General features: G+C 32.9%; 2 protein-coding genes, 1 long non-coding RNA gene and 1 pseudogene across 3 annotated transcripts; 2 read left to right on the forward strand and 2 right to left on the reverse strand.

The window, feature by feature from the left end:
• Positions 1 to 7,311: 7,311 nt before the first annotated feature.
• Positions 7,312 to 8,979, reverse strand: LOC133199322 (uncharacterized; annotated as a pseudogene).
• Positions 8,980 to 17,590: 8,611 nt separating this feature from the next.
• Positions 17,591 to 18,896, forward strand: LOC133199323 (uncharacterized). The gene is made up of 4 exons (XM_061335134.1): positions 17,591 to 17,720; positions 17,847 to 17,975; positions 18,174 to 18,540; positions 18,737 to 18,896. The coding sequence occupies exons 1-4, from the start codon at positions 17,591 to 17,593 to the stop codon at positions 18,894 to 18,896; spliced, it is 786 nt and encodes a 261-aa protein (XP_061191118.1).
• A 14,150-nt stretch (positions 18,897 to 33,046) lies between these two features.
• LOC133199459 (uncharacterized) lies at positions 33,047 to 34,354 on the forward strand. The gene is made up of 2 exons (XR_009722798.1): positions 33,047 to 33,163; positions 34,022 to 34,354. It is a non-coding gene; the product is annotated as an uncharacterized LOC133199459 (long non-coding RNA).
• A 5,301-nt stretch (positions 34,355 to 39,655) lies between these two features.
• Positions 39,656 to 48,210, reverse strand: LOC133199324 (nucleolin-like). The gene is made up of 7 exons (XM_061335135.1): positions 48,114 to 48,210; positions 47,670 to 47,789; positions 47,280 to 47,462; positions 44,962 to 45,036; positions 43,907 to 43,921; positions 40,311 to 40,354; positions 39,656 to 40,205 (listed from the first exon to the last, which is right to left on the reverse strand). The coding sequence occupies exons 1-7, from the start codon at positions 48,208 to 48,210 to the stop codon at positions 39,675 to 39,677; spliced, it is 1,065 nt and encodes a 354-aa protein (XP_061191119.1). The 3' UTR covers positions 39,656 to 39,674.
• Between the last annotated feature and the right edge of the window lie 12,992 nt (positions 48,211 to 61,202).

A 61,202-nucleotide genomic window follows, 5' to 3' on the forward strand; every position in this document is an offset into this window, starting at 1 on the left:
CCGTTGAAAAATGTAAGTTTTTGTAGAAAAAGAACCCTAGGGGTTCAATTTTCTACATATGCAACCTATAAAAAAAATTGACCCCGTTGAAAATGACCCCCATCCCAACAGAGTGATACAAAGTTTAAAAGAGGTGATTGATGACTAGGTTTGGTTCTCTTGCATTTTCTGACGAACACTGGAAGAACACACGATTAAAATGTAATAAAAGAGCATTACATGTGTTAAGATTTATTATTTTTTACTGGAGAAAAATGCTAATGGCACCCCCCCCCCCCAAAAAAAAAAAAGATAATCGTGACTTTAACTTTTCTATCGTCAACATCCCTTATCTATGTAGCAATATACCATTATATACCATATGGAGTTTATGTCTCTCATACGATTCGATACGCGAGAGCTTGTTCTACTTACGAACAATTTCTAAAGCGAGGCGAATTACTGACAAATAAGTTGATAATACAAGGATATCATCAGGTTTATTTTGTCAACATTTCGCAAATTTTATGATCGATACAATGACTTGTAAGCATAATTATACTCGTACAATCTATCGTTAAGTCGATTGTGGACTGCCTTTTTTTTTAAATTCAAATTGTTAGACCACAATTTTCTCACTGAATTGTCTACGGAGTTTTCCGTTGCTCGATCATGACAAGGAGCAACAGCGGGTGTGACCGGTCGACAGGGGGTGCTTACCCCTCCATGGCACCTGATCCCACCTTTGATGTTTTATAAAGGTCTTTGTTTGCTCTTCTCCAATGTTCCAATGGATATTTGAGCTTGATTTCTGGTCATTTTCTTCATATTTCACCTAGTTTTCAGCACACGATAAAAATCGGACAGTAGGTACGTCAAATTCGCTATTGTTTACAAACTGTTATCTTAATCTTTCTTTTTCATCTATTTCATATTTGGATACTTTATTAATTAAAGACATTTAACTTTCAGATGAACAAGATATTTTGGTGGACAAATAAGTTCTCTATTCGGACAAATTAAATACACTTTGAAGAAAGTAGATTAAATTGTTTTTAAATTGTTCAGATGAACTGGGTGTTTGCTTGGACAACTAAGCGACTTATATATTTGTTCGAACAGATTTGGTGGGGTTTTTTCTTCTTCTAAATTCACTCATCTTTTCATTGGTCATTTGCAAAATTATTTTGTTAAAAACATTCTGATTGTACACACAAGTACCCTGAAGTTGATATAGTTTCTGATTGACAATATCTTTGTAGTTTTTGGAGATTAGGCCTTCCAACAATCTGACGAATATCCATGGGTGTCAATTGCGCCCCTTCATTAGCAGATCTATTTTTGTATTCATATGAAGCAGAATTTATTCAAAACTTATAAATTAGACGAAGAAAACACTTGCTGTGGTCTTCAATTCGACATCTAGTGATATGGACGACGTATTATAAATTGATAATAGTTACTTCCATTCATATGTCGACTCGATATATATATTATCGAAGTGAACTTGAAATAAAAGATATCACAGAGTCTGACACATCTGTTTCATTTTGGATATTCTACTGGAAAAAGACGTTAAAGGTAATCTAACAACAACACTTTGTGATAAACGTGATGACTTCGATTTTTCTATTGTCAACTTACCTTACTTGTGTAGCAATATAACTGTATCAGCTGCATATGGGGTTAGTAAGTTGGCCGGGACAAGTAAGGGAGAAGACCGAGGATGAATATAATCGTCTGTGGACGAAACCGAGAGCGATCATAAATTTCATCCTTTTCTAAATCTTCCAAAGGATTTGATCTGTCTTTGAATATAGTCGCGGACGCCTGTGTTGCTGAAACATAAGTCGTTGACGAAATTGTCGTCTGTGAGCATCCATGTTTGCTTGTTTGAGTACGACTCTGAGAATGCTTCAAAGCATACTTGAAAAATCTTGAGTATGTACTCCGTTGGAGTTTGAGTATGAGTATAATAATTCATTATAACCTCAACTTTGGAGTACGAGTATGAATTTGGAGTACGGAGTTTGAGTTTGAGTACAAATTTGAACTCCAAAAAGTTTTATAACCTCGGGGCCAGGAGTCATTTTTCGACATCGAAATTATTCGACGTCGAAGAATGACAGTTTTGCCTGTAGAAAAAGTGGCATTACCCTTAAATCTGCATATCCTACGCGAAGAAAAATGACCCCTGTAGAAAAATGATCCCCTTTAGATTTTGCTAGGGATATACGTATTTTTCTTTTTGATTAGAAAGATAAAGAATTATAAATAAAAAGGTCCGTGGACCAAAATACAGTTTATAATGTATAGCTATCTGTTGATCAAGTTGCATTTGAGTGCATGTATTTTTAGTCAGTCATCTTAAATAATAGTATATATAGATAAATGTGTTTTGGACGTATAGCAAAAAGCCCACTCTCTTAAGTAAATATTATACACATGCCGATGTACATGGCACATCCACACAAGACGTTTCGGAGTCTTGTTATTTAGGATTTAATTATAAAACTTTAGCTGAAAATAACTTATAAAAAATTAATCAGGGTTCTTTGCGCTATGAATAGATTGAACTGAGCCATAAATCACAAATACCAACCTATTGTCATTGAAAAGAGCAGTAACGCTACTTACGGTACACATATAAGCAATAAAATAATAATTAACTGGTCAGTGATGTTTCTAATGAAGACACCCACGGGCAAACTATATACTACTTAGATGGACTTGACATGAGCTAGGACACCGTCTATCAACCTTCATTCACATTTCTTTTCTGTGTGTTCTGAACTGATGTTTTTCGATTGCATTCACTGTAACCCTCCCCCCTCTTATAATGTCAAATTCATTATCACATACACAAACCAGACGGATAATTCTGTATTTGATCAGCATTGTTTTATTTTAGGACACACTGGCGGATTGTGTCCAAAAATATACACAAGATTAGAATATCAATTTTTGGTGTTGGGTATTGCATTAATTTTACCTAAAAATAAAGCTAAAATAAGTCAAAAAATTTTTCCAAAAACTTCTAAAACCTGAGAGCTGGGGGGGGGGGGGTTCGCCTCCTTGGCCCCATTCCGACCCCCAATCGGTCCCCCCTTTTTCAAGAATCCTGGATCCGCCACTGTGACATAATGTAAACGAAAGTTTGAGGTGTATAACTATAATCAACAAGATTAATTCATAGTTTATTCTTCTTAACAATACAATAAATTTACGCGATTCACGAGCATAAACTATAATTAACAGTGATAGTTTCATGATAAGAAAACAGGAACACCAAACTGTAGTTACTTATGTTAATTATAGTTTACGACTCTAAACTGTTGTCCAACTTAAAAAAAAGTCACAAAAAATTGATATTATGCTTACGTATGTCACGCCAAATTCACAAATATGAGCTAAAAATATTTAAAACGAAGTGTATATATCGAATTTGTTATGTATACACGTGGTTCCATCTATGCAACTAAAAACGGTTGTAAACTACAGTTTACTGATGTTAAGTAAAGTTAAATAATTAACGAGGAAAGCTTTTGTTGATAAAATTTATATAAATTCTCATTTCTACTTATACATTTTGTAAGAGCAACTATTTTTAAATACCCTTTTTAATTCGTAGTCTTTGCATCGTCCTTTAATAAGAAAACCGCTTTTTAAAAAAAAAACTAAATCTAGATTAACTAATGTGTATGCACATAAACTTTATTAAATTAAATAATAAGTGACTTTAGAGATCAAGTTTCGGGGGGGGGGGAAGCTTGGAAACCTTCATATCTTGATATTAGTTGTCTAAAAAAAACTTTGTTAAACATTCTGATTCTACATACCTGTACTCTAGTTTTAATATAAAAATGATGCTGGAGTTCCTCATTGATAATATCTATGTATTATTTTGAGATCAAGTATTCAAAACAATCTATTGGAATTTCCACGGGAACTAATTGTGTTCCTTTATAAACCAGCTGTTTTAGCATTCTTTGAAGCAGATTTTTTTTTTCTTCAAAAATTTATACAAGAGAAAAAGAAAACTGTTGCTGTGGCTTTCAATTCAACATTAAGAGATATCGAATTATCAATAGTATTCATTTATATATAGACTCGACATCACCTAGTAAACTCGAAATAAAAGATACCACAGAGTGTGCCACATCTGTTTCGTATTTGGTTGTTTACCAAATATAGATATCAATGGCAAACTAACAAGTAAACTATATGACAAACGGGATGACCAGTTATCCTCATATTTATATAGCAATATACATTAATTGACTGGGTTCTAGGGCAACATGCGTTTTGTCGGCCCCAAGAACCAAACTGTTTGCCTAAGGCCGTTAAGCCAAAGGCAAACAGTTTGGTTCGAGGGGTCGACAAAACGCATTTTGCCCGAGAACACTGTCAATAAATGTTTGTTATACCTTTTACTTTATATTTTGACATAACATGATGTAAATTTTGTTTACCCGCACTGCGGTTTAAACGTGGTCAATTCCGTAAAGTTCTGTCGAACTCCAACGAATGCAAATAAGATACAGCTTACCCCGCCCACACCGTGACGTAGGCGGTCCAACATCTCATCGACAGGTCCAATATCTCGCTCTGCGGTCAAACATCAATTTTTTATGACCGCTCAGTAAAACATTGGAAATGTTAGACTTTTTTTAGCATAGGATTATATAGGAAACAATTTTCAAAAGTATAACAATATCCGTTATCACCTGTATATGGGCGAATCAAAAAATTGACCAAACACATTTTTATCAACCTGCACTAAAATACAGGCAATAAGAATAGATTTCTATGTCTTAGCATATGTCTTTTGATATTGTCTTAATACCTGCCAAATATCTCATTGATATCTCGAGTCACAAAGAAGTTATGCCTGAAAGTGATGCTAAAAATATCAGGAGTGCAACATTTTGAAAATTCAATAGTTTTTGAAGATCTACGAAATAGATAATAATGATTTATGTTGGAAATGAAAACATTCCTGATAATATTCAAAGTATTGCACTTTAAACGTAGACTGTAGCAACTTTTGTTTGATCAAGTTGTGGTCATGGCTGATGTTAAAAAAAATACCATGTCTGGAATGCAACAGAAAAATATAGTGTTGTCAAAAAACGCCGATTTTAAAAATCTGAAAGACAATTAAGTCAAAAAAGAATTTTCTAAGTGTAAAACAATAACTGATATACAATTTAAAACTTAAAATTGTCATATAAATCACAAGCAGCATAAATGAGAGTCAAGTATCTGTGCATACCTAATAATGTCAGGAGTGCAGCATTTGATGTTTTGCTCTCCAGTGTGAATTTTTTTTATCAGTACATGAATCTCTGGATTCTATTTTGGAAAATAAAGACACAAAGAACATTTTAAGCAAATAGATTTATTTATTACAGGGTCTGTCTGTGTTTTAGATCTATATTTCTATGGTCAGGTGTGCAACACATTTTTTTTTGAAGATCTAAGTTATATGAGGATATCATTTCGCAAGTTTTACGGTCGTTACAATGACCTTGTCAGCATATACACCCTATCATTCAACCAAATGCTGACTGATGTTTTTCATACTAATTGTTAGGCCATTACTTATACACTGTTCTGTCTACGGATTTTTCCAGTTTTTTTTTACCGATCATGACAAGGAGCACACGGCGGGTGTGACCGGTCGGCAGGGGATGCTCACTCCTCCATTTAACCTGATCCCACCTCTAAATTTTGAGGTCCGTGTTTGCTCTGCTCCAAATTTGTATCGTTTCATTGGACTTTGGAGATTGAATACTGTTCGTTATCTTCATATTTCTTGATGAAAAGTCTTCTAGTCATGCTAAGAAATATTCTTTAATTAATAATGGTCTACATGTATTTGAATTATTTAGTACTAAATTATTGACAGTTTCTTTGATTTTTTAAATGCATGTGAAAAATAAACACACTGAAAAATTGTTATAAAATTCAAGTAATTCAACCTCAACTTCACTGGAACAACAGAACAAGTTCTGATATCATTATCGCTTCACAATTCTACTTTAAAGACTCCCATGTTGAACAAATATGTTAGAATTATTGCTGATCAAATATGAATAAATATAACGAAAAAATTGATGAGTAAAATGTTTCTGGTTGACATCAGTTGCTTACAGTGTTTATCCTGTGAAGAAAAATATACATAGTTACTATAATATGTGTTTTATCTTCTAAATAAATATATTTTCGCTATTTTTTTTTTTTTTTAAATAAGTAGGGAATAATTCAAGATATAAAGCCAAATGTAAATACTTTCATGTGGTTTAATTATTAAGTATTGGACTATAAATATTGCACAATTTTGTTACCACTTGAATTTGCCAACACTTTATGAATTTTTGTGTTCTATGGTTTTAATTTTACTGCAGCCAGGAGTGCACCAAAACTGTTTTATAATTATCAATGATCTTCATCTATCTTGACTAAAAAATAAATTAAAAAAATGTTTGATACTTTTTGATGTTCAAAACATTATGTCTATCAACTAATTACAGATATTTTACAATCAATTCAGAGAATAGTTTTCATCACTTAACACATATTTTTAAATACAATATATATACATTATACATTGCAAGTAATTATGTTTTGAAGTCTTGAAAGTATGAAAAACTTGTCGTAAATGAGAAAAAACGTCAAAACGACTTACTAATTTACAAACTAAGAATGAGTTATTGTGTGTTATAATTTTTAAGACAATGTTAAATAAAATACATATCAGATGTCAGGAGTGCAACACAATAATGTCAAGTAGGGTCACTTCAAAATCTAGTATTTTTTGCAAGAAAACTTGTTTATCAAAATTCTTTTTTGGCTTAGATTTGACGAATTGATTTAAATTGATAAAAAAAAGTGATTTCGGGAGAATTTTATTGCTTCATATTTCTTTCTTATCCCATGACCGACAGATTTTCCTTTGATCTTCACAATGGTGTATATCTCATATCAACATAAGTGTGGTGATATATTAAATATCACATGTGTGATATAAAGCTAATGATATCCAACGGTTAGATACAGGGTGTAGGAGGAGCTATGCAAATGAGACAAAAATTCGTTTCTAAATTTTAATGAACTAACTAAAACAAGAAAAAAGCACAAAACATAGCAAATTTCACACAACTGATGACATTTCTAAAATATTGACAATTTCCCGCTCTTCTGGAGCAGAAAACATAGTTTAAATCAAAGCACAAATTACAAACTGACAAAAAATAAATTGACACGGAGCAATTCTCGAAGCGGATAACGTTATCTCCTATATAAATTCGCACATCCTGTGCAAGCTGTTTAGGTAGAATATTGGAATTTTCCCCCCTGGCATCCTCCAGTTTTGGAATAATGGCATTCTCCTTCTCCACACAAATGTTTGAAATCACTGTTTACAAAAAAAGACATTGACACGGAGCAATTCTCGAAGCGGATAACTTTATCTCCCATAGGAATTCGCACATCCTGTTCAAGGTGTTTAGGTAGAATAGTAGAATTTTCCTTCCCGTCATCCTCCGGTTTTGGAATAATGGCATTTTCCTTCTCCACGTCGTCACACTGTTTAAGGGATTTTTGGGGTGGCTCCAGTGCTCGACTTACTTCAAGGAGTTGCCTTTTGTAGGTTCTAACTGCTGAACTACGGTGCCCCGTTCTCTCCATGATCTGTTGCTCTTCAAAACCGATAGTGTAAGTAAATATTGAAATTATTAATTCGAGTCACGTACACGATATAACTAGCATACTTTTACGTCATCAAACATAAAATATTTCCCTTTTTTTAAAGACAATTTAACTAAATCTTGGCTTACCGGACTGAAACAATGTCGTTGCACAGGTCCGTTTCCCCGAGTGATTTGAAAAGTTCCCCACAAACCCTGCCTCGGCACACATGGTCTTGATAATGGTACCCAACTTGTTGATTCCTATAGGCTGGATTCCGAAACGTGGTTCGGGTCCCGGGAGTGATCGTCTATAGAATGATCCTTCCCCCACCAGAGAAATGTAGGACGAATAAACATCAATCAAACTGCGGAGTGTACCGGATTCTGAGTAGTGGCGTATCGTCTTGGCAAGAATGTTTCTCTGGTGTAATCCTCCGGAGAAATTCTTTGACGTGCGCCCACAAAATTCAATGTATGCCACCAGAATCGCCACATTTGATTTGACATACCTCTAATTTTCGGTGTTCATCTAGTCCACGGAGTCCAAAAAGTTTGCAGTTGTAATAAAATACAGTGTTAATGTAACTCTTTGAAGTATGCGATCCCAGTAATTTTTTCTCCCACAGGACGTCTTCTTGTTCCGGCGTTAACGATCCGCTTGCTTTATAGACACTCCTATTCCTTGGGATGCTAGCTCCTTCATTCGCGCGTCTAGAGTTTTCCTGAAGTCGTGGAAACGGGCATCTTTGACATCTAAAAAGTTCATATCATGAACACCTTCCTCTCGCATGTACCGTAGAATACCGGAACAGATTTGATATAAAGTTCTCGGGGGGTAGGGGGAACCATCTGCACGCCTGGCTTCAATCACAAAACATGATAAAGTATACGTAAGTTCTTGGTATGTCCTTGTGAGGATTTCGGGAATGATTTTAAAATCAAGTTGCTGTTGGTTACGCTGAGATTTCCAGTCGTTGAACACTTTAACTGCCCATGAAGTGTTACGGCGCGTGTTTTTACTTTCTTGATTTTTTTGAAGTGCACTTATCTCAGTAGCCGAGACAGGTTTTCCGAATCTAGTAGTAGTATTTTCAGTCCATTCCGTAAAATTTTCCCGTTTTAATTCCGGAAACGCTTCCAAACACCAATTCTGTATATCGAAATTCCCAAAGTCCTGGCCATTTAAATCAGATTGACTTAGTTCGTACATCTGAACTGCCTGACTCAACTGAAAATCATCCTCGTCGTAGGCTTGCTGAAAAACGGCGTTTAATTCCAATTCGTTATTCTGAACTCCTTCTGTCATCTTCGTCTAATCATAGAACAAATGAATCGATTATCTCAAAAATTGGTCACGTGGTACAGTACTAAGAAAATTACCAAATTTGGAAAATCGTTACTTAGATACCAAAACCCTTCACGTTAAGACTATCACGTGGTTCTGTTTCAGAGTCTTTATTAGTTGATGCAAAGACAATACCAAATATGGGAAAAGGTCAAATGAAGGGTCATGGAACAAATAAATTGATGATCTCAAAAAAATTGGTCACGTGGTACGTACAGTACTAAGAAAATTACCAAATATGGAAATCTGTTACTTGGCTACCAGTTAAGACTATCACGTGGTTCTGTTTCAGGGTCTTTATTAGTTGATGCAAAGAAAATACCAAATATGGGGAAAGGTCAAATGAAGGGTCAAGGGATAAATCAGTTACATGATTGACAGCTCGATGATGCATACAAAATATCGTTTCGTTATTGCAAACTCGGAGGCTAACGCCTCCTCGCGTGCAATAACTCAACGATATTTTGTATGCATCATCTCGTGTCATCATGTAACTATTACATATTAAAACTTTTCAAACCAGAATTGTAATAACCAAAAAGCCATTTTTCCCTCACATATACAAGAGAAGAAACACAATCAAGGTTTTGATCTAATCATTTATATCCGTAATACCATTTTGAAGCACAAAAAATATAATTTCTTTCGATTATATATTTTAGAAAGTCTTTTAGGATGTACATGTAGTGATATTTTCTTTTTTCAAATAAAGATTTACTAATAAAAATTCTGAAACTTTTATTTGATTGTCTATTCTATTGCAACTTCAGGAATTTTAACTAGAATGCAAGTACAATATGATGAAATAAGTGAAAAGTATATTATGGTTAGTTGAATTTAAAAAAAAATTCAGTTTGGTCGTCATTATTTTTTAATTCACCCATATGGTGTCTATGTCTCCCAACTGATTCGGTACGAACATCATGTTTTGTTTATGGTTAATTTTAAACTGAGGCAGGCTACTGGCGAATATGTTGAGTTGCAGGAATTCATCAGTCTCGTTTAAAGTTACTCCTGTTTTTCGGATTGTATTGTTTACACAATCACGTCTCTAGTTTCCAGTGGACCATGATCTTGTCCTGTTTTCGGATTGTATTGTTTGCACAATCCCTTCTCTAGTTTTCCAGTGGACCATGCTTTTGTCCTGTTTTTCGGGTTGTATTGTTTACACAATCACATCTCTAGTTTCCAGTTGACCATGCTTTTGTCCTGTTTTTTTTTTTTTTTTTTTTTTTTGGATTGAATTCTTTACACAATCCCATCTCTAGTTTCCAGTAGACCATGCTTTAGTGCTGTTTTTCGGATTGTATTGTTTACACAATTTCATCTCTAGTTTCCAGTTGACCATGCTTTTGTCCTGTTTTTTTTTTTTTTTTGGATTGAATTGTTTACACAATCCCATCTCTAGTTTCCAGTAGACCATGCTTTTGTGCTGTTTTTTTTTTGGATTGTATTGTTTACACAATCCCATCTCTAGTTTTCCAGTGGACCATGCTTTTGTCCTTTTTTTTGGATTGAATTGTTTACACAATCTCGTCTCTAGTTTGCACTAGACCATGCTTTTGTCCTTTTTTCGGATTGTATTGTTTACAAGATTAAGGAGATTGATCGCTGTCCGTTTTCTTCACTTTTTCAATTGAATTCTGGGCAAAAAAGTTTTAGAATTTCATAAGCACCTAAAAAGAACCTAAAATACTTATTACTTTAGTGTTCAATCCAAATTAATTTGCTTTATTTAGCAATACATGAATATTTCATCATTACCCACTGTACAAATTCATTCAAATGTTAATATTTTTGCCATTATGCACAAGATAATTACAATTTTTTAAAAAAGATGGACAACCGTGGTATTCATCTAATAATCTTACGTCTATAAAGGTATGTCTCTCCTTTATTTTAACGCATACAAGTATGTTTTAAACAGCTCTGAATTATAGATTAATTAATGATAGATGACTTACATCAAGGTATGAAACTTTCTCATTTTTTCTTTTTCATTGAAGAAGCAGTTTCGACGATGTCAAAAAGCATGCTATTTAATGTAATTTTTCAAGTATTTAAAAATCCTACGTTTTGATGGTGTTATTTTGAGAACGATGAAACTGTGTTTCCAATTTTCTGAATCGTCTTTGAAGTTTTTGAGAATCCACATTTTGTTTTCACCTTTTTGATTACAGAAGCATATAACATTTGAGATTTCTCCTTCACAGCAGTTAATATCTTTTAAAGAGTAAAGAAAGGGGCTTGATAGAACATTTACGGGACCCAGGCAATACTAGTATAGCTTTGTTTGAAAAGATTGAAATGAAATTGGGGATCTTGTGAAGGAAAGGTACCTCAAATACACCCCCGCTGTCTTTGTTGTTAATTTAAAAGTTTGTAAAAACGTGAACATGATTATGGAGATTTTTATATCTTGAGAGGGAAAAGTAAGTGTAAGTTGGATTACCACATGTATAGAAAGAAAGCCAAGTTTTAACAAATATTAAATAATTATGTTGTTGCAACATCACCATTTCAATCATAGAAGTCTTTAAAATGATAATTGACCCAATTAACTAAATAAACTTTGTTGTCGAAAAAGTCTACAGTAACTGAATCTCTAGGAGGAATACATTGTAGACTGTTTCATTTGTGGGTTACCTTTCTTTCAATGAGCTAGCTAGTGTAATATTTATTTGTCATATCTACAGGTGCTGTCTGTCATTTTACAACAAGTTTCAATTAAAGTCCGGGGTAGGAAAAGTTAGCGGGGATGTTTATGACAAATGGCCAGCATATTAGGTAATCTTTGCCTCTTTGATTAATATTAAATCAGGCTATAAATCCTGCACAGTTTTGGTCCAAATAATCACAGACACGCTGGAAATATTTATTCAAGATAAAACAAAACAAAACAAAACAAAATCATTAAAAATCATTAGAATAAAATTTTCCTTATCAATAATAACTTTGACATAAAAACTTAGCCCATATTAAAATTATATTGTTTTTATATATAAAGTAAACAATAATTCAAGATCAAAATTAATTTTGAAAATATGATCGAAATTTGCAACAAATAGTAGACACTATCTATGTAGAGTAGTTTTTGTATGCTACTCACCTACATAATAATATTCTAAACAATATCTATAAATCACTTATATCAATAAATTTTCACCGGGATAGAAGAATGTCTGGAAACCAGCTCTTCACGTTAGAGGACAATCCACATCAAGACAAAGCTCCTCTACAAAAGTTGAGTTGTGACTGGTCTCCAACCAGATTTCACCTTATTTAGTTTAACCATTTGTAATGGTGTCAGTTTGAATTCCTGTAACTCTTTCACAGACAATTCATTAATGAATGCACCGTCCAGTTTCTCTGCCTGACAAACGTCTGCCATTTCCCAGAGTCCACATTTTCGAAGACAAGCAACTAATTCTGTTACACCAAGATCACTGAACGTTGTTTTAGATGAAATTTGTTGGACTTCTGTTTTGATTTCTTCGAAACTTGGCGCCACTTTCCCCACCGGTCTTAACTTCACAGTTCCAACAGGTTTTCCTATTTCTGAGTTCAAAGAAATATCTCTGAAATTGCCCATGTCTACATAGTCCGGGGGATTGTTCATGTTTGTGGGCTGGTGTTCTTGTGGTTTCCAGGGCCGTGGAGATGGCTTATTTGCAATCTCCAGTTTTCGCTGCAAGTTCGTGGAAAGAAAGTTGCGGGCTTTGTCTACATGATTAATGTTGTTCATGGCAGTGGCTTGAGCTGGTGATTTTTTCAGAAAGGATGGCTTATTTGCTAATGGAGGTTTTGAATTTGGTGGAAAGAAATGCTTCTGCGGTTGTTTTGGTGATGGCGTAGGGTACAAATATTCTTCCGAATCGCTATCTTCATCGGGGTTCTCAAATAACTTGGCTTTCAACGACACATTTTTGCGTGGTTTTGCTTGCTTCCTGCTATTGGTACAGAGATCGCTCAACGACCTTCCGAGCTGACTACCACCACATCGTTCCCCATTCTGTTTTCTTTTTGCATGGCTTCTTGGAAGTGTGGTGATATCCGGAGGTGGTGGCTGATTGACCTCCTTTCTCAGCAGTGATAAGTCTGGGTAGTTATATTCATGTGACAGTTCTGCCTCGCGTATTTCTTGTTCTGACGGAAGTCTTTTAGTATTAGACCTTTTTGGACTTCCGGCTGGGGTGGCGTACGGGGGACGGGCATCTATATCTGAAGTCACAGGACGACTTAGTTTCATCAAGATAAGGACTCGTCTCACTGCATGACGAAAGGCTTGTAACTGTTGAAAAAATCAAAACAGTTTCATAAGGACACATACTACAAACAAAAAAATTGAATCCATGGATTGGTTTATTTTGGACTTGGTTTGGTTCCAAATAATGCATGTGCTAAAGCTCTAAAATATTGAAAATTGTACACAACTTTTTGTCATGTTCAAATTTCTTTAATTTTGCCATCACCTTTATAGATCTATGAATTTTTTTTAATTATTTTCATTGGACAATATTGAGAAACATTGATAAACACAGATTAAATTATTTTCATGATTTTTGAAAAAAAGGTTTGTATCTTTGTCCTTAATTCTCTGAATTTATTGTGACATATTGCGACAATGCAATACTAAGTTAAATGTATAACAAGATGTGTTTGTGAAACACTGATGCCCCCGTATGGCAACTTACAGCGAAGGTTAAGCTTTCTCAAATGCAATTATTATTAATATTAAAATAAAATTAATGGAGCCCAAAGAAAGACCTTCTCACAAGAAATACAAATGTGAAATATAAAGCCCTAGCACCAACCGTTCAAAAGTTATGGCCAGTGTTAAAGGTTTTCAAAAGTAGGTCGAACTACAAGGTCAAGGTAAAAGGGTCAAAGTTGTTGGTATCCAAAGTAAGGTCTTGTCACAAGAAACACATATGTGAAGTATGAAAGCCCTAGCACCAACCGTTCAAAAGTTATGGCCAAGGTTAAACATTTTCAAAAATATGTCACTCCTAGGTCAATGTCAAAAAGTCAAAGTTGTTGGTATCCAAAGGTAGGCCTTGTCACAAGAATTACACATGTGAAGCAGGCCCGTAGTAAGCAATTTCAGTTGGGGGGCACAGCCATATATTTTCAGTATGGGGGCACTATCAACTACCAAAAATAAAAATTCCCTGAAAGCAAAGTAAAATTAAAAAAAAAGGTCATCAGACGTTTTTATTGAGGGTTTTCTATAGTTTTCTATAGTATTCTATATATCGGCAAAATTATTGGGGGGAAGAGGGGCACGACCTTCGATTACGGGGGCATAAAAATTATGGTCTGAAACTTTGTGTATTCGCACTTTCTTATAAATCAGAAATTTTGTTTCTGATAATTTTCTGATAATTACGCTATATAAAAAATAGATTTTTAATGTGGAAAGGAAATTGTATTTTGAATATATGCAGTTTTATGACCACGGGTAGACCACCATTTATCCCCCCCCCCCCAATAAATAAATAAATAAATTTCGTGGTATTGACAAAAAATTTTGTTCTTTGTTTTCAAAGCTTCATTTAATTAAAAAAAAATGGTTACAATTTTGTTGATATGTAAATTTGTGGAGAGCTACTTCGTCGTTTTCTATAATAAGTAAAATTTCGAGTATCAATAAAATAAAACTACTGTGTGATTATGTGTTGTCCAACTCGTGGCAAAGCAGCCACATATAACCATGTAAGAGGTCTAATCAATGATGAATCGAATTTCCTTGAAATCTATATACCTTCTTCTCGTGTAATGCATGGAATCTGGATGTTTGTATTAAGATTAATGAGAATTTTCTTCGAAAAATTATTTTTTTTTTTAACATACATATCTTCATGTAGTCAGAATATGCAAACTTACGGACCAGTTCACTCAGTATTTACCTTAGCTTTATGAATTTGCTAATTTGCATTTTTTAAAAGTAATTAAAAAACCTATGGGTTTTCAAGCAAATGTAGCTTTGTTTTGTTCAAATTTACTGGAAATAATTAAAAGAAAAACATGTATTACATTGCATGGCATCATTCAATTTCATCCTAGGGACACGGATCACCGACAAATGTATAGTATACATGTATTAACAACTTATTATAACTGTTTGTTAACTGTCGTGTTGTTATTATTTTGTAGTGACCCCCCCCCCCCCAAGATAAATGAATAATAGAAGTTTATAATAAAGAAGTTTAATTTCACACTATTATTTAAGCCTTTTGCAAAAAGCTGGTTGTACCTTCGAAGTCAAAACATCACTCAGGCGATTTCTGTCCGATTCTCCCATACTCTTTGAATTGAATCTGGTCAGTGGCTCTGAATAAAAATTACAAATATATGTACATGCATATTGTATTTTAAATTTCAATTTTTAGGAAGGAAATATTCTATAAAATTTAAAAATTGAACATAATAAATTTAGGAAAAATTATAAAATAAAGCACAAAAGTTGTTTTTAACCCTAATTTTTGGTAATTTATTGGTTTAATTATACTCACCAGCTGAACCTCCCCCTGTTCTACTGTGGATAATCCGCCAAAGTACAAATGGACTTCATTTTCTTCATTATTCATCAATGTGATGAAATTGCATAAACCTGCATATGGCTTTGGCTTAAGAAGGATATAAATCCATGCACAATATATTAAACGGAAATGGCGAGCGGATGTTATTGTACATTTGGGCAACTGTAACGCCACCTTGTGCTATATTTATATTCGAGATGACCTTAATAATCACCTTAATAAGATACATAAATAAAGTAGTTTAGTAACTCTAAATCAGAAGAGACAAAAGAAACCACCATGAAGCATCTACAGATTTTCGTTCTCCTGTTAATAGTTGGGTTGGTTGTTGCACGAAGAGGTAAGATTGCAAGTATAAACGTAGACTTTTACTACATTGAAAATGTAATAATTTAATCTTCTTTGGTCTTTCTAATGTGTAATAAGGAGTTCCATTGATTGTGTTACTTACATCTTTGTGTTTTATTTATTTCTTTTCATTTTTTATTTCTTTTTGATATACATGTATCTGTTTTGTTTTTTGAAAGTCAACTCTTTTGGTTTTATTTTAAACATGTTAAAAATTATTTTAATTTCAAGACTTTCAAATTAATATAAGTAAAGCTATTAACCCAGTTAATGTTGAAAAGCAACATATTGACATATATTTTTATGTCATCTTCAATTTTCAGGTACTGATCATTACCGCTACATTTTTAAAATTTTCATCACCGCTTCATACTCATTACCGCTACAAAAACTATATATTACCGCTACAAAGAGTGTACATTACCGCAACTTGTACAAGTATACATTACCGTCAAAACGTCTTCTTCGTATGCATATACAGATTGATATAAAGGTTAAGCACATGTACAACATATACATGCATTTAATAAAACCTGTTTCCTCTGCTCACCATGGAGAGGTGAAAGTAGAACTTGAGCACGATGTTTTTTTCACTTAAAAAAAAACAATTTCATTAAATGTAGGATTTTAAAACCGAGAATTGTTCTTATACGGAATTTATGTCCATTAATGACTATATTGCATTGTCGCGATTTGTTACAAACTTATCAATAGTAGCCATGACGTTCAGCTGCCGCTAAATAATTGTATTTCAACTACAGACTGAATGAATCATATTGATATATTTACATTGTCAAATTTCTTTGTCCGAAATAAAACTGCAAATGATAAAAACCTAGGTTTCTTTAAAAAGCTATTGGTCCATCGAGAGGCGTGGCTAAAAAAAGGAGTAAGAGAAGTGGGCGGGGCTAGGATCGAGCACGTGAATTTACAGAGTCAAATTAATACAAGGAATAACTGTCATTTTTTTTTGTTTTATGATGATGATCAAGCGATTGACTTGAGTGATGATTTTATGCATAAACGCCTTCAGCGTTTATGCAAATTATCTCGCAAGCCAATCGATTTATCACATCGAAAAAAAAGGAAATAAAAAGACAATTATTCCTTAATAGAACTCAGATCCAAATTGTACGTCACTACATTGTGAGTGAATTATACTGAATAAAACTCATATTACGTGCCAATGCTAGCAAATTCGAATATGTAGCGTTAATGAGTTGTAATCGCCAATAATCTTATTGATAAAATGTAGCGGTAACGATTTGAAAATTTTCGCAATGTAGCGGTAATTCCGACTCCCGTCAATTCTCCGTTAACCCCAATGTACTACATCATCGTGAAGACTATTTTATTTTTGTAGGCCGCCAGAGGAGAGAGGGATCACGAGGGAAAAGGTTTCCAAAACTTCCAAAGTTAATTTGTTCCTCCGAATCAGATTGCCCCAGTTTTGCTACATGTGTTAATATGGAATTAATGGATAAAAGCATCTGTTTGCCTAGTATGATCACAACTCTGTTTTTTATAAAATGAAATAAAATAAAAGATTTATTTTACAAAAATGTTTGGTGATTTATTTTAAATTAATACTGCTAGCATTAAAATTACATTGTAAAATGAGAAGCAAGACATTATCTTTCACAAGCCTAGATAGATTATTCATATTTTGCTTTGAAGAAAAAATGGTGGATATGATGGAAAAAAAAATATCCCAGTTGCCATCTCTGGAAAGTTGTTCTGTCGACAGCGACTGTAACAATGTAGGGAAATGTGAAGAAGTTCAGAACTTAGGAGTACGCATGTGTATGCCAGGTGCGTGAAGATGATACCTAAGAGATACATTAATAACTTCACTCTTGATTTATTTATTACAATTATCCTTCTTGTATTATATAAAGAAGAATACTAATACTTAAAACATTGCTTTATATGTTGCAGCTTTTGTACGTAGGATGCTTCGCAAAAACTCTGCTCACTTGGCAAAGACATGCATCTCTGAGAACGAGTGTGCTGGTTCCTCTAAATGTATGGAGTTTCCAAAATTCGAAAAACATATCTGTTTATTTGGTATGTTTCCTTCTCTAACCGTCATTCACACAAATTAAAAATTAAATTATATTGAAAAAATTCTTAATTTGTTAGCTTTTCCAAAATAATTTACATTAATTTGAACACAATATGATTTATAAATTAAATCTAAATTGAATCTAAAGATATTATAAACATACAGACAAGATGTAAAAGATTGTGTGGTTTTCATTTCAGAAAACGGACTCTTACACAAAATGATGGTAAGCATTCATGATAAGTTTGTAAAGGAGGACAAAGATCAACCCGATAACGATACAATAGAAGGGAAAGAGGAGGGAAAAGAAGACGAAGGACCAGAGGGAGAGAATAATTTAGATAATGATGATGATGATAATAATGATGATATCGATGATGATATGGACGATGCTCCATTTATTAGTGATCCTCAGTTTCTTACCAAGATAGATGACAACGATGAAAAATTTAACAACTTCATCAGAACGTATAGGTCTTACCGCAAAAGGGGATCCTGGAACATGTTTTTCATGGGTGTATTTTCGATGGCAGGAGTTGTGGTCCTCATTTTATTTGCTTTATTATGGTTAGTTATTACTTACATGGTTCCTGCTGTTAACACATTAGTGTTGTCTCTGTAGAATCCGAATGAAATGAATTTAATATAAAAAAAAATCTATTATTCATTATAGGGCTTTGATATTTTCATGATTAGAATATGAATTGTATTTAGTTTTTCAAGATCAATGCTAATATATTTAATGTTTGAATCAATTATCCAGTTGCTTGACGGTCAAAAAGAGAATGGCGAAGAAGAATATCGCTAAAGAGGAATCTGGAGAAGGAGGAAATAACAAACTTCGGAACATGTTCTTGACCAAAATCGGCACAGTTCAAAATCCTTATAGCAAACTTGAGGAAGAGAAGGGCGTAAGGATATGATCACTTGTACAGTGGTCACTTTGATGGGAAGTAACCAATTAAATCAACAATCACTAGGATCAGCACTTGGTGAATGTGGCGATTAGCACCAGAAGCGCATTTTAAGCAGGTCTATAAAAATCACAAGTGAAATTCAATATATATGTTTTTTTTTTTTTTTTTGTTTTTTTTTACAAAAGCAAGTCTTTAGGACTTTAGTCGAATTTAACTCCATCATGGAAAGACATAAATTATTGTAGGACTTTATTAAAATTTAACTCCATCATGGAAAGATATAAATTATTGTAATGACAATGTTTTAATTTTTTGAAAAAAATCACTCCATGAAATAAAATTTTCAAAATACAGTATGTATTAAAGTATTTTTGAAATAAAATGGTTTTAAAAAAGACAAAATTTTTCTGTCTGATGTGAATTCCTTACAAACATCTCTGATGTCTACACTTTTGCTTATCAGATATTTACTTTACCAGGCTTGAGTGTCTGTCCTATGCATGTTTATTGATCAGACCATAACTTATAGGAACAGCTTTATTTTGTTCATAACCGTGTACTCCAAATCTTGAATTTGGATTTACATCATAGGTAAACGTAACTAAGCAATGGAAACAGTCGTGCCTTGACCACATCTTTGAAATGAATGAAAACCTTTGAACAGCTGTTAAATGCTGATTCCCGTATTCGTAGTTTATGTCAATATCTTGTGTAATATCAAATCCCCAAAATCTAGTCATTAAGCAATGACGGATTTTTATAGTCATAGCGAGGTTAGAGTTTAAAATCTTATATATTGCTTATCGTGACATAAAAATGTTTTGATTTTGATTCAATTACATTTCACCAAGAGGAAGGAAGCCATGAGAAACATTTGGTAAATGAGTTAGAAATCTTTTAATGTTAAATACCGGCATTCAAGAGTCATTTGTATTGTTCTGCTTTTTTTATTTCATAATTTTATCCAGTAAAGAAAAATATTAGAGGGAATAGACTGCATTTGTTACATCGATTCTAGAATAATTTTAGTACCTAGTATGTTGCAAAAAACTTTACGATGGTGCTTTTTATCATTATTAGATAAATTAAAAAAGGTATTGTTTTATCTGAAGAAAAGAGTTGACCTTCACAATATATATTCTGGCCATCCCTATACCTTTAGGTTCTTGACATCTTAGATTTGACCTAGAGTCAAGATCACGACACACCTTCAAGTCATTATGATTATGACACGGAAGTTTGCATTCATACTATAGTCTATGTCTTATAATGTTGTGGACTTGACACACCAATTTCAAATAGCTTTGACCTTTGTGAAATGATAATAAGTCAAGACTACAAATCACGTGTGGGACAGTGGCACCAACATAATTAATATTCAAAAATTTTCATTTCAATCTAGAGTTATGTCTCTGATATGATTTCAATGTCTTGTTCAGTGATCATGACCTATGGCCTCGGGTGAAGAGATACTTACAAAGTTTTTTAGGTCATAATGAAGAATACAATGAACTTTGAAAGCATGGTGATAAAAAGTTCAAAAGTATCTAATAGTAATACTGCCTCATTAACATGAGACCCTGACCTTTAAGATAATACCTTGAATGAAAATTGTTGCATACCTTTAGAGCATGGGCAGCATCATATGATTTACCCATTCTAATTAAGTGTTCGAGAAATATGGACCGACACAATTTTGTGACAGATAGGCAGACCGGCGAAAACCAATATGTCTCGCCCCATAAGGTTTTAAGAAACACAATAACACACAGATGTGCTTGGTTTTTCATATGTATAGGAATATTAATTTACTTTAAAATTACAATATGATTTTTCCCTTACTATCTGACAGCCACTTAAAGCTATCAAATTATATAACTATAAATTGCGCATAAGATACATGAGAAAGTAAATAAATTCATTATAAGTCTTTTTGACATCATGGACAACTGCTCCATTAATTAAAATGGAATTCGGAAAATTTCAGATCTTGTGAATCAGCATTTATCAAATTCTATGGTCATTGTACATAATGAACTTTTTTTTGCAGTTGGGTCGTATTTTGACTGGCATATTTCCTAATTGTTAGGCCATTGTTTTTATGCCAATTTTGACTACGGATTATTCCATTTACCTAATCAATGAGGGGCGTGACCAGTCAGCAGGGGATGTTTACTCGCCCGAAGCAGTTGATCCCACCTCTGGTGTTGCTTAAGGTCCGTGCATTTGCCTGTTCACAAATCGTATTGTCTAAAGGATTTATAAGATTGATTACTTTTCGTTTTATTCACCTTTTTATAAAATAAAATAAGAGTTAAACATCTAGAAACAAGATGTGTTTGTGAAACACTGATACGCCAGTATGGCAACTTATAGGAAAGGTTAAACTTTCTCAAATGCAAATCAAATATGTTGGTAGCCAAAGTAAGGTCTTGTCTCGAGGAATAAACCTGTGAAATATGAATGCCCTAGCAGCAACCATTGAATAGATATGGAAAACTCAGAAGGTTAATTTTTTTTTCAAAAGTATGTCAAACATCAAGGTCAAATGGTCAAAAATTAATGGTGCCCAAGAAAAGGCCATCTCCCCAGAAATACACAGGTGAAATATAAAAGCAGAAGTTCCCAATCGTTCAAAAGTTATGGCCAAGGTTAAAGTTTTCCAAAAGTAGGTCAAACTCCAAGGTCAAGGTCAGAGGGTCAAAGTTGTTGGTTTCCAAAAAAAGGTCTTGTCACAAGGATCACACATGTGAAGTATGAAAGTCCTAGCACCAACCGTTCAAAAGTTACGGTCAAGGTTAAAGTTTTCCAAAAGTAGGTAAAACTCTTAGGTCAAGGTCAAAGAGTCAAAGTTGTTGAAATCCATGGTAAGGTCTTGTCACCAGAATTACACATATGAAGTATGAAAGCCCTAGCACCAACCGTTCAAAAGTTATGGCCAAGGTTAAAGTATGGTAAAATTTTGCAAAACTGGGTCAAACTCCAAGGTCAAGGTCAAATACGGTGGTGCCCAAAGAAAGGTCTTGTCACAAGAAATATACATGTGAAATATGAAAGCCAAAGCTCCAACCAATCAAGAGTTATGGGCAAGGTTAAAGTTTTTGCGGACAAACAGACAGACAGACAGACAGACGAACGCACAGGGTAAAAACTATATACCCAAGAATCTTCGCTACGGGGGCATAAAAATCAAACAAAAAGTATATAGTGGAGCCTCGTTGATTCTGACGCCAATAATCCGGATGCTGTTTTTTTTTTGGGGGGGGGGGGATAATTAATATTTCTATCAACCAATTATGATAAGTCTATTTCAGTAACCCGAACGCTTCATTAATCCGGACGATTTGCTTGACAACACAAGTATCCGGGTTAACGAGGCTCTACTGTATGTTCTAAATATAAAAGGTGAAGATAATAAACAGGATCAATCTCACAAATTCAGCAAACAAAACAAGTAGCGAACAGGACAAAAACACAGATCCCAAGGAAAAAACCAGAGGCGAAAACAACTGTGAAACTTTGACATCTAACTACAATCCAAACATGTTTTTAGATTTGTTAATAGGGAAGTATAAAAAAGCTTGATCTAAATAATTCTAATGATTTACTATTAATAATTCTTTGCTCAGCAGTAAGTGTACATTCCTAGATTCATCATTAATGCATCACTAAATGCATCATTCATGGGAGTTTGGTCATCTTAAGTTCATAGTTACATGTATTTGGAAATAGACATGTTTCAAAACTTTAAACTTTAACTCATCTGGAAAGTGTAGGTCAGATTCAGTTTCTTAAACAAATCTGACACTGCGAATCCCTTGATGCATCACCAATGCAAATGTTTCATCATTGGAGTTTAAATTACTTTTCGGAAGTTCTATGGTCGATACAATGACTTTGACATCAAATACAATCTATCATTAAGTCGAATGCTGACTGACGTTTTTTTATACTAATTGTTAGCCCATTTTTGACACACTGAATTATTTACGGATTTTTCCGTTTTTCCCGATCATGACAAGGAGCACGAGGCGCGTGTGACGGGTCGACAGGGAATGCTTACTCCTCCATGGCGGCTGATGTCATCTCTGATGCTTTTAGAGGTTCATGTTTGCTCTGTTCACGATTTGTATTGTTCTGGACTTTGAGATTTATTACTGTTCGTTTTCTCTATATTTTATAGACAAATGAAAATCACTGGAGAATCAACATGTAAAATACTAGTATATGATTCCTTTCAAACTTCCTTGCATAACCTTATTATCGGTTCATCTATCATCTGATTGGACTGTAAAAGAACCTGTTGTTTTGTTAAAAGGTGTTCAGCAAAGTGTCTTCAGTTTCCTCATTACTTTGAGCCAATTAGATGAATACATATTTCATGAAAACAAAATACACAACAGTACGAAGTGTTATATGTAACCCATAAATGGGTAAGCTAAGTGCGACAAGTATATTTAAGGTTATATACAACTGCGATATGTTTGTGCCTATATATGCAATTTATTCCTAAAAAGAATGGGGAAATGCTTCAAGAATACGTTTATAACACTACAACACTAATAGCTAACATTCTGATTAGTTTGAATTCAGTGAACAAAATAAAAAAAAAGAATAGTCTGGGTTCGTTTAATGCATATTTTGTTTTCCCTTTCAAAATTTAATTTGTTCTCAAAAATAACGACTTACGAAGTTGAATATTATGACAAGGAAGGCATTTCCGATGAGAAATCTAGATATCAGGTTATAATTAATTGGATAACTCTTGCACAAAAATGAAAAAAAATTATGAGGTTTATTTTTCACTCCAAATTCTTGATGGGTCGATTGGATGTGTGGCAAATGATACCAGATAAAAGAATCGTTAAGTAACCAGCCAATACTGTGCACACATTCAAAACTTCCTGGTTTTGATAAAAGAACATAGTAAAAAAAGCCCTCTTTACTCAAGGTTTATTCTTTTGATAAATTGCTTTAAAATATGCAGCAGAAAAAAATAATGCATATTTAGGTGAAATTTAAAATTCAAATAAAACTATTAATTTGAAAACCTGATTTTTCTAAAATTTTGGGCAAGTTTAACATTCACCATTGATGAAACCGGTTGAGCATTCATCCATTGAAAGGACCTGTGGGTATTTTGACACGTATCTATATTTTGTCTCTGTATGACTATGAAGACAACGAACAGTAATCAATCTCAAAAGCCCATTGAAATAATACAAATTTGGAGCAGGGCAAATACGGACCTCTAAAAACATCAGAGCTCGGATCAGGTGCAGTGGAGGGGTAAGCATTCCCAGTCGACCGGTCACACCCGTCGTGTGCTCCTTGTCATGATTCAAACGGAAAATTCCGTAGAAAATTCAGTGTGTATATAATGGCCTATTTGTATCAAAAACGTCAGTCAACATTCGACTTAATGATAGATAGTATTTGCTTGCAAGGTCATTGTATTGACCATAGAATTTGCGAAATGTTGATTTCAAACGACAATGTAGAGCATGCTCTTGCGTATTGAATGAACTGAGGGACAAACACCCTATATGCAGGTGATAAGGGTATATTGCTACATGAGTAAGGGAAGTTGACAAAAGAAAAGTTGAAATCATCACGTTTATCATAAAAATTTGTTACTAAGTTACCATTTACGTCCTTTTCTATAAGAGCTACATGGCCCTTATGTTATTCATTTTTTTTCGAATGTACAGATATATATTTCATGTCATCTAAATTTCTCTCAATGAAAGCTTTCATTTTCAGATAAAAATCTTCCAGATTTAATTTTTGAAAACTTTGAAAGCTTAGATAAATTCATTGTTAACCCCTATCAACCGCCTTTTTATCTGCATTTACCATATTTAATGACTTTGAGCTTTTGTGACTCGTTTTTTTTAAATTTTTCTGTGTATATCAAGTACACGCCATTGTGTTAAATATTATTTAAATCTTCAGAAAGACTTTGTATTTCATTCAACTCCTCTTGCTTGCAATGACCCTCTTTCCTTTCATAATGGATATTTACCAATATTTGGAGACACAGTAGACTACAACTTAAAATAAAGATAACGATTTTTTTCCTAGAAGTTTTAAATTTCCTCTTTGTACAATGGTCTTGTACCTACATTCTCAAAATGCTAAGTTGATCAAGAAAAAAAAAGATCGATTTGAATATCTGCACTTACAACTGCTTGAATTTAAATCTCTATTAGGAATTCCTGCTTTTGAATTTTACACAAACATGATAAGTTAATTAACCCGAAAATTCTTTTTTCTAAAAGAGTGTTAGAGTATTAAATGTTTAAAAGTTGTCCGGTCTCAAGAATTCTTGAGACAACTTTGTTGTCGTTGGAAATGGAGGTCATTTGACAGAAGTAATGAAATATGGAGATTAGGAACAGTAAACAAGCTCAAAAGTCCATTGAAACAATAAAATTCGGGATCAGAGTACACAGTACAACAAGTTTTGTTGTTAGCTCAAGTTCACTGGGATACATCGAGTCGACATGAATGGAATCAAATATATGGAATAACGAACAGTATTCAAGCTCAAAAGTCCATTCAAACAATACAAATCGGGAGCAGAGCAAACTCGGACATCTAAAACATAAGAGGTGGAACAGGTGCCATGGAGGAGTGAGCATCCCCTGCCGACCGGTCACACTCGCCGTGTGGTCCTTGTCATGATGGGGAAATAATGGAAAAAGCCGTCGACAATTCAGTGTGTGAATAATGGCCTAACAATTAGTAAGAAAAATGTCAGTCAGCATTTGACTTCATGATAGATTGTATTTGCTGACAAGGTCATTGTATCGGCCATAGAACTTACGAAATGATGACTTTAAACGAGACTGCTGATATGGAAGTAACTATTATTAATTGATTATATGATGTCGATATATCTAAATGTCGAGTAGAAGGCAACAGCAAGATTTGGAATAAATTCCGATGAATATAAAAATAGGTCTTCTAATAAAGGGGCACAATTGTACTCATGGGAATTCCGAGAGATTGTTTAAAGACTTGATCTCCTGAAACTACATGGATATTGTTACACAGAAACTCAAGCATCTTTTTGATATCAATTTCGGAATACTTGTGTGTACAATTTTTTAAATAATTTCGCAAATGACCAATGACAAGGTAAGTAAATTTACGAGTTCCATTTTTATTGAAAAAGCAGCTGTCTATGATGTCAAAAAGCCTTGACTTTGATTTATCATGGGGATTGGTTGTATATACCGTTGAAAAGTCGTAAGTTTTGATGTTATTGATTTTTGGTAAAATTTTGTGATTTCAAATATTCTAAAAGTTCCTTGGAGTTTTTAAGTATCCACATCTGATTTACACTACTTCTCGAACATATTATTGTACAATACTCCTGAAGTTTCTTCTGTTAAAAATTTAGTGAGGAGTGAAGAAAGAGGCTTGGTAGTACATTTACTGGAGCCCGCTATGTATCTTTGTAAGGATTTTTATGCAGTGTAGTAGCGTAGGAATTCATTATAAGTATGAAAATTCAAATTCAATTCAATTGTTGGGAATATTAAAAATATTTAAAACTGACATATAATTTTGAAGTATTCCCTCCTTAGAATGGGAGTTATGGGTATATGTTTGATTACCACCTGCAGAATTAAATCCCAGGTCCTCTAAAATACAATTCAAATAATGAGCCTCACAAACAAAGACAATGTTGTTACCTGCTTTGTCTGCTGGGACCAGTGTATATTGATCGTGTAATCTATCTAATTCTTTTTTTTTTATTTCTGAATTATTGAAGACATAAGTAAGTGAATTCTAGGCTGTTTTTTTTTTCTCGAAATTCTAAGCAAAGACGCCCTTCAACATCATCCATGTTTACATTGGTCGAAAATTTTCGAATCGTTATAAGTTCATAATTCATGGTTTGCAGCATTTTACTGTCGAATGACCGTTAACTCCAACTGTAGATGGCAACGCGTCTGTCGGCTTTGTGATGACCAACCACTGGCGGATCCAGTCTTCTTGAAAAGGGAGGAGGGAGGCTAACAGGCTGTTGGTGTAAGCAAGGTCCTGGCGGTGGCCAAATATCTTTGTTATTAGGTAATACGGTTAACAATACCCATGTCAGACATTTTACTTTTTTAGTTCTAGATCACCCTAATTGGTGTCAACGATCGCTTTCCTTTGTGTGCATTTAAACTTAAGCAAAAATACAATTTTTTATATCTATTTTGCATTTAGTCAAGAATTTCTTTTTGGTATTATGTGTATAAAGCACATTGAATGGTGGTAATTCAATTGCATTTAGTTGAATTCAGTTTTATGTGTTCATGTTCATCGTAAGGAAATGTTTGATAAAGAACTGTTTAAGAAGAGTTAAGCTCCTTATTAATTGTTCAGGTATACTCTGACTTGGTCACAAATGGTTTGTAAACTATTATCATGCTTAATGAAAAAAAAGTTTTTTTAACTTATTCTTTTATTTTAAAAATATTAAGGAAGTCCTTTCTTTTAATGGAAAAATATAATATTTAAATCAGAATTTGAATAATCAGATACTGACAGTGTTAATTTGCAAAATTACTGATAAAAGAAAACGAAAATTAAACTTCTGAACGTTTAGTTATGATAGGGAAAATATTTTGCTTAATTTATATACATTTGCAAAAGAAACAGTATAAATACCTCTACTAAATAATAAACATTGTTACCATATTAATGATAATGAAAGCGTCAGACAAACCTACCATCTTTGCTTATGTAAACACTTAATGTAAAGCGGCTCAAACATAAAAATCTAATCTATGAAAACATTATTTTCGAGAAAAAAAACTTGATCTATGAACCCGAGTAAATAAATTGATTGCCAAAGAAAGCAAGACTACTTGTTCACTCTATAAATATAGACTCGGTAAATTTGAGAATACAGAGATTCAATACCTAACAATGAAGACATTAGACATTTATCTATATAACAAATCTTCTTCACGCACCTGGATTTCAAGATTGGAAAATCCTATCATTCCTATTTGAAGTCTTATGACTATGTCAATTTTGGTTATAGAGTAAAAATGACCCCCCCCCCCCCCCCGCAACCACATTTGACTTTTGAGATCGTCAATGCTAGGAGGAAGGTTTTGCAACAAAAGGTACGTTTTACCTCTACGGAATCTAAGCGTCTCGACTTTTAAAACAGTGCATAGAAATAAAACGATTATGTAATAATATAATGTAATTAATAAAATATAATAATATAATATAGTATGATAATGAAATATAATATAATAATATAATAAAATATAAAATAATACTTGCTGTTTTTGAGGTCAATACGATGATATAGCCATCTACAATATTCACCGAACCCAAAGGGCGAGGTGAATATTGTACTTCGAAGGTGGCTTAATCAACGTTTTGACTGAAAAACAGCAATACCTGTTTTATTGTATGATTTAAAAATTAAATGATACAAGCTCATTAAGCAGTTTATGCAGTCTTACTCGTTTACATTTGCTGAAGTCCTAGCCAAAGGCAATAAGAGAAGCAGGGTTAAATAAACATTACCAGTCGCATTAATTTGATTTTTTAATATTCTATTTTAGTTGCTAAGAAAGAAAGAAATTAATGTCAGGCTCATTTATAGGATCAATTTTGAAAGTAAGGGGGAGGGAGCATTATCAGGGGAAAAAATGACAGCTGAAAAAATATTTGACTAGCCCCGTCGAAAAGAGGAGAATTCTCATAACTTCAAATTTTATTTTGGGATTAGGGGTGGGTTATTAAGGTCCATTAGTGGGGGACCAGCCTTTAAATGAATATTTTTAGTCTAAATTAAAAGTAAAAATTTACGTTCAGAAAAAATGTTTGGGGGAGGTACCCTGCATCCCCCACCCACAACCACCCCTACCCCAAATTATATATTCCCTAATGTTATGTTCACCTGAGTAGAAATCGGTAGCAAGTGAAATTAATTTCCAAAACAGTTTGTATCAATTTGAAATTTACCGATCTATTTTTAGACCATTGCAGAGAAATTCACCTGGAAGGTCACGTGCAGGTGAATATAACGTAGATTTTTTTCTACGATGTTGGATCTCAGCTAATCAGAGAGATAGGAATTATAATATAATATAATATAATATAATATAATATAATTCCCATCTCTCTGATTGGCTGAGATTCAACAATGTTAGAAAAATACTATGTTATATTGACCTGCACGTGATCTTCCAGGTCAATAAAAGGAATTATTTATTCTGCATTGTACCAAAAATAGATAGGGAAATTCCAAATTGATGAAAATAGTTTTGGAAAGTTATTTCACTTGCACCAGACATCCAGTCATATGAACATAACATTAAGGCACATAGATTCTTGGGTGAGGGGTGGGGGGGGGGGGGGTTGCAGGAGGCCTGCCTCTTTCCCCACCTTTAGAGAATGTTAAGTTTTAATTTAAATTTTAAGGATAAAAAATTTCAATGAAAGGCCCCTCCCCTCGAAAAGTTTATGGACCTTCACATCCCACCAAATAAAATTTTTGATTTAGGAGAATTCTTTTCCCTTTTTTTTTTTGGGGGGGGGGGCTAGTCAAAGATTTGTTTACAGGTAAGTTGTCAATTTTTTTTCCTTTTAATGCCCCCTTTTTCAAAATCAATCCTATATATGTGCCTGACATTTATTTTTTCTACATTGCACCTAAACTAGAATTAAATATTCCAAAATAATACATCTGGTTTTATAAGCCCGTTTCTCTCATTATGTTCGGCTAGTACTTCAGTAGATGTGAACAAGTAAGATGGCACGGATTGCTTATTTTCGGTCAATACGATGATTTAGCCACCTTCGAAGTACAATATTCACCTCGCCCTTCGGGCTCGGTGAATATTGTACTCCTCAGGTGTCTATATCATCGTATTGACCTCAAAAACAAGGAATAATTGTATAATATAATATAATAAATATAATATAATATAATATAATATTATATAATATAATAATATGCCCTTCAAAAACTTTTAAAAGTCTAATCCAATTTTCTTCAATTAAAAAAAATAATAAAAGAACAAAACACGATGTTTCATACGAAAATGTTAAACTTTGCTACTTTTGGTCAGGTAGATTAAATATAAGTAATGTGTACATATATTTTTCACTTTACCATACTTTAATTCTAAAAAAAGAAAAGAGATCTAGGAACTCAATATTTCTAACCCTCCTTTCCTCTGAAAAAATATGCTATGCGCCTTCATCCTTATCAAAAGGTAGTTGTAACTTTGAATTCACACAATGAAGTGATTCCTTTTGAAGTCTCTACTTTCCAATACTCGTACTGAAAATGGTAGCATGATGAATCTGGTCATTGATTCTTTATTCTCTATTTCCAATACATTGCATACATATTTTTTCAACATTCAATAACAATTAACAGTAGTGAAGGAGAAACATCAGGAGCACTGTACAACAATAATATAATTGAGAAGTGGCGATAATCAAATGTGGATACTTTAAAATGTCTAATGTCCCTATGTACTAAATTTCAGAATAAATTTAAAAATTCCCAACATTGATTTTCACCAACAGCAAAAACTTTAGATTCAAATGGAATAAAGTTTGAAGCGAGGCCTACTTTTTCAGAAATTAATTTTATGTCTAACCATTATATGAAGAACATCTGACACAATGAATAGGAAAAGCATAATTTATTATCACTACATACAATTAAAAATATGTGGTATATATAAAAATAATACATGTATTTAGTGCCAAACATAACAAATTCATATTATAAACATAAGGAGGCGATGCTTTCAGCTTTTAGAGTCAGAATATGGCATTGTTATGTATGTTTGTGAAAAAGTGCCTCCATCAGTAAGAATTATCTTTCTTATATTTTTGCTTTTTGTAAGGAAAGAATAAACAAAATACTAATATTGTACATGTTAAATTATGCAGGTTTTTAAATACGCAAGAAAAGATGCAAATATTTTAATTTGTACAGGTAAATATATAAAACTATAAAAATGGACGCAAAGGGGAATACAAGTGAATGTTTATGTCAATTTTTTGTTCTGCCAATAGATGTAATAGTATTTAGAAGAAATATTGAAACAGAGGAAACCTGTGGCTAAATATAAGCTTCACCTGATGAAAAATTGAATAATTCTTTTTAAAAGTTATCTCTCTTATTAGAAAGACATCAGACCTTAAAAAGGAACTGGAAAAATTTGAAATCACAACATTTTACAAAAACCATTGGCACCAAAACATTCGACTTTTCAAAACTTAATACATCCATTCCATACAATAAATAACAAACCAGAATTTTCATCATCATCTGCTTCTTCAATAAAAATGGAACACGTAAACTTGTCATTTATCATTTACAAACTTATTGTGTTTAAAAGCATTCTGATTCTAACACAGATACTCCGCGGTTGATATCAAAAAGGTGCTTGAGTTTCTCTTTGATAATATCTATGTGGTTTTTTTGGGTACCAGGTCTTTCAACAATCTGTTGGTATTCACATGGATACTCATTGTGCCGCGTTATAAGCAGACATGTTTTTTGTATTCTTACAAAACAGAATTTATTCAAACCTTCTACATGAAAAGAAATCTCTTGCTGCGGTCTTCAATTCGACATTTCGATGTATCGACGACGCTTTATCAGTTAACAAGGTTCTTTTTTATTCCTAGCGATCGCAGTAGCCTAGAAGTAGTGGTAGTGGTGGTTCAAACCTGAGACTTAAACATAGGTAGTGACTGTTACCTCTCAAATCGCCCGGCACTAGAAGTGAAAGTCACGGGTCTTTCGGATGAGACCTTTAAAACCGATGTCCCTGTCACAGTAGGCGTTGACAATCAATCAATCAATCAATCATTTTCATTCCTACGTTGGTTCGATATATCCCACTGAACTCAAAATAAACGACACCACGGAGTCTGATGCATTTATTTCATATTTAGATACTTTACTAGAGAAGGACATTGATGGCAGACTAACACTCTAACTTTATGATATATGATAAACTTGATCAACTTTTCTATCATCAACTTCCCTTATGTATGTACAGTGTAGTAATATACCATTATCATCTGCATAAGGACTTTATATTTATGTTTGCCAGTTGATTCAAAACGCAAGATCATGTTCTACTTACGAACAATTAATAAAAACGAGGCAGGTTATTGACAAATAAGTTGAAAATACAAGGTATCAACAATTGCTTTTAAATGTTATATTTAAAAAAAATTATAGTCAATACAATGATCTTGTTTGCAAATACAATCTGTCGTTAGTTCAAATGTTGACTGGCGTCTTTCATACATATTCTTAGACCATTATTCGGATTTTCCCGTTCGCCCGATCATGACAAGGGGCACACGGCAGGTATGACCGGTCTTCAGGAGATGCTTACTTTCCATTGCGCCTGATCCCAACTCCATTTTCAGATGCCCGTGTTGGCTCTTTTCACAATATGTATTGATTAATGAACATGGTCAGTGTTCGTTATCTTCACATAAAAATCAAATTCTTTTAGAAATGTAGTTCTTAAACACTTTGAAACTGAATTTGTTTTTTAACTTTTCATGTAACTACGATAATACGTTCAAGTACAGTTAAACTTTATTTCTCTCTTTATCTATCTTGATATAAACATTACAAAAACCTGCAAGTGGCATTGGCTTAAGAAGGATATCACTCCATGCACAATAAATTAATTCCGAAATGATGAGCGGATGTTGTTCTACACTTAGACAATAATATCAACAACCTGTGCTATATTTACAGTCGAGATGTCCTAGAAATCACCTCATTAAGATACATAAATAGTGAATTCAGTAATTTGTAACCAGATGAGACAAGGGAAACCACTAGAGAAACCATCATGAAGTATCTACAGATTTTCGTTATCCTGTTCATTGTTGGGTTGGGTCTGGCCCAAAAAGGTTAGATAAGTATCATTCAAGACTTTAACTACACTGAAAACATATCAACTACATCCGCATCTAGGTCTTTCTGATGGATGTTCATACTGGACAAAGTGATGCTCTTTTCCATAGATTGTATCAGTATCACATATTTAACTTAAAAGTATTAACATTTTTTAACCAATGGCAAAACACTATTTTTCACAAGCCTATAAACCATTTATATTCTGCAGAAGAAATGGAATATGAATTATCCCAGCCGCCATCTCTAGAAAGTTGTTCTGTCGACAGCGACTGTGAAGATGGCGAGAAATGTGTAGAGGATCAAAACTTAGGAGTGCTCGTGTGTGTGCCAGGTGCGTGGTCATGTAAATACTCTTCTTATATGATGTTCCCTTTCACCTTCAAATGCTCGCATTTTAAATCCGTCAATGACCGTCTTGATAGAAATTTTGATACATTGTTTTAAAAATTTTAATTAAGACATTAAACATTTTTAAATGAACAGTCAATAATGGCCTGATTATATTATATTTTCTCAATATTTTGGTGTTCCTAGAATATTGAAAATGCGTATAGTTCCTTCATTGCATTCTACCGCGCAGTGACAAGGATTTGCATGTGTTACTGAATGTAAATTATTTTATTTTAAACATTTAAGATTCATCAAGTCAATTTGGACACGTACAACTTTAAACAAACAAGTATAACACAATTTTTCAAAGTCTGCGGAAATTTAGCCATTGTTGCCATGCGCGCGGCGAAGTTGTTATTTTCAGGGGTTAATCGGTGTGATGTAGAACTTGTTTCCGAACACGTTTTACATCATATTTTGGTTGACGGTGAGGAGCGAAAAATCAAGAATAACGATGGATCTCTTTTCGAAATTATTAGAGATGTATACATATGTAATACTTTAAAATTTACCTCCCAAAAAATCATTCATATTCATATAAACATATCCATATGCACCTATTCGATGAGATGTATTAAAATATGCCCCGGAATTGTTAAAAAAGTAATATGTTTTTCGTACTAGTATATGTTTCCCCTCAACAATTTTTTATTTTCACAATTTAAGCAAAAATACATTGGAACATCAACATTCAAGAGAGAGAGAGAGAGAGAGAGAGAGAGAGAGAGAGAGAGAGAGAGAGAGATTTTTATGTTTTTTTTATTGTTACGAATACTTATATGTAAAATACTCATTGTAGAAGACAATGAGAGAGAGCAACAGAACTGGTTTGGAAGAAAAGTACAGAGGATACGGTTTGTCAGACTCCAGAGGAGGAGGTATGGAAGAAGATTTCAGAGGATTAGGTATTGGAGAAGACTTCAAGGAAGAAGATTTGGAAAAGGATTTCAAAAGTATTAGAGAAATTTTAGGAGGAGAAGGTTTGAGAGAGACCTTCAGAGGAGATGGGCGCAGCACTGATGAAGCTGTATAAAGGACACGAGCCTTACTGAATTAATTTCACCGTGTTTTGTGTATAGGAATAAGATGTTAAACATGAAGATGCCTCATTAAATCTTATTTTTAGAAATTCCGTATAGTTTTGTTATTTTATCGATCGCAATTTTTTGAAAGCTCTTTGCATGCCAGAAAATTGCTTACAGAACGTCAAAGTGTTAAGCTGACCAAGCTGATTCTTTGGAATTACGGATGTTTTTCCCTAGAGCTTTCTACAGATAAAGAAAAACAAATACTTTGTAAAAATTAAATGAAACCATCCATATTAAACATATTATTTTAAGAAGATTTTAAGATTCTGATTGATAGCTTGGTCACTGCTTTCTACTATGTATGCTTGCATAAAACACAAATAAACACAAGGTACAAAATGAATTTTAAAAAACTATAAAAGGACATTCAAAACGTTAATGGAAACCTTAACATGGTAAATATGTGATCCGTTTAAACTTCCTTGCATAACCTAATTATCGATTTATCTTTCACGAGACTAGACTGTAAAAGAACATGTTGTTTTCTGTCATATTAAGTTCAGCAAATCGTCTTTAGTTTCTTTATTACTTTGGGCCAATTGGCTCATCAGAACTATACATATTTTCATGCAAATAATACACACAGATCTACTAATGTATGACCAGGAAGTGGAACTCTAAAACAACACAAGTAAATTAAAGGTTATAAACATATGCATTTTGTATGTGCATGTTTGCAATGTGCTCTTAAAAAGAATGCAAAAATGCATACGATTATTGCATTATTAGCTTATATTTTACTAGAATTTAATGTAAAAGAAAAGAAAAATATAGTATGCTTTTTTCAAGCATTGGTTTTCAACTTTAAAAAAAATTATAAGGGCTGAAAATAAACCACTTAGGAACAAAGAAGTCTTATTGCAAGAAAATAAAGAAGTTAAAGGAAAAAAAATGTTGACAATTTGTACAATGGAACATACTCCTTATTACCTTCCATAGCAGAATGAGAGGTCTGGGTTTCTCTGCAGCAAATGGCACTTAACCAAAAGGTTTTTTTAATGCACGGATTGGATGTGTGGCACATGATACGAGATAAATTATTCGTTACGTAACTATTCAATACCGATATAGAAGCTAGTGTGTATTTAACACTTCCTTATTTTGATAAAGAGACAAGATTGTACAAGTTTTCTTTACTAAAGATTTATATTTTATAACTGTTCAAACATATGCAACAGAAAGAATAATGCACATTTTATATGAAAATGTCGCAGATTCAAGGGTTAATCCCTTATCTCTCTAAAAATTTAGTTTTATATATATATATATATATATATATATATATATATATATATATATATATATATATATATATATATATATATATAGATAGATAGATAGATAGATAGATAGATAGATAGATAGATAGATAGATAGATAGATAGATAGATAGATAGATAAAATTAAAAAAAAGAAAGGCAACACAGGTTAAAACGTTAGCGCTTTCATTATTATCTTCAGACGTTTTACAAATGTATTTGTAAATATTTGTAAAACGTCTGAAAACGTCTGAAGATAATAATGAAAGCGATAACGTTTTAACCTGTGTTGCCTTTCTTTTTTTTTTTAATTTTATCTATATAAAAACCGGACACTGTGAATGTTTCAAGTTTGAATATGTATATATATATATATATATATATATATATATATATATATATATATATATATATATATATATATATATATATATATATATATATATATATAACATTTTTGAAGAAGTTTTCCCATTATATCACAAATATGATATTTTTATCCATATGCCCTGAAAAACTGCTGAATCACGCTGGATATAGTTATATTACACCGGAAACAGTTATGTTGCCCTCCCGAACACCGTTATATTCCCTCGCGTGTAATCATTCTGCATATTAATTAAATCGGGTTCGAAATTCACAGAGGCAGTTGCTAAGCAAACGTAAACAGTTCCGCGAAAATGAAAATGTCTGGAAAACGTCTACGTTTTTTTATGTTCATTTAAATTCAGAGGAACCAGATAGTTTGATTGAGGAGAAAAATTCCGTAAATACAACAAAAATTATAAGCACAAGTGTCAGCGTGCTGAAAACATTCTGCAATGAAACAAGACGGAATATTTCGGAATTGTTTATAGAGGAAGAGAAATCAGCCTTCATAACTTTCAGCCGTTCCCCGTTATCATTTTAACAACAATAGTGTTAATGTTCCTTAGCATTATTATCGAAACTATTGGTACCCACCAATCAACTATTTAAAAAACAATTTGCATGTTTTTTTTCCAGATATTTACACAGGTCCATAGTCTTCAATACATATGTCCGATTTTGTTTTTTTTTTAAATGTTATATACCATATATTACATGACTTCTCGGGTAACAATACCAGAATATTTGCCCCTCGGTAACAGGAAAGCCCTGGAGTGTTATGTCGCCCTCTGCCTTCGGCATCGGGCGACATAACACTCCAGGGCTTTCCTGTCACCTCGGGGGCAAATATTCTGGTATGTTGCCCTCGAAGCCATGTAATATATGTATAATATATATATATATATATATATATATATATATATATATATATATATATATATATATATATATATATATATATATATATATATATATATATATATTCATCGTCATCATTGATACAATGGACTTATAAGCATTTGTCTTATTACACTGTAGTTGGATTTTGATATTTCGGACGAATTATTATTTTTTGTGGTTATCAAGTTCACTACGAAGTGTTAATATGTTTATCCAATATACAGAAAGATTTTGCACTCCCTTCAAGTCACTCTCAATAGTAGCTTCCAATGACTCATTTTCCTTTTCACAATGCGTATTTGCTAATATTGGTAGACATGCTATGCCAATATATAATCAATATTCTTAAGTAATACCCAAATGTTATCAAGATGTTTGAAATACAAGCACCTTGTAGTACTTCTTGAAATAAGTTCAATTTTTTTTTAAATTTTACATTCTTGAAGTGCATATTTAAAAATTGCATGCATTAGATATAAAAATATGTTCATGTTCAGGACAATATAAATGACTGGAAAATCATATACATTTCCTATGTTGTTTGAATGACATGAAAATAAAGGGAAACAATTAAACCTGTCCGAGTACAGGCCAAACCACGTGTGAACATGTATAAATCTTTGATCATCAATCGTATACCTACGCTCTCAGAACGTTTAGATGACAATTTCATTGGTAATTCTTAGACAATTAAGTCAAGTTATATCTCTGCCATTACAGCTACTTAAATTCAATTCTGCTTGCAACAGGAATATCTCTCTATGAATTATAAATGAAATCTTTTTTTAACCTGAAAGATATATGATAATTGATTTCCTTAATTTTAAACAAGAAATAAAACGCAGCATGTGGATAATCATATACAACTGGGGAAATGCTAGGCTTATCTAAACATATACTTCTGCAGAACGTGTCCCAATCAGTTTAACCTATCGCTTTGTTGTGTGTATATATAAACGTAAGTAGTAGCTGGAAATCCAATACCTAGTTTGCAAAATACCTCACTCTTTTTTGTATTATATCACAAATTAATGGTCGTGATATAGCGTTTTCATTCAGTTTGCTGTTTTCAATGTAAAAATACTCGTATATTAAAAATAAGTTGTTTTTTTTTTAACTTTCACTTGTTTGAAACCTACTATTTATTGCAACAAAAGCTGTAAATCATTTCTTAATATTTATAAACATTTCAGAACACAAATATCATGTTGTGCGAGGGTAGTTCAAAAAGATGATGGACATTGGCGTTTTTGTTATTTTGTACGGTCTTAGATATACATATTGTATACCAAACTATTTGTTATAAAATCCAAGTCACAATAGTTTATCTTTGATTATTTTATCTTCAACTTTATTTACAAATATAAATTGTAGATATCTTTATATATTAAAACATAAATAAGTTTTTTTTGTAAAGAGATAAGAAATCTAAAATTAATAAACAGTCCAATTGTTATTTTTATATACACATATGTGTATTTATATATGTGAATAAGCAAAGAACATAATTATCTATCATATTACAAAAAAGTTCTTACGTTTTCTTATAAACACATTATATATCAGTTGCTAATTTTACTTTCATCTTTAAAGAGGACTTTTATTTGTAATGAACATATATGCATAAAACACAACCAAGTCAATTATTTATACCAGGGCAATTGACCATCGACAATAATTTTCATATTGTCGAAAGTCAAGCAGATCAGTCATAAATATTCCCTTATCCCTCTGTTTCCTTAGGTAAATATATTTGTTCAAGTAAAGCCTGACTTGGTGACAAATATAAATAAAAATTATAAGCATGCTCAATAAAAAATGTCAGTATCTTGTTTGAATCCATACTTATTAGCCCAAAATTGAGAACATTTTAAGGAAAAAAAGCTTCATAAATTAGAATTTGAATACCTGTTATTTTAAAATATGAACAGCATTTAGTTTCATAATAACTTATGGAAGAAAATGAAAAATGAGTTTCTGAACGTTAAGTAATGAAAAGGAAACAAATCTAACAAAACTATATACAATGTATATGCTTCCGCAAATCTGCCAAAAAAAAGCATTTTTACATTTTTTTAAAATCACTTCCATAAAATAATGAGCATTTTTACAAATATTTCAACATAAAAATGATAATGGAAGAGCCAGACAAAAACATTACCCTCCTCTATCTACGTTAGCATATAATGTATTTATTACAGCGTAAATAGTTACATGCTCATCTATGAACACATTCTTTTCAAATAGGACGTGAGCTCTTCAACCCTCAATAAATAAATTGATCACAAAAGAAAAACAGGTCACTTCTGCCTATAGATAAAGCGAACACCTTTTGCAATATAGGATAAAGTGAATCCGAAATACATTACAGAGATTCATAATCCACAAAAGAATCCATATATATTTCAATTTTTTTCTCCGCGCTGATTCAGGCATCTGAATTTCAGACAAAAGTGATCCTATTTGTTGATATTGTAAACACTAATATTTAATGTTTTTATAACACCCTCGTGTCTGGTTGAGTTTATAGTAATTATAAAACAGTACACATGTATCCTTATTGAACTTGTTATAAAATCTAATTTATGAAACACTATTTCAGCTTTAAAAATCTAACACATACGGAAATTCCTACATGTTTCTCGGTAGAGAAAATGTTAGTCTTTTTCTGTATATTTCTTAAATTTCTTTAAAATGATTCCCCTGTATGTGCAATTGTTTAGCAAAAGTATCTATGATTTACCTATGGCCATTAACAGAAGATATGCGTCCATTTCAAAGTCTGCTGACGCCAAAACTGTGCGTTGTGTCTGTTAATTCAATTCTAAGATTATTATTAGTTTACGTGAGGGCGCCATCCTTCATTTATGATTTTATTCACTTTGATAAATTGCAAATCACTAAGTTTGAACGCATTTTTCAACTCTGTCTCACTGAGAGAACTGAAGAAGCTTCCATCCAAACCTTCTTTTTCACACATAGTGGCCAACGATGGTAACTTGGTCATTTTAAACAAGCTTACGACTTCCTCGGTTGTCATGTCACTGAATTTCTTCGTTGGATTCTCCTCGCGAGATATTGGTTGTATTTTGCCAACTGGTTTTGTTACTCTTAGTGACGCCTGATAACGAGGTGTATCGCTCACAGGAGGAGGACGTGGCATGGACGCAAGCTTTGTCAGGTCTGGGTAGTCGTACGCAAGTGATTCCTCTTCATCACTGTCATCACTATCCCTCAGGCTGAGATCGTCAATGCTGGGTGGAACATTGAGGTCTTGAGAAGAAGGGGGACTTTTTACTTCAACGGAATGTGAGCGCTTCAATTTCTTCAACTCATTATGGACCTTTTTCAAGCCAACTCTAAAGGTCTTTGAAAACATAAAACAATTTTAGACAAGTAACTAAAAAAGTTTATTTTCATGAAGATCATTCAAATGTGGTAAAAGAGGACAAGGAAGTAATTTCAAATATACCTTTGGAAACTTTGAAAAGTCTAGTCCAGTTTTCTTGGAATATTCTTTAAAAAGAAAAGGTATACAATAAAAAAAATCATTTATATGACTTCACTTTTGTAAAACCTTTGCCTACTTCTTTTGGTCAAATAAATAGAAAAAAAATATGCACAGCGTTGTCCATAATGACCATTTATGTCCTCTTTTATTCTTAAAGTAAAAGTGACAGAGTACAGAAAATTATTGTTTTTACCACCCCTAGCCATTTTCCTCTAAAAGAGTAAAAAAAAAATAGATAAATCAAAAAATAAAAATAAAATAAAAAATAATTCCCCGGTAATGATATCTTGTATTATTGCCCCATATAAAGGTTATCCGGTAAAATCGTGGACAACGCGTCAACACGTTTTTATTGAGAAATAATACGCACACTAAGCTGAATTTCAGCAAATGTTTATTCAACCTATTTAAGTATTTTTTTAAATAAAATATATAGACAAAAAATAAGGATTTTATTGTACTTGAATGTGCAAATGATATGGTCCTACGGCGCACGACCAAAAAATCAGGGTTTTATTAGAGATAATGCAAGTATTATTTCGAAATAATAGTATTAAATAGATAAGAATGTGTTATAAAATTAACATGATTTTAAGAATTTATACAGAAACTTCTACGCGAGAAGAAGAAAACACTTGCTGTGGCCTTCAACTCCACATTCAGATTATTTATTATTTAACAATAGTTACTTCCATTCATATGTCGACTTGATATATTCCAGTGAACTCCAAAAGAAAGATAGCACAGTCTGTCACATCTCTTTCATATTTGGATGTTCTACTGACTATAGACGATAAGGGCCATCTGACAACTAAACAGTATGACAATCGAGATGACTTCAGCTTTTCCATTGCCAACCTTCCTTATTTATGTATTCCACTATCACCTGCGGTGATTACGTCTCCCAATATATTCGATACCTAAGACCATGTTCTGAGTACGATCAATTTTTAAACTGAGGCAGACTATTGACACATAAGTTGATGTTACAGGGATTTCGGCTAACTCGTTTAAATTCAGCGTTTCGCAAATTATATGGTCGTTATAATGACCTTCTTAGCAAATGTAACCTATCACTGGGTCGTATTTTGGCTGACCGTGTTTCATATCAGTTATTAGGCCTTTGTTTTTATACTACATTTGACTACGGAGTATTCCTGATTAACACATAAGGCTCAGACGGATGTGATCGATCGATTTATTCCTTCTAGGCACCTTATTCCACATCCGGATTTCCGGGGGTCCATGTTTTATGACTTGTTCACAGATTTGTATTGTTTGTAGATTTTTTTTTAGATCAATCAATGTTCGTTATCTTCACCTTTTTCACTATCTATTACATTGTCACTTGGAATATTTCAAGGTATTTACTTAATTTTGGGCAGTTTCTTAAGCATTTGAAATGGGAAAATGGCTAACACACTATATGCAAAATGGCGACACTTGATGACGTCACGGCGCACAGGAAAGCAGTTCAGTTTTATGTAAACTTTGTAACGACGTCTTTGCAGACTCAGGTAGATCTTTAGTATACATGTAGAATTGGCGTTTTCTTACCGTGAAAGCTTTTTCATTAAATTTTCTAGCATTATAGAACGAATTAGAGGTACTGTGAACAATGACCTCACAAAATGAGTTCCCCGGTCCCATTTGGGTACGAAAATAGTGAGAAATATGTGTTCGATGAAAACGAAAAAAAAAAGGAGGTGCGCAATACTCGTAGCACTATGTAATAAAGTTTCCGGGAAAGTCTCATTAATTACATTTCATTTAGTGGTATAGGAGGAGTTCTGGACAAGAGATGGGTACCCCCAATATTATAGAAAGAATGGCAGTATCAATGTTTTGACATAGAAAACCCCAAATACCCCAAATATGTGTCTCATCAAAATGTAAAATAGGAGGTGCACAAAGGCAATATGTATTACAGATTCTGTAAAAGTCACTTATTCGGTGATGCAATTGGTTAATATCCTGGTACCTTTAACATAAATGCACAAATTGTAACATTGCAATGTGTTTAACTCTTAGCTGTTAGTACACACAAGAATGACACTTAAGTTAAAATAACAAAGAAAAACTGGATACTGTAGATTTTCTAAATACACACGGGGAATTATTAAAGCGTAATTTCGCGAGAAGCACCACTGGCGAAACAAAATGATTCGTTTACTAGTATATTCTTTTATTGCTGATATACATGAAAAACTCTTGATAAACAGCCACCTCGCTAATTCATATTGTAACGTTTCCGGGTTCTTTTATGGGATTCGGTTGTTCTATCTGAACAATTTAAGAATTAATCAATTTTCTCAATCACAAATTTAAATTAGAAATATGTACACTATCCCTCTCGTTCCTCGGGAGCGCACGCGCCTTCCAAGGACTGAAGCGCATTCGCTTCTTGCCTTCAGTCACACAAATGTATAAAGGTACTTTATATAAATATATATAACCAACCAAAGTCCTGAAAGCCTGATTCAGGCACGTAAGACTTTATTCAAAGATTCCCTTGCAGTACCTACCACGTTCAGCTCTTCTGTTCTAGACCGTCTTTACAAGCCAGTCGTCAGCAACAGACTGCTTCAAACAACCCGACTGTCTCCGTATATATACACACTTCAGGTCACGTGACCTGCTGAGAACCGAAGGGAACAAAGAAACAGGAAGTCATCACAATGTAACTACCGAGAAACGAAGGGATAATTGATCTTGATTTCAGTTTTGCTTCAATATTCTCGCGATTTGACATCAATCGGGTGCTTCGTCATCTTAAGTACTCGCATCAAATAAGGAATCTACAGTATATTCTTAACTGATATGGCTATGAATTTTCACTACGCTTCCACCTGTCATTAATCTTCAGTTGACTATTGATGCTGATATAGAGAACGAAGGAATTTATGTACAGTAGACACCAAGTTCAGGTATAGAACAAGAGTTTTGAAACTGCTACCAATTTAATGATAGAAAATCGAAACGTCTTTGTTGATCTGAGGCATTGAACGACACAAGACCGTCATCAGGTGACTACAAGACATTTAACGAATTCCTGGGGGGGGGGACAATTATACAGTACCTTATGTCTGAAGACAGCGATTCAATGTCCTCATGGTTTTGGACTATTGCTTAAAAAGCTTGGAAGAGAAATATTTCTACGTTTTCAATGTTGTGAGTATCTTTGTTTCTTTTCAATAATAGCTCATCAATTCAGTTGAAGATATATATTCCACAAGTAACAACTTAGAAGAGCGTTCACACTCTATCCCAACGATTAACTTAGCACATACACTAACTTACAAATGTTTATGACGAATCCATATAGGATTAAGTAACTTTTTAGTGTAGCTACATATCTGGAAACATCGTGACATTTAAAAAAATGCATTACAGTCAGGAAAATATAAGCCTAAGCAGCAGATTCCCTATGTAATGTTAAGTTTTTCTTGGCAGTTGCAAAAGCAGTATGATAGAAACAGCATTATTTTTCTGCTTTTTTAATAAGCACCAAACAGTCACTTTCACTCTAAATGTGTTCTTGTTATTAATATACTTACTTTGGGCACCAGAGTCTAAAAGTCATTATAATATAATGTACAGTAATCTACTCTCTGACTAATACAATGAAAACTTTTAAATGAAAATCACATTGACCCTTCACAAAACATTGTTTCAGCTAGTAATCTAATTAAAATCAGGCGCGAATATATAAGAAGTCTGATTTCTTCAGCTAGAATCCTTCAAGTATTTTAATCATGAATCAACTGTTAAGAAGCAAATCATCAAATATTTAGTGACTCAAACTACATGGTAAACATTTATCATTAACTTTGTCTTTCAGTATAATTCATATATTGAGATGAAAAAAAAAGTTTTGAAGGAGGTCATTATGATCATCCAGTATAGAATTCTAACCGCAGTGTAACACTCTTAATTCTTTATGATCAAATGTTTTTAAAATATTTCATATTGGTTAAAACATCTTTGCATTTCTGAAATTTGTTTCTTTACAAACATGCAATGATGCGTTTACATTACATTACAATCATTTTTGAAAATGGAGTAATGATTCAAGCTGCAGGTCTGTGTAAAAAATCAGTGCTGAAATTATGCAGCAAGAACTAAGCTTTTTGAGTCTCCTACATAGCGTTTATCTTTAAGCAACAAAAGTGTTCTTTGCTAATTTTCTTATTTATCTTAATAATCAATCATTCATTTTTTCATTTTAGGTAAGAATTGTATGTAACATACTACGTATTGCCAGCAGATTTTGAGCATGCTAAGATCAGACCATAAGCAATGTTTGACCTTCAAATGTCTACTTACGTTTAATTTCTGGAGATACAGGATTACGATTATTAATTATATCAATTTACGATGAAATTATTGATTCGTTTGGATTATGTATAAAGTTTTCTTTTCAAACATATTGGCAAAAGTCTACAATTACTAGTAATCATCTACCATCATTATTACACACAGACAAATATGTAGTCAGTAGAATATATTTTCCGTATAAAATAATTTGTGACATACACACGTATTATTGTACTATATTTATTGATAAATCTTACATTGCATCTTATATACAAAACACGGAATGAAAATTTACCTTCGACTTCCAGGATATCTGGAATCTCTTCATAAGCACTCTCTGGCTCATCATCTTCGGAATCGTCTTCTAAAACTGTAACATAACTCGTAACTAAAATAAGAGCCCACCATTTTTTATCCTAGATTTTTACAAAAACAATAATAGTGATAGGATACTTTCTTACATCTCAGAATATGAATTTTTTTATTCAGCATTTTACTAAACCATAAATATTCTCAACTGTTATTAAAATTTTTGCATTCCATAATTCTAAAAACATGCGAGTTTAAAGATATGTGTGTTTAAAAAAATTAAAAGAGGAATTGAATTATTTTCATTTAACTATTTTTGTATTCATTATATATATATATATATATATATATATATATATATATATATATATATATATATATATATATATATATATATATATATATATATATATATATATATATATATATATATATATAAAATAAGTAAAATAAAGTGCATTCAATAACAAACATTAGACGTTCAAAGAAAAAAAATGCAACAAAGTTAATTAAGAACAGAGTCGTGAAATGTTCATACATGGATATATATACAATGAATTCTTTATAAATGTTTATTTATGCTTCATGCCCCTTACATGCACATTGCAATATTGGTTTTTGTAAAACAAGAGGCACATGGACCACAACGCTCACCTGAGTCACTATTTTCTTCCTGAATAATGAATACGGACTGTACAAATAGATCAACGAAATCTGTTATTGTGGTCACCAAATCATATAATGTCCTGATTCAACAACTTGAATTTACAATATTTTTTAAATGTCAACTTTCCAAATTGTGCCAGCGTTAATCTTATAAATGCCAATATTGTTTTTGTAAAACTCTCTCCCAAATTGTGGCGCAGTCTTTTCCCCAGGGGCCACAGTTAAAAAATATGCATATATACGAGGATTTTTAACAATTTGACAACAAATGACCTGCTCCTCTTATGAAGCTTTCTGTAAATTTTCCCTATATAATATCAGATTAAATTTTTGACCCTTATTGTTCGAGAGGCCAAATTTAAACAAACTGCTTTTACACTGCATGGGAATTCTTGCATATTAAAATAACTAATGTGAAGCTGTTGTTTTTGTAAAATATTATATTTTTCCTCAAATGAATGTATGTATGAGAGAGAGAGAGAGAGAGAGAGAGAGAGATATTTGACACTCTATTGTTGTTGCCCCGCCTTAATCAAGGATTAAGAATTCATAAAGATAAAAAGGTATAAAGATAAATTAATGTTGTTGTTTAGAAAAAGCTCTTATTAGATTTTTACTTTATTTTCCCTTATAAAGATTTGACCCCATATTGCAACCCATAATTGATGTTGAAAACTTAAATCCCACTACATGAAGATGTTTGCATAAAGTACTACTAGTTGTAACTCTGCTGTTCTTGCAATATATTCAATTGTCAAACTTTAACCCCATACTGCTGCCACATCAAAGGGTTCATTATTTGAAAAAACCTAACTGTACACTCTGTGAAAATGTCTACATATTGATATGACTAATTGTGGCACTCTTCTGGAAAAGAAGACTCTTAATGATTTGTTTTCTACATTTACCCATGTCAATCATTGACTCACTATTGTGGTTCCACTCTAGCCCCTGGGGCCATGATTTGAAGAAACCTGATTCTATACTACAAAAATGCTTATCTAGTACAATGACTAAAAATAATCTTTCTGTTCTGGAGGAATTTTTCCATATATATTTGTATACAAAAATTGACTTTCAACTATGTCCCCACCCTAGCTCCCAGGGGTCATGGTTTGAACTTTGAACGTACACGATATGCAAATGCTTGCATATCAGTATAACGCATTGTTGTCCTGCTGTTCCTTAAAAGATTTACAAAGATATTTCCAATAAAATCTTGAATAAATCTTTAACCCCAGATTGAGAACCAATTCTAGTCCCAGGGGCCAAGAATTAAAAAAAAAAATATGAATCTACACTATATAAGGAAACATTCACAGGAGATTTGTCCTTTCCGGTCCAAAGGATCTTGATACATGTAAGATTACAAATGATGCCATCATCGGCATGGTTATTACGTGAATAACTTTATTTTCCTTTTATCCAGGATTGCTCTGAGTAACATGTTTGGTTGAAATTGGCCCAACGGTTCTGGAGAAGAAGTTGACATACGGAAGAGATCGGGAAGCTCAATTTAGCCTTTGGTTCATGTGAAATAAAAATAGCCACAGAAACGGTGAATGTGATATTCTAGACCTAGGTTAGTAATATAAAATCATTAAGTGATTTATTTATAACGGTGCAGCGCAGAAATACCTGGTAACGAAGATAGAGGAATCGGTGGCTGCTTTCTAGCGATAGGTTGGATTCTGGAAAAGGGTTTGGTAACGGGGGGTGGTGTTAACACACTCATCTCTTCATAATCACCCGCATCCTCATCATCGGAATCTTGTTCCCGGTCAGTTTTTTCTTTCCTTGATGAAACCTTCTTAGGCTTAACTGTATTGTCATGCAACAATTATGAAAGAACTTACAGGACATGCAACCTCAACTATCAAAACATTCAATGGAATTATTAGTCGAATATTCTAAAATGCATAAAAAAACAAAAACAAAAGAACAAGTGTAGGTTTCATTCCATGCAAAAAAAAAAAAAAAAAAAACAAAAAAAAAAACACAAAAAAACAAAAACAGCATTGTTTCAACCTTTAATGGGTGGTGGTGGTTTCTTTTTATTTGGACCTGGAGAAGGATTAGATTTAGTATCTTCTTTGATTTTAGTAGCATGTCTGAATTCTGGCCCCCCGGCAGATGGTTTTTGAATATCTGTAAATGTGACAATGCATTTTATCAGCAAGAATTTCTTTTCTTCACCAGCAAGAATTTAAGTTAGTTGTGCATACAGTCAACGCTATCGGAGAATTAAAGTGAATGTACATGTATATCTGTAAATTAATTGTGAATAAGACTGTTTAGTCACTTTCCTTCCTTGGTACTTTCTTTTCTGTCTAAATCAGCTATTTAAGACCATAAACTGTAAAACTCCTTCACAACATTAAAGTTTTGCGATCTTTTCGCCTCGATATTTTTTAATGTTATCTGCATGCGAGACAATGGATCACAGTATAAAGTATCTAGAATATTGCCTACCATGTTGAGTCTTTGGAACAGTCGGTGGTTTTCTCCTATTGGTTTCTGCAGATAAAGAAAATAAATGTAATCGTAGAAATTCCATACAACTACCCATATCTATTGACTCCAACCCATTATTTTGCAAGATTTCAGATTCTGGTTTCTAGTTTTGTCCTCGCAATATGTAGTTTGTATCTCCATTAAACATTTGCATAGAACACAAATATAAACAAGTTACATAACATGGATAATAGGCTCAACAAATGAAAGGAAATTACTGGAGACCTTAACATGGTAAATCTCTGATTCGTTTAAACTTCCTTGCATAACATACATATTGATTTAGCTTTCACGAGATTGGACTGTAAAAGAACCTCTTATTTTGTGCAAAAAGGGCGTTCAGCAAACTGTCTCTAGTTTCTTTACTTCTACGAGCCAACTGACGAAGCAGAACAAACATATTTCATGTAAATAATAACACAACTGTAACAATTCCAACTATGACATACACGGAAATGGGTACTCTAAGAACACAAGTATATTTAAGGTCATATATATATATATATATATATATATATATATATATATATATATATATATATATATATATATATATATATATATATATATATATATATATATATATATATGCAGTGTGGCTTTTAAAAAGAATGTTGCAATGTATCTTGATAAATAGATTTTTCTCACCAAGTGAATTTCTTTTTAGTATGAAGTCATTGAACAGAAAAAAAATAATTTCTCTGGGGATTCTTTGAAGAAATTAAAGAATTTAGGAAAAGGAGGTTGACAATTTGGACAATGGAAAACATTTAACTCTACAGCAGAATGACATGCTTATTGGATAATTACCGCGGCAATAATTTTTTGCTAGGTTCATTTTTTTTTTTTGAATACATGAATTGCTTACTAGTAGATTGGATGTGGCATGTGATACGAGATAAAGGGAAACCTTATGTAAGCAGCCAATTCCAGCATTGAAGTGTCCATACATCTAAATACTTCCTGGTTTTGATGAGAGGAAGATAGTGTTCACTTATACTCGAGATTTATATTTTTTAAATTGACGAAAATAAATATGTAGCAGAGGAAAATGATGCAAGTTTTTATTTAAGCATGATTTTTTGATGTCGTCTGTCGTATAAAAATGTATGTAGTTCTTACTGTGTATTCTACTGCACCGTGACAAGGTTTCATGTGTGTTATAGGGGTTTGAATGTTGTAGATTTTCAATGGATTTCAAGATCGCTCCGTGATCGGAAGGTCGTCGGTTCGAATCACGGCCGCGACTGACCTAAGTCGATAAAAAAATAGGTTGCAACTGTTCCTTCGCCAAGTGCATGGCACTTAGAAGTGAAAGTTGCCCTTCTCTTGGATGAGACCTTAAAAACCGTAGGCGTTGGCACGATAAAGAACCCTCACTGCTCAATGGCCCTGAATGTCGAGTAAAGGTCTAAATTTGAAGTCCTTCACCGGTATACGAGGGTTGTTCGGAAAGTTCGTGGACTATGCCAATCTTCGTTATACTATCTTCAAGAAATTTAAAATGAGCAAATATCATATGTAAAAATACTTACTTTGTTTCAGTGTGAAGTTTCATTCCATGTTATTTAATAGAATTTATGTTATTTAATTTTAAAATCAACACGTATTGTAACCGCGGAGCAAACTCAACAACAGTGTAACGTCAAATACATACCGACATAAGGTTCTCAAAAATACTTCCCCTATGCATTTCACACAGTATTGCCCAATACCAGCGCATTCATTAAAAACGTTTCTTTATTACTTGAAATCTATTTTGCTAATAATTGTTCCAATAGCATTATTTTGTTTGTCAATGTTATATTTTTTTTCACTGCATAAGTCTGCTTTCACAAAATCAGCATCTGTAAAGCACCAAACTCTTAGCATGACGTTACTAACTTTTCAATGTTTTTGATAAGATTTTTACAGATAATCCGTTTTTTTCACAGATCACCATCGTCTAAGCAGAGTAGTCTATCATTCAAATATCGCTTGTACCATGTAACAAACATGCATGGCTCGCTTTTGACATATTTCCTACTTCCTCTGGCATTTTCAGAGTTTTTTTTCTGGAGTTTTCCAGAGTACAACACAAAATTGTATGGTTAACTCCTTCTACGACGTCATCTTTTTTGCCTTTTTCAATGAGGACTACCTATCCTCTGAAACTGATTTCTTTTCAATGAAGCAAAATATTAAGTCATACTTTGGAATCAGAAACGATGAAACAATTCTTAATTTGAAGCTGTAGAATTTTTTTTCCGTTTTTGTATCATTTTACAGAAGATATGACGTCAGACATTATTTAGTGTCTTGATTGTAAATTACAAAATTTTGACCTGCTCCGTGATCCTATTTTCGCAGTTTTAGTCTAAATAAGTTTGAAATAAACCAAGATATTTAAAAAAATTTTAATACACATCATTTGAATTTACTGTTAAAATATTTCTTCGAAATTTGGATATAATATGACGTTAAATTAAAAAAGTTATGACGGTAGTCCACGAACTTTTCGAACAACCCTCGCATGGTGACGTCTCTATATGAGTGAAAAATTCTCGAAACATAAAACAACATACAATCAATTAATCAAGCAGAAAAATGACACTAAATGAAAACGTGCAACATTTAAATTCAAATAAAAATCTCAACAGCTAGTTGTCAGAATCTAAGCCTCTCTATCCATGGCTTTCTAAATGCCTTCAAAATTCTTAATATCATTGAAATATAGAGCCAAGGAATTCAATAAAATAAATGAGTTTAACAGAACCTGGCAAAAATTGTCTTTTATGCTTTTAACTTAATATAAATATCAGTAATGAATCTAACCACGTTATTAAATCAGCTGTGCCCCCTCACTTTCTTTTCTCTCATCCACGCATTCTCTCATTCTTTTTTTTTTTTGCTCACCCCTTCTCACTCAAAAATGAATACTACAATAACAAGATTATGTTCATCTTATATATGTACATGTACATCTTTGTATTATAACATTGTGTATTTCAACTAAAAAAATGAACTCAATGTTAAAATCTCAAAAATTTTAGATAGTTTTACAACTCAACGTTAACATTCAGAAAACTCGATTCATTAGCATTAAAAGCATTATTAAATATTTCTACATGTATAATATGATTGAAAATTTTCTATCTCTCTGACTGGCTAAGATCCAATATTGTAAAAAAAAAAAAAACAAACTTTATTATGTTTACCTGCACAGGACCTTTCAGTTAAACATTAGGATTTATTTTTTCTACATTGGACAAAAAATATATTGAGGACTTCCAAATTGATACAATTATAGTAAAACACGCTTACAGCGAACACGCTTATATTGAATGACACCTGCAGCAAAGTGATTTTCTTTCCCGTGGCTTTAAAATATATTGTGAACCTAATGGATATAACAAATTACATTTATGACGAAGCAAAATCGTCCGTCCCTGGCACTTCGTTATTAGCGTGTTTTAGTTCTGAAATGTGATTTCGCCTCCATCCAACTTCCACTCAGGTGAACATTACATAATTATAGGCACATAGAATCGGGGGGAGATGATGCTATTCCACTCACCAAACTTTTTCAGAACGAAAATTTTTAAAATATATTTAGAATGAAAATGTTTATTGAAAACCTGCCCCCCCCCCCCCCCACATTGATACAGTATAGTGAAGTCCACGTTGATGGACCCTAACCCTCCACATCCCACAAAATAAGATTTGAAGTTTGGAGAATTATCCTCTTTTGGGTGCTAGCTTAGTCAAAGATTTGTTAGGTAAGTGGCCAATTTTTTTCTTATAATGCCCCCTATTAAAATTCATGCTACGTGCCTAACATTTATTTTTTCTATATCGCATTAAAAATGGATTTAGAAAATCCAGTTTGATACAACTGCATGGTAATGTTTATTAAGCCCCGCTTCTCTCACTGCATTTGGCTAAGACATCAGCAAATGTCAGCAATAAAGCATGGTTTGCTTAATGAGTCTGTATCATTTAATCATTGAATCATAAAAAAACCCAATTGTTGCTGTTTTTGAGGTCAAAGGATCTTCCATATTCCAGTATATTACGATCATACCCAAAATTGTGTTTTAAAAAACGTTTAGGATTTGAATAAAAATGTTACAGATATGTGTTTCAATTAAAGGAAAGTATTTAAGGGAAGGCATAAAAACAAAATCAGTGTGTTGTTTCTTTCCGAACACCGAGGACATAATTTATTGAACAGTCCTCGTAGTCGTATCTACAGACGAATAAATTCACTAAATAAATTCAAAGTTTTGAATTTTCTTTCTTCCAACAGCCATGTTGACTTAATGACGGTATCTCGCTAAAGATATCTGTAGATACGACTATAAAGGGTAAGTAACTGGATAAAATATACAGGTTGATAATAAAATATGTCTAGAATTAAGGAATGAAAGGATGTATATGACCAGTGCTGGAAAGTGGAGAAATACACGCTAAACGTGCTCAGAAATCTTGCGCCGTAAATTGCACTTTATTTGCATTACGGGATCTGTAGCGTTATGGTCAATGCCTGAAATATAAAAGCATAACGCTTAGGTTCTGCAGCTGAACTAAAAAGTGATCCAATTGCCTGAAATTAGTAATATTATTAGTTAGCATAGTAATACATTATTTTTGCACCAATACGGAGATCCCATTGAATTGTAGTCCTCTTCCAAAAAAAACGTCAGATAAAAAAAATCACGGAAGGTTGCATAAGAAATTTTAGTCAATTGTTGTTATTATTGAAATATAGATATTTTTATTTCAATAATAACAACAATGGACATTCTTGAAAGGCATTTCATTTTATTTGCATGAAAATATAAGTACACAGCTAAATAAATGACTGAAAAATCATACACTTCCTGTATGGTTTGACTGACATTACAATAACAGGAAACAAAGACTTTCTCAGTACGGTTGGAGTGATATGTCAACTTATATTAGTTCTATAACTTCCCTATTTGAATAGCGATCGTAAATATCCGCTATCAGATGGTTCAAAAATAATTCACACTTTAATATACAAATAAGTTAAGCCCATTTACTCAGATTTGAATCTTTGCACTTTCCTCTGTCTGAATTTAATTCTCCAATATGGAACTTCATTACGAATTTTAAAACATAAACGTTAAGAAAACAAATAAGTCAATGATTCTTTTGATTGATTGTGGTGATAAAGATTATGAAACTGTTTTGTAAGATAAGCTTTGTAAGCTGTAAGATAATTGACTTTCCTAATTCTTAAGCATTCACATGTCGGAAAAAACTGGGCTTATGCGAAGAAAATATTTTTCTATTCAAATCCGAGCTGCGAAAAACTGGATGGTTTAATATCCAATCAACAGAAGAGGCGTATAAATAAATTTTTAAGCACAACAATACTAAAAGAAACTTTCGTATGGTGCTAAATAAGTAAAAAAGGAATATTATTTTCAGTACTACATCGTAAAGGGCATTTGGTTTCAAAATGCTTTCAAAAAAAATAAAAGATTGTGCAAATAAACAAAGATGTATTAATAAAAAAGAAATTAAGATAATTGACATATTTATAATTTACCCATTTCATCAATTTATTCACTGACTACAACGTGTTTTGATATTTTATTACTTTTTTAACTTTCAGAGTGTTTAATTCTTAAGAATTCTAAGAACAACTCTGTAAATCATTAAATATTATGTTTCTCACTTACTTGGAGGAGGGGGTCGAGGTGGTGGGGGGTCATTTGAAGGAATTAAGTGAACCAAGGGTTTCTTTTGAAATTCTAAGTAAAGACTCCCTTCAACAACGTCCATGTTTACATTGGTTGAAAAATTTCGAATTGTCATAAGTTCATAATCCACGAAATCATCATATATTGGAGTATAAACTTCAAGGTTTTGCACAACCTCACTATCTAGCGGTAGAATGGCTATAGATCTTTGAGGCCAAACTCCGCATTTAGATGGCAACACTCCTGTCGGTTTGTGATGACCAACGACCACTTCCTGTCTTAATATACCCGTTATCATGAAGTAACCATCGAAATGAGTAATATTATCAATGGCCTCGTTCAGATTTTCGGTCATGAATCTTTCCAGTTCTGATTCTATAAAGCGTACATACTGAGGCATTTTGAAAGTTTCTACAACTTCACGTATTGTGTATGGTGTTTTGTCTGGTATAAGATAACAAAGAATTTCTGCATCATAAGATACCAATATTTTTGTTTGATTAATTCTGCATACAACACCCATGTCAGGAATCTCTCTGTCAAGTTCCAGCTCATCTCCGGTATGTATTCTGATGGGTATCGTCCAGCGCTTTCCTTTGTGAGCGTTAAAAGCCGCACCTACCCTTATAAACCTTGGGGAATAATTCACAAGTTCTTTCATGCTGTGAAAAGTGTCTTTGAGGCAATACACGTGGAGCTTACCACAATATCCCAAAGGAATAAGAATTTCTGAACCAATGTTTGAGTCATCTCCTTCCAGAAAATGTGTGCCGATTGGACGTGCTTTGACTTTTGTATAGTGTCTCTTGAAATCTAATTTTATGAGATCTCCGTTTGAAAAACTCTCGGCTTCGTTCTCACAGTAATATCCTTCAGCGACCTTTACAATCGTTGGTAATTTGTCATTCACAATAGTCAAGATAGGAAAAGCCTCACTTGACCATTCTACACCATCATCAAAACAAATTGCCATTTTGTTTTGATTGTTTTTAACCATAATAAATTGTTTATATAGATACAAACATCCGGGACAGAATGATTTCGAGGAAGAATCTCTATATCACTGAAAATAACCCGCTTTGTATGCAAATCACGTGTTGGTTATTATGTTCCCCAAATGAAGTTGGGGAACATATTGTTTTTACTCTGTTTTTTATTATGTCACCCCGAACGAAGTCGGGGAGACATAATGCTATTGTTTGACCAATAATGCTATTATTTTTCTTCTTCTTGGGTACTTTTTTTTGTCCGTGAGTGATCTCGTAAACTACACATCCGATTGATGTGAAACCTTTTAAGGGTTAATAGGTATGTTATGTTACGGAACCAATGTCATTTTGCGCGCACATGCATGCATGTGCGTGCGCGTGCAATGCGTAAAATGACCAATAAACTTGATATACCCTAACTTTCATATTATTTGATGAAATGCTTTGATACTCAGAACATACTGATATATTAAAAGTGTAGACAAGACGACATGGTCAACATGCATGCGCGTGCACGGGCGTGCTATGCTTAATGATTAAAATGATTAATATATTTGATTTAGTTGTAACTTTACATTTTTTGATAAAATGCTTTGATACTCAAAAAATTAAGATATATAAGTGTAGACAATACAAAATGGTCATCATGCACATGCATGCACGTGCGCGCGCGTGCAATGCGTAAAATAATTAATATACTTGATATACTTTTATACTATTGATAAAATGCTTTGTAGATTCCTTATTTTACGCGAGTACTTAATATCGCGAAATGGCCCTTAGATGACAAATCGCGAGAAGTATAATTCGCGAGTGGACGCTTGATTAAGATATTTTATATGGATTTCAGTACCACAAAAATTAAAGCGAGCTATTTTATTTCGCGAGTGGTTCTTCTCGCGTAATTACGCGATAATTAATTCCTCGCTTATATTTAGGAATCTACAGTACTCAGAATATAAAGACATATTAAAAGTGAAGACAAGATGATATAGTAATCAAGCACATGCATGCACGTGCGCGCGCCTGCAATAAGTGAAATGAATAATTAAAATAAATGATATACTCGTAACTTTTATAGATTTTGATGAAATGCTTAAATACTCATAATATATAGTTATATGAAAAGTGTAGACAAGATGACATGATCGTTATGCACATACATGCATGAGTGCAATACGTAAAATGACATAATATAAATGACTTGATCTAATTGAAACAGTCGTAACTTTTATAGTTTTTGATAAATGGCTTTAAAACTCAAAATATTAAGATATATTATAAGTGAAGACAAGTCAAAATTCTTTCATGAAATGCTTTGATACTCAGAATATAAAAATGTATTTAAAGTGCAAACAAGTTGACATGGTCGTCATGCACATCCATGCACGTGCGCGTGCTGTTTTGCGTAAAAAGACCACTATACTTCACTGCCTTATATAATGAAGCTCACAAGGAATAAGACTTTTTAAGGGAGTTGGTGAGCGTTTGGGGAACATCTGAAACGGTCCCCCGTTACAATTAAAACTAGTTTATATTTCATGTTGTGATTAATTTTCATTTCACTTACGTTTGATGATTTTATCAAAGTTTCAGGACCTGAAAAGTCAAAAAGTACTTTCTGTTTCTGATAGGAAAAGAATTTAAAGTTTATTTACAATTTTTTCAATGATAAGCCATTTATACATCGATGAATAATGTAGAAAGGTTCCTCTAAAAATACAAGAAGAGAATTGTTAGAAAGGAGTTCTTTCTTCTTCTTTTTTCTTTTTCTTTTTTATTGTTTCGTTTTTGTATTTGCTTTCTGTTTATTTTTTGTTATTTTTTTTTTTATTTGGATGACGTTTATAAGTTTTATTACTTTTAGAATTTTAACGCATTTTAAAACAAATTCATGAATTAATGACCAAATAATATTTCATGTACGTATGAATATTTTTGTCATTGCCAGCTTTGAGATTTCAATTTAAAGAGTGTCTGAATTTTCAGTTTGCGAGGGAAGGTGAATTATATTACAAAAAAAATATCACTTCAAAAATGTAAATGTAACAGGTGGAGATAAAGACCAGTGATCAATCTCATACATCCAGTAGACAGCTAGACGGATCGTTAAAAAGGGCAAAAACACTGACCTTGGAAACACCAGAGGTGGGATCACGTGCCTAGAAGAAGTAATTTTCCTCTGTTAACCGGTCAACCCCGCCGTGAACCTGATGAATTGATCAGGTACTAGTATACGGAGTACTCTGTATTCAACAAAGACCTTGCAAATGGTATGAAACATGTCAGACAAAATATGACTCAACGATACTTAGTAGGTTGAATTTACAAACAAAGTCATAAAAACGACCGTAGAATTTGCAAATTCCCAAACAAATGATTATATTTAGTGAATTCTGATACGGTTCTAGCTGAAATATGGAGACGCCAGAGGGATAATGGATTATTAATTCTGTAATTCAACTATTTATTATTAAAATTACAATACGTTTTGATGGATTTAAAACGCCACCCTTTCAAAAGTGAAAAATGTATTGAATGATGAGTTCTGATTTCATAAGGAGTAATTCAACCCTATCATAAAATTTAAAAAAAATCAAAATTGGTTCATTTGGCGCCAACCTCTCCGAAAACGATGGAGCGGAAGTTTAGAGTACATGAATAATTGTGCTTTCCATACTTTCTTAATCAAACAGAATATTAGTTATACAGGGAATAAAATGTTCAAGCTTTTGGCTAAAGCTGAATAATAATAATAAATTAAAAGATAAAAAAAAAGACACTATTCATATTTTTTTCTTAGAAAATATTTAGAATGAAGAACTAATATTGCATATGATTCAAAGATCATTCCTCATGAAAGTTAAGTAAATCTACTTTCTTCCTAAAAAGTCACTTTGTAAATTTATATATATATATATATATATATATATATATATATATATATATATATATATATATATATATATATATATATATATATATATATATATATATATATATATATATATATCACTTCCATTCTCAATGGCCGTGCAGTGTTGAGCAGCGCCGCGAGAATTCCATCGGCATCGAAAGCAAGTTTTTATGTACTTCTAGGAGACAGATTCCGTAGGTCGAGAGTTCAACCCCGGGCTGAGGCGGAAGTGGGTATCCATATAAAAGTGAATTTCTTTGTGCTTTCTGTATTAATATTTCTTCACTTGGGGCAGTTATGTTAGTTTAATCTCAGCGAGATCCGTAGAGAATAAAAATTTTGGTCTGGTATTTCTACGGATCTCAGACCAGTATCACATAATCTCATTCGGGGTTTCGTGCCCGGACTTCGACCGCTTGTTTCGATTAATACGGGCTGAAATGAATTAGCTGTCCGCTTAAACTTTTTTCTTTGGACATCTTTTTAATTCCCTATCACCATAAAACTTTCGTTTCTTACCTCTGAAAGGTTCAAATCCATCAAAATACAAAGTTGTTGATTTTTCATAGCAATAAGCTATTCGTTTAAACCTCCGATGCTGAAGAGTTCCAGCAATAGTCTGCTTCAAATACTTCGTACAATGGTTCATTTCTATAGGAAAAATTAGTAGTTCGAAGTATTTGAAGCAGACTATTGCTGGAACTCTTCAGCATCGGAGGTTTAAACGAATAGCTTATTGCTATGAAAAATCAACAACTTTATATTTTGATGGATTTGAACCTTTCAGAGGTAAGAAACGAAAGTTTTATGGTGATAGGGAATTAAAAAGATGTCCAAAGAAAAAAGTTTAAGCGGACAGCTAATTCATTTCAGCCCGTTTTATCGAAACAAGCGGTCGAAGTCCGGGCACGAAACCCCGAATGAGATTATGTGATACTGGTCTGAGATCCGTAGAAATACCAGACCAAAATTTTTATTCTCTACGGATCTCGCTGAGATTAATGTTAGTTTAGAATGTGCTTTATAAATAAAAAATTAATTTCATCACAACGTGTATTGGTAACGATCCTCTAATAAAACTAATGTTCAAATAACTGTATCTCACTTCCATTCTCTATGATCGTGTAGTGTAGAGCAGCGCCGCGAGAATTCCATCGGCATCGAAAGCAAGTTTATAGTCTTGCCTAGACAGCCGAGCGGTCTAGCGTGCTGTTCCTGTACTGCTAGGAGACAGATTCCGTAGGTCGAGAGTTCAACCCCGGGCTGAGGCGGAAGTGGGTATCCATATAAAAGTGAATTTCTTTGTGCTTTCTATATATATATATATATATATATATATATATATATATATATATATATATATATATATATATATATATATATATATATATATATATATATATATACATTCTACGTGAAGATGGAAGTAACAGGCAATGGAATGGGCGAGCATATTTTATGAACACAATGAAAAGAATTCTATTATTAAGCTGACGAAAAATGATCGATATAAATTAACAACAACAAAAACGCTATGCATGATTTTCCATGCATCTGGTTTATGTAAAGAGTTTCTTTTTCCGAAATTCGTATTGTTACTCCATCTGTATTGCTTCAGATATGATCATGGGATCAATACATTTCAAAAGTCCTCGAAAATATAGTTTTTCACATGATTCCAAATCAAGCTATATTTTACAAAACAAATTCAGAAAAAAAGGAAATACTTTTTTTTTCAAATCATGAAAGCTTTTAGTTTTTTTCAATATAAATTCCTCTTTGAAAGTGGTCTATTTATAACTTATTTACGAGTATGTGCATAGAATCAGATCACGCAGATGAGGACATCATGTAGGACTGACTATTCTAGAAAACCGGTTTAAACTGCGTTCTATGTTCTGGTTGAGATATTACCTCAAGTTAGCAAAACCGTGTAACACACAGGAACATTTTGTTTAAATCATTGATACATTTCATCGAAATGAATTGAGCGCATAGAGAAGACATTTTACCAATACTCATGCACGAAATCTTTTTGTATTGCAAGATAGGGTTTGTCGAAAGTAGTTGTTTCCTTTCCCCCACTCTCTCTGTGTGATTCAAGAGCTGTAAGAATCCTTTACAAAATATTTATTGAAGGCATTCTTTCTTATATAGCCTGTCATATATGAGAAATACACTAATTGGAAACTACCTTCTAAAGTTTATGATATACGTAATGACTTCAACTTTTCTATCGTCACATTCCCTTATTATATAGCAACAAACCATTATCACCTGCATATGGTGATTTTGTTCTCCCCAGTTGATTTGATACGCAAGAGCATAATCAGTTTCTAAACCGAGAGAGGCTACTGACAAATAAATTACAGTTTCGAGAGTATCAACATTCTCGTGTTAAGTCAACATTTCGTAAATTCTATGAATCTTTGGTCGATACAATGACCGCATTATATAACACCTACTGTGACACTGGACCTCGGTTTATACGGTCTCATCAGGAGGACAGGTCTCCACGTCCCGCTGTGGATTCGAACCCGCGATGTAAGGATCAGCCCCTTACTCCGCGACTCTAGAGCAAACGCTCTAACCACTTGTACTGCGGCACGACGGAGACCAATTATTTTGTTGTAGAATATCTCAAACTCACATTTAACATGTGTTATTTCATGACTTCAACTTTTCAATCGTTAACTTCCCTTTACTTGTGTAGCAATATACCCTTAAAACCTGCATATGAGGTGTATGTATCCCATGTGATTCGATTTGCAAGAGTATGATATTCGTACGAACAATTTCTAAAACGAGGCAAGCTATTTACGAACAAGCTGATGAAACAACAATATCAACAGACTCGTTTAAAGTCATCATTTCGCAAGTTCTATGGTCGATCCAATGACCTTGTCAGCAAATACAATCTATCATTAAGTCACTAATTGTTAGGCCATTATTTACACACTGAATCGTCTACGGATTTTTCTGTTTTTCCCGATCATGACAAGGAGCACACGACGGGAGTGACAGGTTGGCAAGGGATGCTCACTCCTCTATGGCACCTGATCCCACCTCTGATGTTTTAGAGGTCAGTGTTTCTTCTGTTCCTGATTTGTATCGTTTGAATGAACTTTTGAGCTTGAATACTATTCGTTATCTCCAAATAATTCTTTCTTTTCAGTCATCCTTACGTACATGAATGATGACGTAATAATTTGACATTTTTGACGTTGATTGCATCTAGACATAGCTCTGAAGATTAAGAAAAGTGTTGAGATCTACTTTCCCATTTATTGCCAGTACTAGATGTTGATAGTTGTTTTTTTTTAAGATCCTTCAAATAAATAAAAATACAAATGCCTAATTCAAAGGTTATTATCTTAAATACATACAATACACATGCACTTGTTTCTCTAATAATTTTTCAAACCCACAG

This window comes from Saccostrea echinata, unplaced genomic scaffold, assembly GCF_033153115.1.
Source record: "Saccostrea echinata isolate AGI-Se365-2 ecotype Australia unplaced genomic scaffold, CSIRO_AGI_Sech_v1 ptg000034l, whole genome shotgun sequence".
In the NCBI taxonomy this organism is placed as follows: Eukaryota; Metazoa; Mollusca; class Bivalvia; order Ostreida; family Ostreidae; genus Saccostrea; species Saccostrea echinata.

What these genes read in the sequence shown, in the direction of transcription:
- LOC133199323 (XM_061335134.1), top strand. Translation starts at nt 17,591, where the DNA reads ATGGTGGATATGATGGAAAAAAAAATATCCCAGTTGCCATCTCTGGAA. An exon ending in AGTACGCATGTGTATGCCAG is followed by an intron (nt 17,721 to 17,846) that starts GTGCGTGAAGAT and finishes TATATGTTGCAG; the next exon opens with CTTTTGTACGTAGGATGCTT. An exon ending in AAAACATATCTGTTTATTTG is followed by an intron (nt 17,976 to 18,173) that starts GTATGTTTCCTT and finishes TTTTCATTTCAG; the next exon opens with AAAACGGACTCTTACACAAA.
- LOC133199324 (XM_061335135.1), bottom strand. Translation starts at nt 48,210, where the DNA reads ATGGGTAGTTGTATGGAATTTCTACGATTACATTTATTTTCTTTATCT. An exon ending in ACCACCACCACCCATTAAAG is followed by an intron (nt 47,463 to 47,669) that starts GTTGAAACAATG and finishes ATGACAATACAG; the next exon opens with TTAAGCCTAAGAAGGTTTCA. An exon ending in ACTTTTCAAAGTTTCCAAAG is followed by an intron (nt 40,206 to 40,310) that starts GTATATTTGAAA and finishes ATGTTTTCAAAG; the next exon opens with ACCTTTAGAGTTGGCTTGAA.